Below are 70,744 nucleotides of genomic sequence, written 5' to 3'. Positions count from 1 at the left end.
AGCAATAGTGACAGGGATGATGTCATCGAGGCAAGATTGTTATGAGAATGATTTGGATGAGTTCATCAGTGACTGGATGGAGGCGGAAGATGATGACGATGCTTTCCTATATGGTATGTACCAGTATGCCTACCACATTGACAAGCACTTGTCAAGGTCAGAGTATAGACAGCCAGTCATTACTGGTTTGGAATGGGTACATAGTAAACTAGGAAATAGGAAGGCCTGTTATAACATGTTCAGAATGAGCCCTGATATGTTCCACAGTCTGCATGATTTGTTGGTAGAATCATATGGGCTAAAATCTAATAGCAAATCAGCATCTATTGAGGCTCTTGGGATGTTTCTGTGGATGGTGGGGGCTCCACAATCTGTTAGGCAAGCGGAGGACAGGTTTGAGAGGTCACTGGGGACTGTGCATAGCATGTTTCACAGGGTGTTGAAGTCTGTTGTCAAGCTTGCTGCTGACATCATTAGGCCTAATGACCCAAATTTCAGCACTGTGCATGATAGGCTAAGAAATCCTAGGTTCTATCCCTACTTCAAGGATTGTATAGGGGCGATAGATGGGACTCATGTCCCCTGTGTGGTGCCTAGTGATAAGTTTGTGCAGCACATGTGCTGCAAGGGGATGACAACATAGAATGTCTTGGCTGTGTGTGACTTCGACATGCGATTTACATTCGTCCTAGCTGGCTGGCCGGGTTCAGTACATGACATGAGGGTCTTCACTGATGTGACAACAACATACACCAACGTGTTTCCACATCCACCAACAGGTATACAATTAGTTGGTTGTACTTTTATGCATACGAGTACAAGTTCATGATACTAACTGTTGTTTGGATGGTATAGGCAAATATTACCTTGTGGACTCGGGATACGCTAACCGACCAGGTTATCTTGCACCATACAAGGGAACAAAGTACCACCTACAGGAGTACCAAGAGGCACCAGAACCCCAAGGTAAAACTGAGATCTTCAATTATGCACATTCGTCACTTAGGAATGCCATAGAAAGGTCATTTGGAGTGTTGAAAATGAAGTGGCGGATGATGAAAGAAGTCCCTAGTTATGCCCCCCATATACAAAGTCAAATCATTATTGCATGTTGTGCGCTGCATAACTTCATAAGGGTGAGTGGCATAGGGGATCGGCACTTTGCTCGGTGTGACCGGGATGACAACTATGTGCCGGCAGAAGTCTGTGCCGATCAGCCGAAAACTGTTCCTGCAAGCGGTAGTTCTGATTCCGAGCTTATGAATGCATTTCGGGAATCCATCGCAATCGGTTTGGCTAATCGAACATGATTTGGTTGTCTTTTTGAGGCGACTGTGTAACTATTAATTTTTTTGACTGTAATTGAAATTTTTTGTCCAACAAACAGTGTAATTTTTTGACTGTGTAACTATGTGCCGGCAGAAGCCTGTGCCATTTCATTTGTTTACCAATAATTGTTGGTTTATGTTGATTGCTGTGCTGTTGAGGAGGCGCCATGACCCCAGCAATGACTCCTGCCTTGTTGACAATGCCTGGGTGGATGTAAAAGCATGCTTTACTTACATTCAATGTCATGCATGCATGCCATTAATAAGCTGCATACAGTTCATTAAATGTTGTACAGTTGTTTTCCAGATTTTGGGAACTAAACGCCCCATGAAAAGTTGTACTGCTCATTTTTTTGGCAACTTTATAGCTACAGTCATTTTTGGGATATTTTGGCAACTAAACATGGGCTAGGAGTAGCAGAACATTATTATTTGACACCTGCCAAATCTGTAACACAGACATCTACCAAATAAAAAGAGACTAGGAGTTTACAGACACCTGCCAATCAAAAAGAGACTAGGAGTAGCAGAACATTATTAATATAAAGATGCAAATACTAGGAAGTAATGATTTAACATGAAGGATAATCCGGACATGACACCGAGAAACAAATTCTAGGAAGCCATTGAATGTAAGAGGAATTATATCAAACAAAAAGATACTAGGAGTTTACAGACACCTGCCAAACAAAAAGACACAGAAGTAGTAGAACATTATTAATATAAAGATGAAAATACTAGGAAGTAATGATTGAACACGAGGGATAATCCGAACATGATACCAAGAAACAAAATTCTAGGAAGGCATTGAATGTAAGAGGAATAATCATGTCATGGTTACCTGAACATGCATAGATACGACAGGACATTTAATTACACTATAACGGTAATAACCGAAAAAGCCCGCGAACCTGACATGCACGCACCAGACAAATAATTCAACTAAAATAACCATCGAATATATCTAGGTATTACTGTTCATGTCAAGTGATCTAGATTGTACTAGTATATGACAGGTTTGATTCCACATTCAAGCATGGACAATTGCATCACATAGATCAGGAACATATTAAAATGTCACCATATATACATTATTAGATCACCACCGATCATAACACAACCAGAGTCATAGGTTTTCACATCAACAGTTTAACACTAACCAAAATAATACAATACCAAGTTCTAATGATGCCACGGAGATAGACAATAAAACCTCTAGCAATAGTAATTGCGGATACTTGGGCCATCAGGCCCCGCCAACCTCCTCCACATAGATGGAGGCAGCATGGATGGCACGTAGGCCAGAGCCATCAGCACAGCCCGGATACTTCTGGTGCTTCCTGGGGATCATCTCCCACACTGGCTTCGGTGCAAACGCCTTGACCTCCGAGCTAGCTCCCTTGACCTGGCCGTCACAGCTCCCACCCTCTTCCTTCACCTACAGAGGGAAGGTCGGCTTCACAGGTACCGGTGGCAAGGTGAGCACCTTTCCGGGTTTAGGAGTCAGCGAGATGATAGACTTGGCTGGCTCTGGAGGCGGCGAGTAGCGGGCCACAGGGAAGTTGGTAGGGGTGCTGGCACCGCGGAAGCGGATGTTCGCAGCGTCGTAGGCGTTGGCAGCCTCCTCAGCGGTGTTGAAGGTGCCGAGCCACAGTCGGCGGAGGCTATGCGGGTCGTGGATCTCCGCAGCCCAGTGCCCCCACGGCCTCCGACGGACGCCACGGAACCGAATGGCCGAGCTTGCCCCGGCCGGTTCCATAACGTGGCGCCTCACGCCGACGCTGCTGCTGCCACCCCTCGCCCTCCGCCGAGGAGGAGGCGGTGGCGCCTCATCCTCGCTGGAGGATGAATCGGTGGCGTCAGCATCGTGCACTAGGATCCGCACCACGCGCGCCCGCGGCCGGGGTTCAGAATCCGCCGCCGCCACCACCACAGCGGCCAGCTCTTGCAGGCGAGGGTTTGTACCCATGCCTTGGGAATCCGCTCAATCCATGGGGATATGGTTTAGGGGTTGGCTACGCTTAGCCTCCGTGCCCCTCCATGGGAGCGTGGGGTTGGAGGCGAGTGTAAGTGTTTTAGGGTTAGGGTTACACGAGCTTGTGCGGCGGTGAGAGAGACCTGTGGTGGGGCTTGCGGTGGAAGCGGGAAGACGAAGGGGCATTGCGTTGATCGGGTGGGGACTAAAAGGAGAACGGGCTGAGGGGTAGTTTCGGGATTTTCCGTTGGAGTGTCGCCGCATGGATTCATCAGGGCCTCGTTCACTTTGCAAAAAAAAAAAGTGAACCCGATGAATAGTACTATTTTCATCTTATTTGGCAAATATTGTCCAATCGTGGACCAACTAGGCTTAAAAGATTCATCTCGTGATTTCCAACTAAACTGTGTAATTAGTTATTTTTTTACCTACATTTAATACTCCATGCAAGCGGCTAAAAATTGATGTGATGGAGAGAGTGAAAAAACTTGGAATTTGGATGGCATCTAAACAAGGCGCAGGTAGGAATCTCCGGTTCAGGAGTTCAAGGTGAGGATATTCTCGGATTTTGGATCTGGTTAACGGGTAGACTGTAATCTGTTTAGTTATTAGAATATATATATATATATATATATATAACCTTTTGTCCAAAGAAATGTGGAGATACGTGTATGGTGTATTAGGTGTACATATTATTTGTGCACAACTTTTTAGTCATCTGTTTTACTCTAGAGTTGCATCGCATAACTTTTTAGTGGTTTTAGATATGTCTAACTCGATGAAACTAGAGTTGTGTCGTGATAGCTAAAAAATGAGAAGTGCAAACCAGTATACATATGACTCTTTGTGTTAGAGCAAAAGCACAACATGAAGAGATAGCACTACATTCATTCGGTCAAGTTAGACATGTAAAACACACCCAAAAAAAAATACAAGCAAACACAAAAGGCTTCAAACCCGCCAAAAGTTATGCATGTAACCTACGTCCGACTCTAACCGTTACTATGCCTCGATCATTGTTTCCCATGCATTGCAAAGTGTAGCGGATATTGCTTGCTATGCATTGAAAGTAGTAACAGTTGTTGTTTCGCACGTGTTAAAAGGTGCAACACGATGAAATGGACTCGTGGTAGCTAAAACAGTCTAGACAAAATTGTCAAATAGCTATTCCAAATATGTCCATACATAAGTGAATACATGCTTTCTAATTGACTCCTATCCTTATGACGGTAATGAAGATCTTTTTTTTTCCGAAAGATCAATGAAGAAGAAAATATTGAACTCATGCTTTTTTCATATGCCTTCATGCAACTCAAGTTTGTACATCACTTATTCACTTAGGATTGACAATAAACTTGAAGATAAATATAGATGCAGCTTTGCTGACATTTGAGCAATACCACACACATCAACATGGCTCTGAATTTGCAACTGCTATAATTACAGTGGCTTGGAATATTTGGCTAACAAGAAATAGGAAAATCTTTGATGATTTTACAACTTCATATTTAACAATCAAAGATAACTTTGCACTTAAAGCTTTGGAAACATAGAAAAGCCAAGAAAGAATCAAAGAGAGGGACTATCAAAGCATGGACACAAAAATGGGAATATGGAACTCGAATCTCAGTACCAACAAATTTGAGGGGATCAAGTTGGATATAGGTTCTTTTTTATGTTACATCTCCTAGTTTTTTTTCTTCTGTTTCTTATATATGTTTCCTTTCTCTTGTGTTCATTTTCTTACTTTTTTCCTTCGTCATTTTGTTACATCTGCACAGCTTGTATTTCATTTTAATAAAAGTTAGGTCAGGGCCTTTCCTTCCAACTTCATCAAGAAAAACATCCATGCTTCGTCGGTCGTACTTTCCCATTTCTTCACGCATGCTAGTAGCACGTTCATGCTAACGCTACGGTAAAAACAAAAAGACAATATGTTTCTTGAAAATGAAGTAAATAGTGTGATAGATTAAGATTCATGCCAAAAGAGATTGATGATGAGTCATCGTAGTGTTAAGTCCATAGCAAATATGCTTAAAGAGTAACATCGCAAATAACATCACAGCTATTATATCTTTTTAAGCCACCTAAATCCTCACACGCCTAAGAAGTTCTTGTATATCTTCAGAAATGTTGTCTGTAGATTCGTTATCCTTGTACTTCAACATCTATATCCAGGGTGATTTCAGTTCTGCAACATTGCCAACACTGACCTTTCCTTCCTCCCCCTCTATATCCAGGGTGATTTCATTGGTATATCCAGGGTGATAACAATGTTAACTTTTTGACAAAAACATTAATTATTATAGATCTTTTACAATGGTTAGAAAAATAACTTGGTACCTCCAGGTTCTTTCATCCTTTTCTATTTTCTAAGTAATTAACTGAGAAATATATTGCAGAGGGTATGTTAGTAATTGAGGTTGTGTCCGTCTTAAACTTGACATAACCCCGCTGCCAGTCCAAGTTCAATAGGGCACTTCCGACCCCCCGCCGGTGCCGCCTCTCAGTTGCGCATCTCCATCGATCCCGCACTGAAGACCTCGAGTATCCAGTGTGTTTGGACCGCCGCCGCCATGTACGAGTAAAGGAGGTGCTTGTGTTCATGTCGCTACTAATCACGGCACCTGTGACGGTTACTGACTACTATGGTGCAGCTGAGGACAGCCTGGCCCGACGGCACAGCTGCTGCCAGGCCAAGCGCACGGCGGCCAGCGCCCTGCTCGCCCGGTGGCACAACTTCTGCTACCGGCTGCATAGGGAAGAGGAGCAAGGACAACATCGGCTTGGGAGGCACTGGGAATAGCACGTAATCGACCGGGCAGGTGTGGCTGCTAGTGGCCGTGGCCATCCAGCGAGAGATAGCACGCGTGTGACACTTTCCATGGTCAGAGCTTCGACGGGTGAGAGAAGACCATGGTCCAAGAGACGGAGAGGAAGAAGAGGACTAAAATGACAGATTTACCTTTATTTGAAAATAAAATGTACAATAAAAAATAGATCTTATTCCACATATTTTTGTAATAGCCCCACCTAATTTAGTACTAACCCCACTTGTTTGGTACCTCTAGGTACTTTCAGTTTGGTACCTTCTATTTTTTCACCGTCCGATCTCACCCAATGAATTACCCATGTTTTTTTCCGACAAGCACAACGCAGAATTCAGCATAGTCTCAAGATGCCTCCCTTCATGAGCACAACACACATTAGTCTAAAAAACCTCACTTCAGAGTTGGGAACTTTAGTATGAGATCTGTATAAAAAAAGGGAATAGTTCAGCATGTGTCATGATAGTACGGCGCATTGTCATACATTGAGCAAATTTATTCACCCTATTCGTTGATGCTGAAATTTAGCTTATGCTGAAATATTGTGAGAGGAAAATATTGTTCTATGGTTGAAAAGTGGTTTTGAATAAGCTCAAACAAACAGGGCCATTATCCCTTTAGATCATGGATTTAGTGAATAGCACCACCTACGCTCCAAATATTATTCAAAGAACAAACATAGAGTATTGGTTAGAGCTGAAATGCCTTGCTTGTAGTGTCAGATCGTCACACAGCCGATGCAGTAACTGTAAGAAGCATGATCATGTAATTCTTGTTCAAAAAAGGATAGTTCAAACAATTAGGACACATGATCTATGCAATTTATCAATCTTCCGTTGTTGTATCTTTTCCCTAAGCTCAAATTCAGTTGAAAACAAAGCTACAAATATCGTACTCGTTTCCGGTTAGTATTGACATGGACGACTAACTATGTCTTAAACAAATAAAATAGAGTTCACCAAACATGACTCAAAGAATCAGCGTTAGGGAGGAAGGAGATAGAAGAAGAAGAAAAAATCTATACCAGGAGGAGATGCAGCAGGGCGCGGTGAGGTGCTGACGTCGTGTGCTGTCCGGCAAATCACGGTCTCAGGGCAGCAGCGCGGATGGACGACGGCACAAACGGCAGGCGGCGCGGAACGACAGCGAAGGAGCCTTGCTTTGCCGTTTTCCCATCTGCCGCCCTTGCCTTGCATTGTCTTTCGCTCGGTTGCCGTTGCGGATGCTGATCCTCTCAGATGGGTGCACAAATTAATGTGATGAGGAAGGGTTCCATGCATGTGTCTATCTTATCAAAATTTTCTGTTTTGCACTCTGAAGCACTTAGTGCTTTCGTACTGTAAACGTCTTCTATTGCTTTGTGAGACTTGTCCATCATTTCTTTCAAACGTTTTCAGAGGTATGACAATTATGACATGATAACGAAGCAATAAGATCCACGCCTTTCTAGGTTTGTTTGACTGAATTCAAGCAAACAAAAAAACTAAACTATGGGCCATATGCTGAATGAATAAATTAAAAAATAGATTTAGAAGGAACAATTACTTAAGTGAGAAGATCGGGAAAGTTAAATTTTCAACCTAGAATCAATGGGTTTGGTTGAAAGTTCCATTTTTTGGATGAAAAGTTAGCCAAAATCCAAAGGGCTAGTATAAAAAGTTCGATTCAATTTTTTTAAGTTGGAGCAAGCATGGGCGTTGAAAGCATGGTAAATTTATACTCCCTCCATTCCAAATTATAAGTCATTCTAAGAATCTTGGAGAGTCAAAGGATCTTGACCAAATTTATATGATAAGATAATAACATTTATGATACCAACTAAGTATTATTATATTTTTCATTAATTATATTTTCATAGTATACCTATTTAATGTTATAAGTCTTTTTAATTCTCTTTAAAATTTTGGTCAAACTTAAGATGTTTGACTCTCATTCTTGGAATGACTTATAATTTAAAATGGAGGGAGTATTTTAATAGGTGGTTAGCTTGATTCCGTGTTTGAAATAACTAGGTGATTTTTCCACACGTTGCTGCAGGATTTAAAGAGTAGTTTCAGATGAATTCTTTATCAAGGAAATTTTGTAAAAGCCAAATCGAATGCATTCGGGGGCAGGAACGGCTAAACGGGGAGGCGCGTTGCGTTTCGACTAGGTCGTACTACTCACCGCTTGGTCACTTTGAAGGGTGCTCGATGGAGTGTCTACACTGCCAGGACAACTCCTACAGGGCGTCATTGCCGGCGCCATCCGTGGCCGACAACAATGTTGTGGATAATGCTGCTTGCAGTAGGCACATGTTTGAAAACTCAGCTGTAGTCGTAGGACTTCTCTTAGGGGAATGAAAACTCATCGTTGTGAGTACCTTGACAATAGGATGACTAATCCAGTTCTATAGAATAGAGGGAAATCAAATATGACATAAAACATTGAGAAATACATACCAGAGTAAGAAGTTGTGCATTCTTTCTCCTTTCAAATTCTTCTGACAATGCATTTTGGACTATAATAAATACGAATTTGCAGCACAAATAAAAATTTATAATTAAGATTGTTATCTCAAGAGAACTAAAAAAGGATGCACATAGACTGTGAACCACATAGTAGAAGAAATATATTTGTAATTTCACCTAAGAACTGAAGAAATATAGATGTGACTTAAAGAAAATCTAAAAGAGTATGTACATACCTTTTGGGAGGAAGAGGAACTGCCAAATTCTTACCTCATCGCTGACTAACAGTTAGGGGCTCTGTACAACAACAATAACAACGTACCCTTTCAGTCCCAAGTAAGTAGGGATAGGCTAGAGTTGAAATCTAACAAGAACCCCAAGTCACAGTTCAGTCACTTCAATAGTTGCTTTTCAAGCACTCCTATTCAAACATAGATCTCTAGGTATATCCTAAGCTTTCAAATCTCTTTTTATTGCCTCCTCCCATGTCAATTTCGGTCTTCCTCTATCTCTTCTCATATTATTATCTTGGCTTAGGACTCCACAATGCACTGGTGTCTCTGGAGGTCTACTTTGGACATGGCCAAACCACCTCAACTGATGTTGGACAAGTTTTTTCTTCAATTGGTGCTACCTCTAGGCGATCACGTATATCATCGTTCCGAACTCGGTCCATTCTTATGTGACCATAAATCCATCGCAACATACACATTTCTGCACCATTCAGTTGTTGAACATGTCAGAATATTTGTAGGCTAACATTCTGCTCCATACAACATAGCCGGTCTAATCGCCGGTCTATAGAACTTGCCTTTTAGCTTTTGTGGTACCCTCTTGTCACAGAGAATGTCAGAAGCTTGTCGCCACTTGACCCACCCTGTTTTGATTCTATGGCTAACGTCCGTATCAATATCTTCATCCATCTGTAGCATCGATCTCAGATACCGAAATGTATCCTTCTTAGGCACTACTTGACCTTCCAAACTCACATCTCCCTCCTCCTGTACAGCTCCGCCAAAGTCGGATCTCATGTATTCGGGTTTAGTTCTACTCAATCTAAAACCTTTAAACTCAAGGGTCTGCCGTCATAACTCTAGTTTTCTATTTACTTCCGCCTGGCTTTCATCCACTAACACTACATCATTAGTGAACAACATACACCAAGGGATGTCACCTTTATGTTCTTGATAACCTCATCCATTACCAAGGCAAAGAGATACGGGCTTAAGGCTGACCCTTGATGAAGTCCAATTTTAATCCAGAAGTAATATGTGTTACCATCGTTTGTTCGAACACTAGTCACAACATTATTGTACATGTCCTTGATGAGGGTCACGTACTTTGATGGGACTTTATGTTTGTCCAAAGCCCACCACATAACATTTCTTGGTATTTTGTCATAAGTCTTCTCCAAGTCAATGAAAACCAAGTGGAGGTCCTTCTTCTGCTCTCTAAACCGCTCGATAACTTGTCTTATTAAGAAGATTGCTTCTGTGGTTGACCTTTCGAGCATGAAACTAAATTGGTTTGTTGATATCTGCGTCGTTCCTCGCAGGCGCTGCTCGATGACTCTCTCTCTCTCTCTCTCATAACTTCATAGTGTGGCTCATCAACTTAATTTCCCAATAATTAGTACAACTTTAGATATCTCCCTTGTTCTTGTAGATTGGTACTAATATGCTTCTTCTTCACTCCTCAAGCATCTTGTTCGATTGAAAGATATTGTTGAACATCTTGGTTAGGCATACTATAGCTATATCTCCAAGACATCTTTATACCTTGATTGGGATACCATGAGGGCCCATCGCTTTGCCTCCTTTCATCCTTTTCAAGGCTTCTCTGACCTTCAATTCTTGAATCCTCCGCACAAAGCACATGTTAGTGTCATCAAACGAGTCGTCCAGTTGAACAGTGGTCTTCTTGTTCTCACCATTGAACAATTTATCAAAATCCTCTTGCCATCTATGTCTGATCTCATCCTCCTTCACCAAGAGTTGCTCCCTCTCATCCTTTATGCACTTGTCTTGGTTGAAGTCCCTTGTCTTCCTATCGTGAGCCATAGTCATCCTATAAATATCATTCTCTGCTTTCTTCGTACTCAAACGTTAATAAATGTCCTCATAGGCTCGCTGAAAGGTCCTAATATGGCTAGAGGGGATGAATAGCCTATTTAAAAATCTAAATATCAGCTAGAGCAATTTGATTAGTATGACAACTAGCGAAAAGCAAACTTGCTCTAGCTCTATAAGAGTTGCAAGCCATCTATTCAACAATTCTAGTTACAATGATTCCTAGGCACACAACTTGCAAAGTTACTACTCACTAAGAGCTCTCAATCTTGCTACTCTAAAGAGCTCCACTAGATGAACTTAAAATAACAAAGCAAGCTCTCAATTCTAATTACACTAAAGAGCTTGCTACAACTAGTTTGCAAGAATATAAATGAGTGAGTAGGGTGATTATACCACCGTGTAGAGGAGTGAACCAATCACAAGGTGAATATTAAATCAATCACCGGGAGAATACCAAATGGTAAGAGACAACCGATTTTCTTTCGAGGTTCACGTGCTTGCCAACACGCTACGTCCCCGTTGTGTCGACCAACACTTGGTGGTTCAGCGGCTAAGAGGTGTTGCACAAGCCTCGTCCACATGATTGGACACCACAAGAACCTACCCACAAGTGAGGTAACTCAATGACACGAGCAATCCACTAAAGTTACCTTTTGGTGCTTCGCCGGGGAAGGTACAAATCTCCTCACAATCACCAGAGATGGCCATGAACAATCACCAACTCATGCCAATCCTCCACTGCTGCACCAAGCCGTCTAGGTGGTGGCAACCACCAAGAGCAACAAGCGAAATCCGCAGCAAAACACGAATACCAAGTGCCTCTAGATGCAATCACTCAAGCAATGCACTTGGATTCTCTCCCAATCTCACAAAGATGATGAATCAATGATGGAGATGAATGGGAGGGCTTTGGCTAAGCTCACAAGGTTGCTATGTCAATAAAAAATGTGCAAGAGTATGAGCTTGAGCCGGCCATGGGGCTTAAATAGAAGCCCCCATGAAATAGAGCCGTTGGGCTCCTCACTGCACTGAACACGGGCCAACCGGATGCTCCGGTCAGATTAACTGGACGCTAGACCTCAGCGTCTGGTCATGCGATGTGCGCCACGTGGCATCGGCTTCAAATGCCATTCACCCGATTTCAATGGTCAAGTGATGACTGGACGCGTCAGTTAGAAAGTGACCGGACGCTGGACCTAAGCGTCTGGTCATTTCTAGTAAGGTTCCAAACATGAATTTTCACGACCGGACACGTCCGGTCATGCCCGACCGGACTCACCCAGCGTCCGGTCACTCAATGTCTCTTCTGTGCGCCTCACGTCAGTGTATGTTAGCACTGACTGGACGTACCCTGCCAGCGTTCGGTCCCTTTTAGCGCTAGCGTCTGATCGAAGACCGAAACACGCGCTCACTGCTGCAACTGACTGGACGCGCCAGTCCAACAGAGACCAGCGTCCGGTCACTTACAGTGACCTCTGTTTTTTCTGTCTAGGGCACCGGTGAAGTTTCTAACCCTTGCTCAAATGTGCCAACCACCAAGTGTATCACCTTGTGCACATGTGTTAGCATATTTTCACAAACATTTTTAAGGGTGTTAGCACTCCACTAGATCCTAAATGCATATGCAATGAGTTAGAGCATCTAGTGGCACTTTGATAACCACATTTCAATACGAGTTTCACCCCTCTTAATAGTATGGCTATCGATCCTAAATGTGATCACACTCGCTAAGTGTCTCGATCACTAAAACAAAATGGCTCCTACAATTTTTACCTTTGCCTTGAGCCTTTTGTTTTTCTCTTTCTTCTTTTCCAAGTTTAAGCATTTGATCATCGCCATGCCATCACCATCGTCATGATCTTCACCATTGCTTCATCACTTGGAGTAGTGCTACCTATCTCATAATTACTTTGATAAACTAGGTTAGCACTTAGGGTTTCATCAATTAACCAAAACCAAACTAGAGCTTTCAATCTCTCCCTTTTTGGTAATTGATGACAACCCTTTCACAAAGATATGAGTTGAAATTTAATTGAATCCACATTGCTTGCTCAAGCATATTTACCATGTGTAAAAGAATATGGATAAGTTTCATAAACTCCAAATAGTAGCAATTGCTCCCCCTACATATGTGCTAAGAGTTTGGATTGTAGCTTGCACATATGCTTAGATAGGAAATATAGGAGTCAATTTCTACCAAATGATGCTAAGGTATAAGAGATGGACCTTTGAAGCGTGATACCAATCGAAATGCACCAATATACCATCCTTAGCACCATTAGTAACTAGACATACACAAAAACTAGAATACCCCATGAGATCAATATTACAAGCAAGGGTCTAGTTTCCATAGAATGAACATAGGTCTAGTTACTTTAGCCTATGCATGTTAGTTTTTCATTTCATCATTCAAGCCTATAACTAGCATACACCACACAAGCATGGATATAGAAATTTAGAACTTGTGCTATGCAAGCAAATATATGAAATGCACATCAAAATGCAACATACAAGTTTAAGAGATTGCTCCCCCTACTTATGTGCATTTTTTATTTTTTTGATTGATCCCCTTACAATATCATTTCATTTGTTTGCTCCTCCTATCTTATTATTTTTATGAATTTCTCTCCCCTTTGTCAACAATTAGCACAAAATGTGAGCTCAAATTATAGATAGGTTGAGGTGAAACTATGTGAAATGAGGATCATTTTCCCAATTTGGTTCAATCTAAATTACTTTGCAAAAGATATTTAACTTGGTTTGATCCAAGGACAAGCTTCTTCACACCTCCAAATAAGGGTTATCTTGTACCATGTTGAGTTAAACACTTATAGCTCATTTTATAGATCAAACACTAGGTTTACAAGCCCACAAACATGTCATATACTACCACTAGATCATTTCAAGCATACAAGCAATAGTGGTACCATACAAGCATCAAATTCATTTGATTTCCATGAATGTGCCTATTCAAATGTGAAATATGTTTAGATGCACTAAACATGTCTAGATGCACTAAACATGTCCTTAGCAAGTATGTAAGCCATGCCAATCAACTTTTACCTTGGATTGCTTAAAGGAGAGGCATGTCATATAAGTGGGGGGTGTATCAACACATATTGGAGAAGTCAAGTATGTTCAATTCATTCCTTAGCTTGCAAAACCTCTTCTCATCAAGTGGCTTGGTGAAGATATCGGCAAGTTGATCTTCGGTGCCCACACTCTCAATGCAAATGTCCCCTTTTTGTTGGTGATCTCTTATGAAGTGATGACGAACATCTATATGCTTTGTTCTTGAGTGTTGAACCGGGTTGTTAGTGAGCTTTACGGCACTTTCATTGTCACATAGCAATGGCACTTGCTTGAACTTGATTCCAAAATCATTCAAAGTGGCATTCATCCAAAGTAATTGTGCACGACAACTATCAGCCAAAATATACTCCACTTCAGCGGTTGAAAGTGCTATACTATTTTGCTTCTTTGATGACCAAGACACAAGTGATCTTCCCAATAGTTGACATGTGCCCGATGTGCTCTTTCTCTCAACTTTGCATCCCACATAATCGGAGTCCGAATATTCAATCAACTCAAATCTTGCTCCTTTGGGATACCATAATCCAACATGTTGTGTATGCTTCAAGTACCTCAATATTCTCTTAGTTGCCTTTAAATGACTTTCTCTTGGTGAGGCTTGAAATCTAGCACACATGTATACACTAAACATCACATCCGGCCTTGATGCGGTCACATAGAGTAGACTTCCAATCATAGACCAATACATCTTTTGATCCACCATGTTGCCACTAGCATCACTATCCAAGCTTCCACTTGTCCCCATTGGTGTACTAATAGTTTTAGCATCATCCATTCCAAACTTCTTGAGCATGTCCTTAATATACTTGCCTTTACTCATAAATGTGCCATTCTTTATTTGCTTGATTTGAAGACCAAGGAAGTAACTAAGCTCTCCAATCATGGACATCTCAAACTCACTTACCATCATCTTGCCAAACTTCTCCCAAAAATCTTAATTTGTTGACCCAAAAATAATATCATCAACATAGATTTACATTACAAACAAGTCATTTCCAAGCTTCTTGGTGAAGAGAGTGGTGTCAACCTTTCCCATTTTGAATCCCTTAGAGAGTAGGAAGTCCCTCAATCTCTCATACCATACTCTAGGTGCTTGCTTCAATCCATACAAAGCCTTTCTCAACTTGTACACATGGTTGGGTTTCTTTTCATCCTCAAAACCAGGACGTTGCTCAACATACACAAGCTCATTGATGTACCCATTTAGAAATGCACTTTTCACATCCATTTGGTACAACTTGATGTTGTGGGCACAAGTATAAGCTAGCAAGATCCTAATTACTTCCAATCTTACAACCGGGGCATATGTTTCTCCAAAGTCAAGACCTTCAACTTGAGTGTAACTTTGAGCCACTAATCTTGCTTTGTTCCTTATTACTATCCCATCTTGATCTTGCTTGTTCTGAAAGACCCACATGGTTCCAATCATATTATGATCCTTAGGCCTCTCAACTAAATCACATACTTGGTTTCTTATGAAGTTATTTAGCTCTTCATGCATAGCATTGACCCAATCAACATCCCTCAAAGCTTCATCTATCTTCTTAGGTTCAATAGATGACACAAATGAGAAATGCTCACAAAATGAAGCCAATCTTGATCTTGTTTGCACACCTCTTGAAATATCACCAATGATAGTGTCCAATGGATGATCTCTTGCAACATTGGTTGGTTGAAGCACTTGCACTTGATTGCTAGCATTTGATTGATCACTTGGTTGAGATGATGAACTAGCCATTTCTTGCTCTTGCATATTGTCATCACTAGTGCTTGCTTGGATTTGATCATGAGAACCACTAGCTTGCACATTTGAGTTAGAGAGTACTTGATTCTTGTCATCTTCAACATCAATCACCACTCTAGGCCTTAACTCACCAATGTCCATGTTTCTTATTGCCTTGACCAATTGAGTGCCTTTCACATCATCTAGATTCTCATCTTCCTCTTGGGAACCATTTGTTTCATCAAACTCCACATCATGAACCTCTTCAAAGAGTACCACTAGTCAAATTCTAAACTCTATAAGCCTTGCTAGTAGTGGAGTAACCAAGCAAGAAACCTTCATCATATTTCTTTTCAAACTTGCTTAATCTAGTGCATTTCTTCAATATGTAGCATTTACAACCAAAACCAGGAAAGTATGCTATATTGGGCTTTCTTCCATTCAATAGCTCATGAGGTGTCTTTTCCATCATGGGGTGATAATAGAGTCGGTTGCTATAATAGCAAGCCATGTTGATTGCTTCGGCCTAAAATGAATAACTCACATTGTACTCACTCAACATTGATCTTGCCATGTCAATCAAAGTTCTATTCTTTCTTTCAACTAAGCCATTTGATTGAGGAGTGTACTTGGTCAAGAATTGATGTCTAATTCCAAATTCATCACACAACTCCTTAATTCTAGTATTCTTGAATTCACTTCCATTGTCACTTCTCACTTTCTTTATGGTTGTTTCAAACTCATTGTGAATGCCTTTGACAAATGATTTGAATATTGCAAACACATCACTCTTGTCACCGAGAAAGAAGACCCATGTATATCTAGTGAAATCATCCACAATCATAAATCCATATTTGTTTCCTCCAATGCTAGTGTATGTGGTTGGTCCAAACAAGTCCATATGCATTAGCTCAAATGCCTTAGATGTGCTCATCATACTCTTCTTAGGATGTGTGTTACCAACTTGCTTTCCGGCTTGACATGTACTACATAGCTTATCTTTCTCAAAAGTGACATCTTTCAAGCCTCTAACTAAGTCATGCTTGATTAACTTGTTTAATTGTTTTATTCCAATATGACCAAGCCTTCTATGTCATAACCAACCCATGCTAGACTTAGTGATCAAACATGTTGACAATTGAGCTTCTCTAGCATTGAAATCAACCAAGTATAGATTCTCATATCTAAATCCTTTGAATATCAAGTTAGAGCCATCTACACTTATAATCTCTACATCATCCACACCAAATATGCACTTAAAACCAAGATCATACAATTAAGCTACCGACAATAGGTTGAAGTTCAAGCTCTCTACTAATAGCACATTGGAAATGCTCAAGTCATTGGATATTGCAATCTTACCAAGCCCTTTGACCTTGCCTTTGCCATTGTCACCAAATATGATACTATCAATCACATAGCTCTTGTTTTCATTGATTGAATTGAACATTCTTGGATCACCGGTCATGTGTTGTGTGCACCCACTATCAAGCACCCAATGCCTTCCTCTGGCTTTATAATTAACCTATAAAAGAGGATCAATTCCTTTTAGGTACCCAAACTTACTTGGGTCCTTGAAGGTTAGTTACCAAGGTCTTTGGTACCCAAATGGTCTTCTTCTTTGGGCCCACAATTGGTGTACCAATGAACTTAGCCTTCACACCATTGGCACTCTTAAAAAGCATGTAACAAGAATTAAATTTAATTGAGGATACATTAGGTAGCTTGTTTTTGGTAATCTTGCAATTTTGCTTTATATGCCCAACTTGCTTTCATCTATTGCAAAACCGACCATTGCCTTTCACAAAGCTAACGGGAGTGACAAAGGCCGCTTTGTCTTTCTTGGGGGTATAGCCTAATCCCTCTTTATTGAGAGAAAACCTTTGGCTACCCAAGCACTTTAGCAAGCGGGCTTCTCCACCATAGACATTGCCTAAGGCACGAGTGAGCTCATTCACCTCCTTCTTGAGGGTCTTATTTTCCACCATTAGTGAGGTTTCACAAGTGAGACCATTATTCAAAGGTGAAGTAGAAGTGGTAGTGCTATAAGAAGTGTTAGTGGGAGCAACAAAATTAGATTCATCAATAAGATCACATGTTAGTCCCACATCACATGATATGATCACTTGCTTCTTCTTGGCTTCCTTCACTTTGACTTGCTCAATGAGAGAGGAGTGAGCCTTTTCAAGCTTAGAGTGAGCTTTGCCAAGCTTCTCATGGGCTTCCATTAGCCTCTCATGAGTGGCATTGAGCTCATCAAAGGATTGCTCAAGAAATTTTACTTTCTTGCATAATTTTTTGCACTCCTTTCTCTTCATCTCATTGCAAGCGTGCACTTGCTCACACATGTCCAAGAGCTCCTCCTTGGTGTACTCCTTATCCTCATCATCATCATTATCATTCCTACAAGAGTCACTTTCACATTCATCATCATCACTCTCATCATAATTTATCTTGGTAGGCTTTGCCATGAGACATGTCGATGGAGTGTCAAAGATGGAGAGCTTCTTGTTGATTGCGATACTTGCTAGTGCTCTCTTGATAGATTTCTTGTCATCATCACTAGAGCTATCACCATCTGAGGAACCATCACTATCCCAAGTGACTACATAGCCTCCACCCTTCTTCTTTTGGAAGGTCATTCTCTTCTCCTTCTTCTCCTTTTTATTTTTATCTTTCTTGTGCTTCTTCTCATCTTCATCATTATCATTATTATAGGGACAATTTGCTACAATATGATCGGTGCTCTTGCAATTGTAGCATCTTCTCATATACTCTTTGCTCTTGATATGATCTCTTCTCTTTCTTGCACCATAGCCCTTCTTCTTTATGAATTTGCCCATCTTGCGCACAAATAGAGCCATGGCTTCATCATCAATGTCACTAAGATCATCATCATCACTTAATTCTTTCTTTGACTTGCCCTTATTCTTGGATAATGATGAGCTAGCCTTAAATGCTACATTCTTCTTCTTCTTGTCCTCTTCTTCCTTCTTGTCCTCCTTGTCATCCCCTTCATTTCCACATGGTATGACTCTTGGGTCATGACATCACCTAGTACTTGGTTGGGGGTAATCTCTTTCAATCCTCCTCTTATGATGAGCAATCTCAACATCTCAAATCTTGGAGGTAGGCACATCAAAAACCGATGAGAGACATCATCATCCTTGATCTTCTCTCCCAATGCCTTCAAATCATTGACAATCACTTGCAATCGATGGAACATCTCCAGAATGCTCTCATCTTCCTTCATCTTGAAGCTTATCAATTTATCCTTGAGGATATACAACTTGGCACTCTTCACCACCGATGTACCCTCATAAGTTTCTTCCAATCTTTTCCACACTTCATTTGCTCTTTCATAATCCTTGATTTTCTCAAACACCTTAGAATCAATGGCATTGTATATGGTGTTGAGAGCCATTGTATTGCATTGCTTGTTGATCTTATCTTGGTTGGTGGAATCATCGGGATCGATGATAGCATAGTCATTCTTGGTCACTTCCCACACTTGATCATTGATTGAACCAAGATACATCATCATCTTTCTCTTTCAATAATCATAGCATGTGTCATCAAAGAACGGTGGTTTGCCCCCCGCATGGTTGAACACAACTTGAACCATAATTTGACACCGAGGTTGTTAAGCCTTCAATCAAACGATGACCATGGCTCTGATACCACTTGAAAGGTCCTAATATGGCTAGAGGGGGGTGAATAGCCTATTTAAAAATCTACAAATCAACTAGAGCAATTTGATTAGTATGACAACTAGCGAAAAGCAAACTTGCTCTAGCTCTACAAGGGTTGCAAGCCACCTATTCAACAATTCTAGTTACAATGATTGCTAGGCACACAACTTATAAAGTTACTACTCACTAAGAGCTCTCAATCTTGCTACTCTAAAGAGCTCCACTAGATGAACTTAAAATAACAAAGCAAGCTCTCAATTCTAATTACACTAAAGAGCTTGCCACAACTAGTTTGCAAGAATATAAATGAGTGAGTAGGGTGATTATACCGCCGTATAGAGGAGTGAACCAATCACAAGGTGAATATTAAATCAATCACCGAGAGAATACCAAATGGCAAGAGACAACCGATTTTCTTTCGAGGTTCACGTGCTTGCCAACACGCTACGTCCCCGTTGTGTCGACCAACACTTGGTGGTTCGGCGGCTAAGAGGTGTTGCACAAGTCTCATCCACACGATTGGACACCGCAAGAACCTACCCACAAGTGAGGTAACTCAATGACACGAGCAATCCACTAAAGTTACCTTTCGGCGTTCCACCGGGGAAGGTACAAATCCCCTCACAATCACCGAAGATGGCCACGAACAATCACCAACTCATGCCAATCCTCCATCGCTGCACCAAGCCATCTAGGTGGTGGCAACCACCAAGAGCAACAAGCAAAATCCGTAGCAAAACACAAATACCAAGTGCCTCTAGATGCAATCACTCAAGTAATGCACTTGGATTCTCTCCCAATCTCACAAAGATGATGAATCAATGATGGAGATGAGTGGGAGGGCTTTGGCTAAGCTCACAAGGTTGCTATGTCAATAAAAAATGTGCAAGAGTATGAACTTGAGCCGGCCATGGGGCTTAAATAGAAGCCCCTATGAAATAGAGCCGTTGTGCTCCTCACTGCACTGAACACGGGCCGACCGGACGCTGGACCTTAGCGTCTGGTCGTGCGATGTGCGCCATATGTCATCGGCTTCAAATGTCGTTCACCTGATTTCAACGGTCAAGTGATGACCGGACGCGTCAGTTAGAAAGTGATCGGACGCTGGACCTCAGCGTCCGGTCGTTTCCAGTAAGGTTCCAAACGTGAATTGGACCTCAGCGTCCGGTCACTTACAGTGACCTCCGTTTTTTCTGTCTAGGGCACCGGTGAAGTTTCTAACCCTTGCTCAAATATGCCAACCACCAAGTGTATCACCTTGTGCACATGTGTTAGCATATTTTCACAAACATTTTCAAGGGTGTTAGCACTCCACTAGATCCTAAATACATATGCAATGAGTTAGAGCATCTAGTGGCACTTTGATAACCGCATTTCAATATGAGTTTCACCCCTCTTAATAGTACGGCTATCGATCCTAAATGTGATCACACTCGCTAAGTGTCTCGATCACTAAAACAAAATGGCTCCTATAATTTTTACCTTTGCCTTGAGCCTTTTGTTTTTCTCTTTCTTCTTTTCTAAGTTTAAGCATTTGATCATCGTCATGCCATCACCATCGTCATGATCTTCGCCATTACTTCATCACTTGGAGTAGTGCTACCTATCTCATAATTACTTTGATAAATTAGGTTAGCACTTAGGGTTTCATCAATTAACCAAAATCAAACTAGAGCTTTCACTCGCCCCTTTGCCTTACTCACCGCTCGTTTTACAGTCTTCTTTGTCACCTTGTACTTCTCTATGTTGTCTGCATACCTGTCATGATACAAGCGCTTATAGCACTCATTTTCTTTAATATCCTTTTGCACATCTTTATTCCACCACCAAGTGTCTTTCGAGTCGCATCTGCTCCCGTTGGTCACTCCAAGCACCTCTGAAGCAACCTTCCGAACACATGTTTCCATCTTCTCCCGCATGTTGTTTGCATCGTCTTCATCCTTCTAAGGGCCCTCTTCAATGACCTTTTTCCTTAAAGACCTTTAATGACTCCCCTTCTAATTTCCACCATTTCGTTCTGCAACCCTAGTTTGTTTGTTCCCACGAGCTTGCACCAGAAAGCGGAAGTCAGCCACCACCAGCTTGTGTTGAGCCTTGAGCGGCCACACATTCTTCAGGTATCACCTTACAGTCCACGCATGTTTGTTTATCCCTCCTTGTAAGGACAAAGTCGATTTGACTAGAGTATTGGCCGCTACTAAAGGTCACTAAATAGGACAGTCTCTTACGAAAGAAAGTGTTAGCTATCATCAAATCAAAAGCTATAGCAAAGTCTAAGACTTCCTCTCCCTCCTAGTTCCTACTAACATATCTGAAACCCCCATGAACCACCTCGAAAACTACACTTGATATATCTATATGACCATTAAGATCACCTCCTATAAAGAGCTTCTCACTATTAGGGACAGCTCTAATCAAGCGATCTAAGTCTTCCTAGAAAAGCCGCTTAGCACTCTTATCATGGCCTGCTTGGAGGACATACACACTAATTACGTTTAAGACCATATCACTAATGATAAGTTTAATTAAGATAATCATATCCCATTGCCTTCTCACCTCCACCACACCATCCTTAAGGCTCTTATCAATCAAAACTCCTACTCTATTTTTATTTGAAGTTGTCCCTGTGTACGAGAACTTAAAGCCGGTATTGTCCACCTCTTTTGACTTCTGCCCCTTCTGTTTAGTCTCTTGAACGCATAAGATATTTACACGTCTCCTAACCGTTGTGTCCACTAACTCTCTTCACTTACCTGTAAGAGACTCTACATTCCAGCTATCTAAATGGATCCTAGTTGGCTCGGCTAGCTTCATTACTCTTCGCACCCGGCGAGGTAGGTGTGAAGACCCTTACTCATGTTGCACCACACCCGGGCGTCGATGTGACGCGCCACTAAGGATGCGATGACCCGATCCTTGCTCACTTGACACCGTGTCCAGATCGCAACAGGCGCGTCACGGGGGTGACGACCCGGCCCTTGCTCATTTAACATCATACCCGAGTTCCGACATGGCACGTCGCTAAGAGGGTTACGCCCCAACAGGATTCTTTTGAGTTTCATCTCTATTAAAGTGGCTAAGTTTTTATATTGACTCGCCGCGCCTAACACAACCCTTCTTCTTTACCAGGGTTTGGGACCTGCTATGCTAGGACATCAAAGACGTCCCATCGTAGGCGGAGTTAATCAGGGGCTCTATGTTCAAATAAAAAAATAGTGAGGGGCTCTGATGAACACGGATGCCACAGCAGAAAAACTTTTTTTTTGTTGCTCTGATGACAAATCTTTGACGCAGCAACCGTGCAAGAATGATGGATGTGACATGAATCACCTCATACTGATACATATATAATGAAGGACCATGGGCCGGGGTTAATAGGAATGGACCCTAAAATCCAATCTGCGTTATGAAATACCAACATTCTTTTGTGCGAATCAGTTACTGAATGCTATCTTGTGGAGAGTTCCGTTGCTGCAGGCAATAGTAAATTGCCATTGAAGGAGACGATAGTGGGAGGAGTTCTCTGAATAGTTCAGCGCCGAGAGGAGTTGCGTTTCGCTGCTGCAGGTTAATCTAAGGAGAGAATTATGTATTTGTCACTAAAATAAATCGGTCTTTTATATTTAGCACTAGAAAATTTGAACTTCCTTATCTAGCATCGAGTTGAAATTTTCTTTCGTAAATGGCACTGTCGTCCATTTAGACCAGTAACGATGTCAAGTGGCTAGCAAAATAACATAAATGCCCTTGATTGTAGCAAAAGTCCATGGTGCTAAATAGGGAAAAAATAAATAGACAGGTTGTCAAATAAGAAAATCATAAATATCATAAATATACTTTGAACTAAAATATAGATTTTTGATAATTGAATTAAGCAAACAAATAATTAATAAATTTTAAATTGATAATAGCATGTACAGATTATGCCACTCACTCTTCCTTTCATCTTGGCCACAGATCAAAGCATGCATGGCTCAGGACGGCTGCTGGTTGAAATACGTAATTTATATTTTCAAGGTATTTATCTTTTAGTTTTCTAAAAAAAAGAGAGTATATGCTGTCATCGTAGCATCATGGCTCAAGAGCACAGCACACCGTGTATGGCTCGGCCGGCGTTTGACGCCGAGCGCACGTGGCCGGCGGAGCACGCGGCCTGGGCAACGCGCGGAGCTCGCAGCCTTGGCGGCGCGCGGAGCACGCAGCCAGGGAGCTCGTGGCCTGGGCGCGCGGTGCGCAGAGCACGCGGTCTTCGCGGAGCTCGCCCGACGTGCTGCTGCTCGCCATCGACGGCCGTTGTGGAGCTCGCCCGACGTGCTGCTGCTGCTGCTCGCCATTGGCGGCGCACGGAGCTCGCGGCCTAGGCGGCGCGCCGACGACGCGGCTGGCGCGAAGCGGGCAAACTGGGCGGCGCACGGAGCACGCGGACGGCGTGGAGCGGGCGAGCTGGCGAGCCACCGCGGCGGCGGCCACATGGCCATGCGGGCAAGCAGCAGCACGTCGGTCTGGGAGCTCCAATTCTTTATCAGAGTTTCATGAAGCAAAACCATAAAATAAATGGAATATTCTGCAAAACAGTGATTCACAAAAGTAGCTGTGAACTACTCCGTTGCCTCTTGTACCCAACTGTGAACTACTCAACTACCTAGACGTCATGCAGCACAGTCATGCGGGCAAGCAGCAGCAGCACGCCGGCCGCGTCCTCCGCACGCCGCCCCGAAAGGCCTAGCAGGCCGGATTGGCTGGGCTCTATGGTTCAGGGTGAAAACCAAGGGAGCAGGGCACCTTGTCAGTCAGGTGCTCGACGCTGTGTTCCCATCCGCGACTGTGGGTGAGGCGGTGGTGAAGGCTTGTGCGCAGGCGGCTACCTAGGCCTGATCCAAGCAGTAGCGAAGGTAGAGGCTTTGGTTGCCAAGAGACGCGCCGATGCCGCGGCGACGTCGTGGCCGCGGAGTCGCTGGTCGCGACGTGGAGGCGTCCAGGTACGGTGGACTGTGCGGGGCTCGAGGCTGTGCCAGTAGGCTTGACGCGGAACTACGGCTACGAGGTCTCGTCAAAGTGGCAACAAGGCAAAGCCTTGGGCCGATGGTCATGGTCTAGTGCATTGCCGCTCATGCGTGTGTCCAACTAGTGGTTGCGGCCATGAGTACGACGGCGGAGGAGGTCCGTGCGGTACGCACAGCGCCCGTGACGAGGTCACGAAGGCGCGGGGTGGGCTATGACTGCGTGGCAGTGATGAGGTGGTTCCGCCAGGGCAGGGTCGCCGGTGGGTGCGGCTGTGTCGGTGCAATGGCAAGGCGGAGGACGTGGTCATGGCGGCCATGCAGGGTAAGGTGGCCCAGCACGCCGCCTAGGCCGCCCCCGCACCAGCTTCCCCTTCCCGCGCAGCGCCTCCACGTACCTGGCCTGCCAGTCCTTGAGCGGGGAACCGCCGTGGAAGTAGACGACGATGGGAACGGGGGCCGGCTCAGTACCGAAGCAGTGTCAGGTCTGCACGGAACGAAGCAGTGTCCAAGAAGAGAAGGGGCATTTTGGTACTTCTGAAAAAAATATGACAGTGTCAACGCAGTCAACCGACGGAAATGGACATTAGTGCCATTTACAGAAGAAAAGTTTAACTCGATGCCAAATAAGAAAGTTTTCAAAATTTTAGTGCTAAATAAAGAAGACTGATTTGTTCTAGTGCCAAATACATAATTGCCCCTAATTTAAGAGTTAATCTTTGCATGCATACTTAGGCCATCTCCAACAACACCATCTAAAATACAAGACCCATTTGTACTTTGGGTAGCGCTACAGGCAAAAGGTTCAATACCTATTCGATATATTCTCCAACAACAAGACCCAAAAGAGAATCCTTTCTGCAAATGGGTTTTCAGGAGAGAGAATACCCATATTTGGGTTGTGTATCTCAAGTAACCAAAAATAGGTCTTCCGTATAAGTACTCTGTTGTAGGCTGATTTTGGATCTCTCACTACCCATTTTAGATTTGGGTCTCCTTGTTGGAGACAGTCTTAGTGGAAGGAGTAGCGGAGGTGGATGTGTGGGCCAGGAGGGAAGGATGACGTTGAGGGCTATGGATTGAGAAAAAATAGGTTAGTGGGGTTTTGCTTTATAAGAGCTTAAATATAGGCATGAACGTGAGTGTGATTGCTCTTAATGATTAGGGACTCAGGGCTCGTGCAGATATCAAACTAATGGCGACCTGCACAAACCAGCCAAGGTATCTACTTTTCAAATGCAGGTCATGAAAGAGCGCCACCCTTCACGGAGGAACCAACATGGCAGCAAACACACAGGACCCTCATTCCGGCAAGCCTTTCAGGAACAAGATGCTACACTGATGCATCATTACAGGCTTACAGCCTGACAGCAGCAACAACACAAGGAAGGCAGGGCTAGGAATCCTCATCCTACCTCAGCAGGAATCATCAAACTTGGACCTTTACATTCAGGCACAGCTTCAGCTTCCCTTCACAGACTGTCTTAATGGCAGAAGCAGCAGCCATCACCCTGGCTGCTTTGGTTGCAGAGAGACTCAACACCACCTCATACAACTTCTTCACAGATAACCAGATCATGGCAAACTTCTACAGCTCCACTGATCCTTCCAATCCACCTCACTGGAACATCAAAAGCATCACTGCTACCTTCTTGCAAGCTATGACAGATTCCCAATTCAAGGTTCACAAAATCCAAAGGGCAATGAACTCCACGGCCAATGCTTTAGCTCATCAAGCTTTCAATTCTAATTCTGTATCTACTGTGTTTTCTTGTAATGCTGCCCGTCATAGGCACCTTGATCAGTGCCCCATACAAATGGCACTCTCGACTGTAAGCTGGAAGCCATGCAACATTCTAGTACATGTAAGATGTTAAATTAATGTATGCAAAAAAGGCGAGCGGACGCGATATGCCTATATGCTCCTTCCGCACCGTTTTCAGCTATAGTTCCTTCCTCTCCGCACCGTTTTCAGCTAATGTGCCGAGAGCATCAGATTTGTTCTCTTCTCTTTTCTTTCTTCTCTCTTCTCTCTTCTATTCTCTTGTCGGAAGAATATACCCAGTAGCCAGTAGGGCGGGTTTCCAGTTTCCACACGAGCACACCGCCGGGCGCCGGCTGTCCAGTCCAGGGGACACCCTTCCTGTCACACCTTTTCTGGAAGCAGCAACGTCAGACTACGAATATTATCCTTCAAGTTCCAACCCACCACAATTGTTTTTGTGCAAGCAAACAATCCCAGAGCAGAGTAGCAGACATGAACATCATGGTGCAAGGTAGCTTCATGGTGCATAGAAATGGGACGCAGCATCAATGCATCATCTGATATAAATATCGATCTTCATCGAAACCAATGGAAACAAAATAGGAGCAGAGTACCACTAATCCATCAGTATTATCGGACTTCGCATGATTATACTCTAACTACATCCAAACATCCGAAGAACAGAGCTGTCAAAAATACTACAATATCCAACATCCACATTAGTACACGACTACAACTGTAAAACAACCACACGATCACATTTACAATGAACCACATAGCCATCCAAAACTTAAGGGTACAGTTGTTGATGATATAATCAAGTCAACAACATTTATACGTTCAACTAGTACAATCTGAATGAATCAGGATCGCAAAGGGCGACTAACAGAGGAAGAGGATAACGGTTCCTAGCTTACGAAAAAACTGAGTTCAGCATGCCCTGTCGAACTTTGAGTCACAGAGCTAACTAACAGAGCACACATTACAACAGAATGGTGCTCTGCACAACTAAGCAAACATTTTAGCAGGCTGCCACTCAGCAGAACTTCCAATGATTGTTGCAGTTCACACATGTGACGAATGTCGTCATCGGTTCATCAGCACTCCGAGTTTGCAGCTGATAGTAAGTCGTCTTCCGCTGACCACATCTGCCACACTTGAACTGATCCGTCGTTGCCTTCGGTGCTCCTCCCCGCTCACACTCAAACAGAGCCTTCTCCTTAATCTGCATATTCTCTTGCTTCCTTGCATCACTAGCCATCTCATCAGGAGATATGTCTGGAAGCCCCTCTGGCGTCACTTCACCAATAAGAACCCTTCTCCGGAAATCAGTGTTGTTTTCAGCCCTCAGGTTGAACATGATTGACCTATATTTTGTCTTATGAGCCCCGGTGGAACGTCCAAGCCTCTCAAATAGTGCAGACTCTACTTTCACAGCAACTCTGAATGGGTCACATGCATCAACTTCATCCAAGATGTTTCTCACTTCATCTCGGTCATCATTACTAGTCTCTCTGGAGACCTTTGCAAAAGCTTCAGCAAGTAGTTCCCGGATTTTATCTCGGGTAGGATCATTGCATTTGACAAGAGATGCAAGCTTTGGGGGACCGCTGGGGGTGGATGCTGGCTTCTTTGCATCAGGAGTTCTACTGACTTCTTTGGATACCTTTTCAACCTTCACAGATTGAGTTCTGGAACCATTGCTAGCGGTCTTCTCAACTTTGACATTGTCAGGCTTCTGACTCCTAACACCCACATCTCTTTTCTCAACCTTCATGCTTGCTGATGCAGAATTCTTTTCAACCTTCATGGGCCTCACCTTCTCAACCTTTCCAGAAGAGTCACTTGATCTTTCATTCTCTGAGCTGCCATTTTTCTTTCCTGACTCTTCAAGGACAACCTTTTTCCAGTACCCAAAAAGGTCTGCAGCGACTGCCTGGATGCCTGAGTGAGGGTGCTTAGTAAGGGGTCGAAGACGTTTGCCAACCTGACAAAAAAGCATAGCATGTAAGGACTAAGTGGCATAAAAAAAACTAAACTGGAACCAATATATAAATGTCTTAACAAACAGTAAACAGGCCAAATAGAAAGCATAAGCTCAACACCTTAGTATTAAGCTGATATGTTTTTGTGGCAACCCTGTTTTACTCAAGAATTTAGTTAAAAATGGATCGATTTCTACCTGTCAGAATTGATGTGTGTGTGTGTGTGTGTGTGTGGGGGGGGGGGGGGGGGGGGGGGGGGGGTCAAAATTGAATGCTATGTAGTAACATTTGCTTTACCAAAAATATGAAGAAGTTTAAATAGAGTAACTGGCTTCCTAAATCAGAGGTAACTATATACTGTAAAAGGAACCGTATTAGGCACATTGAACGTTCATGTTCCACAAGCTTTCGTGACAAAATCCGCAAACGACAAAACAACTAGACTCCAGTAACTTCTTTATCTGAAAATCATTACAACTAGATTCCACAAAATCAAGATTAAACCAATACCAAAAAAAAAAGTGATGAAATTTCCATATTGACCACAACGGAGTTCAGCAAATTCAGGAGGCAAACCTCAACACAACCCATATCTATCAGGCACGAACTATGTCCTTTAAAAAATCCCAGCCACCTACCCCTGCCTACAAACATTCCTAAAACTGGAAGCCCTCTAACAAAAACATAAAAAATGTGCATTACAACTAGATTCCACAAAATCCGCAAACGACAAAATAACCGTTTGCCTCTACCTTCTTTCCCGCCAAATCAGAATCCTGTGCTTAAACTGAATCAAATACAAGCCATTGTGCCTGATTCATGTCCAACAGTGGATTGACTATGATATTGAATCACAGACTAAACAAAAGTTGGTGCCAGGAACACCACTAGTCTACTACTGTTTGCAGAATGCCAGTCAAAATTAAACCAATACCAAAAAAAAGTGATGAAATTTCCATATCTGCCACAACAGAGTTCAGCAAATTCAGGAGGCAAACCTCAACACAACGCATATCTATCAGGCACCAATTGTGTCGTTTAAAAAATCCCAGCACCTACCCCTGCCTACAAACATTCCTAAAACTGGGAGCTCTCTAACAAAAAAACATCAAACTGTGCAGAAAAGGGGAATATCATATACATATCCACCCCCAAATAGGGACAGGAACCCACTAGATCTAATTCCAAACGAAGGTCCTGTTTTTTCGCGTCTCCCTGACGTCGTCTTAAAAGAGAGGGGGGAAACAGGCCGTCGATTCGACGAGCCATATCTACAGGAGACCCAAATTCAATGCGACAAGACCCATATCGCTCACGGTGAGATTGCCACCGCCGCACGCATCCACCGGGAACGACAAGACGAGAGTGGATTTCTCCGCCATCAAAACAATCAATTAATCAATCAATCTAATCGAGGCGGGCGACCGCTGACCTGCGTGGAGACGAGGATGTCGGTGTTGACGCGTATGCCGCGCAGCCGGCGCAGCGCGTCGAGGCAGCGGTCAGCCTCCGGCGAGTCGCCGTCAGCTGCCGTAGCGTCGGCCGCCTTCTTGGCCGCATCGAACGTCTCCAGCAGCTCCCTCTCCATGGCTTCGGCGTCGGGGCGGCGCAGCCTGGCCGGCGAGGCCGGATCAAAACCCTAGCTTGGCGCCGCCGTCCCTCCTGCTCGCTATCCTGTGTGTGGCGTGGAGGCGGAGGCAGGAGGAGAGAGAAAAGAGGTTGGACAGGGGCGGAGGGGAGGCCTTTATAGCGAACAAGCGGCTCACGGCGCGAGCGGCTTGTCAGAGCCCGCCGTTGATTCGGAGGCGGATTGTTCTGGAACAACACCGATCGGACGGCCCAGGAGGCGACACGTGGCCGGAAAGTTGTTAGAAACCAGAGTCCTGCTGCTGCAGTTCTATAGACTTGACAGGTGAACTGCTAGCCTCAGGCATGTTTGGCCCAGAATTGTTGGTGTGCCTTTAAAAAAAAAGAATTGTTCGTGTGATTTTCCCCCTTCGTGAAACGTCTGCTGGCAGCCACACCGCTAGAACTACTCCTCGTAATCAGTGGCGTCACACGTTTCCGCAATTGGAATGAAAGGAGAAAGGTACGCCAACACTGCTAGTACTCACTCACAAGATCTGTGTCTCCTGGGTACAAAAAGAGAACAGGGGCAAAGTAAACCTAATCTGAATTTAGCATGCTCGTGTCATTGCAGAACCTCAGCGAATACATGAACTTTGTAAACCTAATCTGAATTTAGCATGCTCGTGTCATTGCAGAACCTCAGCGAATACATGAACTTTGAAGAGGTGCTTCTGGTGCTGCAGGGGGCTTGGGGACTGCTACCGGTACTGTGTAGCTCATCATAGCCAGCTTGAACTTTGGGCGTTGCTTGAGACCAGACCAGAAGGCCCATTGCCGTCAGCAACCTTTGCCAAGGAACGGTATTGCAGCTTCACACTCTCTGCGTTGTCTGAAGTCTTCACAACATACCTGTTATAAGCGAGCAATAGATCATGAAAAAAAATTACAAGTTTTCAAGTAGTGAGATAAGCATTGTGCTTGATTCCGGGAAGGTCAGTTAGGATGAAATTATTCTAACCATCCATTTAAGCATTGCGCTGTCACAACTGCTTGACGTCCCACAAACCGTTCTGGGGTCCTCTTGTTTCCCTGAAAAAATCATTGCACGCACTAGTTATTGCAGAAACCACAACACAGAGTGAATGAAAGCCACTGCTTAGTTGTCTTTCTGATAAAAATACCTTGATTATGACCCGGTCGAAGACAGCAAAAGGAAACTGCACACCTTTACCTCTACTAGCAAGTTCAGTTCGATTTGGATCATCGTCGCCACATTTATCCTCACATAGGGTAGAATGGATTTAAGAACATGCAACGAATATAGCTGCCGGATTCGAAGGGTTACTGATAAGCTGGAAAAGGGTTTATACCAGTTCAAGGCGGTCTCTTCTTCTTTTCAATGACTTTGCTGAATCTTCTTCACGTTTGAATGCCTGAACTGCAAGGCGAAGAGCTGAAAACATACCCAAAAGACAAACGGATGAAATGGAAGCTACAAAGTACCAGTTATATATGAATTGCATTGATTCTATGAAAAGCTAAGAAAAGAATTACATGTGGGATGGCAGGTATGCATGAAAGCTACAAAATATTTGGTAAATATGAACTGAACTGATTTCATTGAGGAAGTTTCAAAAATCATCCTGGACAACATTAACCGGGAGAGTTTACAGGAAGACATCTAGTATGTGCGTATCGTTGCTTGTGCTCATAGGAGGACGTAGATGTGAGGGCGGGCAGGCATTAGTCTTGACAAAAAATTACTCAAACCATGGGTAAGAATCTTAAAGTTATACATATACCATTAATCTCTGATCCTCAACTATCAAAAGGTAAAAACAGTTGGTGCTACAGCTAAAGAGATTCATATGGAGAATGCCTAGTATGACATTTACCGAATAAAATAGGTATGAACATCCAAGCTAGTTAACACAATAGAATGGACTGTAACATATCTTAGTTGATACTTCTCAGCTCAAAGCCATACCCAAGTTTGGTCGAATGGAGGCCCCGGTAATTGGCAGGCCACATTTACCACAAGCTTTCTGCACACAAGGAATAGAGACTGTTATATATCACTTTCACATTCACTTGAAATTCCATAAAACCATTGTGTAAGCACTGATTGTTAGGGCTTCCGGTTTCCAGGTCTATCCAGTAAAGTCAATTCTTTGCAAATTGAAACTTGCATCATGTGTAATATGTGACGGCAACGAATTAATGACTAAAAAACATTGCTACAATATCATTTGTACCCCTTTATAGAGCTTTATACTGAATGAACAGACACACGTTGCGTTGGAAGCTTTGAATCATACAAGCTCTTGAAATGCATTGTTATTACTCTAAATAAGAGATATCCCATGCATTACTGGGTATAGGTCAAATCAGAGGCTAATAAACAACGCCCATAAGGAAAAGCACTCAAATTCAAAGCCAAAACCAACTAACTGTGATTTGTTGAATATAGCAAACTTGGGCGAAGGAAATCTTAACAGTTAACACTAACAAACCCACAGGAGTAGGTACAAGCAGGATACAAAAAATACATGTTACATTTTAATGATCTAGTTTCTAGAGCCAAAAGTTTGGAACGGTATCAGGAGATGAAGGTTCCTTTTGACATACCATTCTGTAGACATGCTGCATTCCACTACTTCCATATGAATGGCCACATGATAAAATCATTGCATCATCCATGAGAATACCTCTGCAACATGCCAGGAGATAAATGAAATGAGATTTTTGGAACAACCTTTTTAGTAAGAAGTAATATTTCTATGCCACAAGGAAATCTGATTTGGTTATGGGTTCTGACAAAATGCAGTGTTAAACATGACTAATGATCATTTAAAGCGGAGGCAAAAGCTAGCATATCAAACAAATGATTGGGCACTAACTTGTCCCATGAGCATAGTTCAACCACTATAAATTATCATCATTTTTCAGTAAATAGCATTGTCATACAATGCGGTAGACTGGTATAGTATATACTTGATATTAGCACTATAGAAGTCTCAGGTATATAATATTATGTGACTACACTACAGCGTGGATCAAGAAAGAGAAAGGGGCATGTTATCTCTACTACAAATAACTAAATTCTCAAGAAAACAACAGTCATGTTCCGGTACCCACGTCAAAGGATCAGAGAGGTGTGCTCTCAGCAGGTCCCAATAGCCAGATGCAGGACCCCCCTCTCTTCTTCCGACAACTCCATACCCATTCTCCGCCCTCATATCTCTGGGGATGGTACCAGGATCATCCCCTCCTGGTGATGCAAGCCCAAATTGGTGCCATTGCTGCCCCTCTTGGATGGACCTCACTCCAATTTCCCCATTCATCTCCGTGCGTCCAATACCTGGTGTACGATCAGCAAGTAGCAATGATCACCTTCATCCAGATACAGAAACACATAGAATCCCAACTGGTAGATAGAGGAAATTCCACTAGTCAGAGTCCACCATGAACGTGGCTTAATCCTGGATGCGCACGAGTTATGTTTAACCATTCCACGCCTGCAAGGCTGCAAGCAGCAGAATCCAATCTACCAGTAAGAGATGAAGACCTGAAAGCCTCTGTGCAAACCCTTGGTTCACCTGGAGCGGAGAAGGCGCGTCGCTGCGGCGAGCCGCGAGCCCCACCGTCGGACAGCTCGGCATAATCCTCTTCGGCGCTGTCGTCGTCCATGCTCCCCTCGTCTTCTTCGACCTCATCGTCGCCTTCGGAGGTGGCGGGCGGGTGATGGTGCTGCGACAGGAAGGGACCGGCGCCGCGGGAGGGGAAGTGGGCCGCAGCGGGAAAGGGGAAGGGCAACGGCAAGGGTGTCCCCCTCGAGGAGGAGGCCCCGCTGTTAGCCCCCGCAGGAGAAGCCATGGTGGCGCGGCCGCCGGAGCCGGGAAGAGGGTGGGGATTGAGACGGTGCTGTTTGCTGGACTCGGAGTGCCTTCACGCTTGTCCCAAGTGCGCTGTGCTGCGCCTGCGAGCCTGCGCGGGTCGCAGTTGGTGACCCGTTTGAACAGGTCTCTCACATTCAGAGCAATTTTGAACAACTTTCACATTTTGCCCTAAAACAAGAATAAGAAGTGTTACATTCTTGCATTTTTTGGGGAAATTTTTCTACATTACTAACAGCAGTCGCAAAATTCGAGAACGTAAAACTGAATATACCCAATATAAATCTTTTAATGTTATCTTTCTGATCATATATATGATCAAAACTTTTGAAAAAGTATAATGAAGTGAATATTATCTTTGATTAAACAAGTAAACAGTGAGCACTTTTGTATATCATCATGTTATAAAAGAAATGGTTTGATGTTCTATATTCAGCCCGATCGGCTGGGGCTAGCTGGCTGACCCCCTCATGTGGATACTATTCACATAAACCAGCCAGCAGTACTTCTCTCTCACATAAACGATCCAGCAACGATACGAACCAGCCAACCGAACAGGCTGATTGACTTAACCGTAGAACCATCCTGTCAGGGTTTATTTGGATATCATTTGCCATTCGTTTCATTGCAGTGGCGCCAATTATGCAGACATGCAGTGCAGTGAAGGGAATGGATGCTCGAAGGCAAAGCATGGACAGATTCCAGTAAAGCAGCTGCGAGCTATACATAGCTTGCAAAAGTTGCGCTTCAACTTTCCTTTTGTATCATCATCAATACAACAGCTACTCTACACTGAACAAGTTCCCTCTTGTATTACGCATCACCTAGGCTAGCATCTTTACAGCACCGAAGGAAAACGTCTCAGGGCATGGCGCATCACGCCTTCCCATTGCCTGTCTTCTTTGAGGCGAAGAGGTGGCGGACGACCGAGAGCTTGCTTGTCGCGCGAGAAACGAGCGAGAAGCCAGAGGAGCTCCTACTGCTCAGTGACGACCTTGTTTCTTCCGATTCCTCGTCTTCGTTTGGTTCTGAAAGCGGAGGCGGAGGTATTGTCATCAGGAAAGTTTCAAGCATTCGGATGATCTGGCTGAAACTGGGTCGCATGGCAGGATCCTCGACCCAGCATGATTGTACTATGAACACAAGCTCCTGGGGGGTCTCCTCAGGGAGAGCTGGGCGCTTTTGCTGTTGATATAAACAAGAGAAGATATTATCGACATCAGTAGACTGCAACCGAGAACAACAGTGTACTGCAACTGAAAAATGATGTAAAAAATGGCCACTATAGGTATGAGCTTGTTCGAAGTATTACAGATAAAATGGAGAGATTTGTTAAAGAGCGGCATTGATGTTATGTAAACCAGTTGGATGATACTATCACGATATGTTAACGCCTAGTTCTTCAATTCCAAATGATGTATGTAAAACAAATTCAGCAGACCAGTCATCATCACGACACATAAGGCTAAGAATTTGAAATTCCAAAACTTCCTTCCATGACAACATCAAATTCAAAACAATGCTTCTTTGGAAACAATTCTTTGTCATTTAATGTTTAACATTTTAGCCTTCACACTTTAGGCAGGCAAGCAAGTCCTTCAATGAGGAATTTAAGCATACAAGCACAAACAATTTCTTGGCCATAGCATCTAGTAGTAAGAGGCTAACAGTTTTATCCACAAAAGAAGGCGTTACTAACTTGTGCAAGTATGGGCAACAGTATTTTCATCCTTACCTGAAAAGCAGCAGCATATGCAGCTTGTAGATTTGACATGCCTTCAAATGGCATTCTATTAGTCAACAATTCCCACAAAACAATGCCAAAGCTGTACACATCCACTTTATTTGTGTAATGCTTTTTCTCACCACGTCGAAGTGTGACTGTGCTGTATAGCTGCACAATCACATAAAGAAAGAATATGAGCTACCCTTTGCACAGATCAGTACCAGAGTATTCTTTTTTTTATTAAAATAAATGGTACCAAAAACCATCAAAAGATGATACAGCTAGCAGACTAGCACATTACTACAGGAGCAAAAAATTTCTGTGGTTTTGGTTTCAGCATGTAATTGCACTAGCTTTAAGTTAATGCAGAAAATAGTGTTTACAACCTCTGGGGCCATCCATCGGTAAGTCCCAGTTTCAGCCGTCATCATTTCAGTCACAGTTTCTTCACGTGCAAGTCCAAAATCAGTAAGTTTCAGTTTCTTACGATTTGCTGTAAGCAATAAATTATCTGCACAAATATCGATAAAATAAGTATAGGGGATTTAAAGCAACGTAAACACCAACTACTAGAGGAACCAAGAAGGTCAAGGAAGCAAAGCAAAAGACTAAACAGATTGCAACATTTTGAAGTAGAACCATGAGAAGGAAACTAAGGCTGGTGCTGTCATGCTGATATAGACTTGGGAATATTCAAATGCATATCCCGTAGGTCTTACAATAAGTGGGGAAAATGACAACACATATAAGTAGATGTGCAAACACCTCACTGAAAATTTTGAGTGGCTAAAGATAATCTATTTAAAGATCGACCATAATCTGGCAATACAAAACACACTCAAACGGACATACAGAGACCCGAAAGCTGCAACTAAAGGATCAAAGTATAGAACGCCAAAAGTCAAATAGCTTAAGCATCCTTACCAGGTTTCAGGTCTCTATGTATTATGCCATTGGCATGTAAACAGTCCATTGCATGAGCTATGTCAAGAGCATAGCTGATTGCAGTGTGTGTATCTAGTTGGCTAGGCCGAATGCTGTGCAGGTAACTTTTCAGTGACATCCCTGGTAGTAGCTCACTAACAATCACCATCAATGGTTCCTTGCAAGCTCCAATGAACTGCAGGAGTGCATAAAGTGTTATGAGGAGGTCCCAAAAGAATTGACAATTTGTGTAGCCACACAAGCATAACATTCAGACCAGGAAGTACCTTGACAAGATTCTCATGTTTCACTTTACACATCATATTTACTTCTCGAATGAAACGGGCTTCAAGTGTTGCTTTTTCTTCAGGGGTACTGCCACGGTTAAGAACCTTTATCGCTACAATTTGATCACCATACCTATTTGAAGCATACAAGAAAAACAGGATCACTGATATGACTTAATAAATATACAAAAGGCAAACGAAAAGAAACTGGTCGAATAAGTTTAGGGAAACGCTATGATGAATTAGATGGCACAAGTTTCCTCATGTGAAGAGAATGTCATCTGAACTTGTGATGGTACCAAGATGTGAAGATGGTACCAACGGTCATCTATGACAGATTGGTATTTCTCTGGAGAGGAGATTGTTGGAGGTATACTCTCTACTGCCGTCATGACTAGCATTTCCTCCAAGGTCCTAAAGGATGGCACAGCTCATGACTAATGTTTTGATTAAAAAAATCCTCCTGCATGCTAAAAATCTCAACAAAATATTGGAAGCCTGAAGTGAGTACCAGGCATGAATCTGCGTGATACTATAACCGATGGAGGACAGCTGGAGGATTTGGGCACCCTGAGAAACTAATTAATTTGAAGCATACTAATAGCCATTTTTTGCAAGGGTCTAGTGCATAACACACATTTAATTCGAGAAGAACTAAAACGGCAGCTAAAGCAGATACTCCAAAATCATCCCAGTTGATAAAGTAGCTATGACTTGGACATACATGTGAAAAAATAGAACGGGTATGCACGTCTCAGAAACATATTTACTTACTTCCCCTTGTAGACCTTGCCATGAGCTCCCTCCCCAATCTTGTCCCCAACGAACAGCATTTTGGGATCGACAAGCAGCTTCCTGTCGATCCAGGACGCCGGCGCCGCGGCATCCGAGCTCCGTGCGGGCGCCACCGAATCATCAGCGGCGACCTTGCTGGGCCGCGGCCGCCTGAACTCCTCGCTGCCGCTGCTGCCACCGTCCCGGCACCCGTCGCTGCCGCAGCTCATCGTCACGCGGCGCACCGCCGCCGGCGCTGAGGAAACGGCGCTGTCGGGGTCCGCGAACTTGCAGGACAGCCGAGGCATTAACACGGGCACCCCGCGCGCGTGCCCGAGCAGCGGGAGCCCCAGCCCGCGCGCCCCGCGCTCATAGGGTGCGCGCAGGTGATAAGGAATCGGAGCACGGGGGCCACGCCGGGGCACGAAACTTCCACCACCGGCTAAAGTTTCGCAGCCGCGTGATGAACAAACGACGGCGATTTTTTAAACCTTTTCCCACAAAAAAAAAATCCCGCAACATTTCTGTCAGAAAAGGATCCAAATTCCAGCCCGAACGTTCCAGAGAGCCTCGATTCTTACCTAAAAACCTCGGGAGGAAATAGCCGACAGCCCAAACGCTTCAGAGAGCCCACACACGGCCGGACGAAAATAACCGATTTCCCCAACGAGCCGAGCGGATAGCTGCGATTCTCAACTCAGGAAATGAGAAATTTCGCAACAAAATTCACGGGTGCGGGCAGAACCCTAACCCTAGAGGATGCGGGTGAGATTTGGTGCGGCTCCGCGGCGTGGGGTTGGGGGATGGTCGTCGTCACTCGTCGTGCGGGGAAGGGAAGGGAAGGAAAAGTCGGGGGGAGAAGGTATCGGGGGAAGCAGAGTGAACCGCAGTGGACAGCTTTTTTTATAGAAGGTCGCTGGGCTAAAGCAAAGCCAAAGCAGGAAGCAGGCAGCCGGTAGGTGAATTGGCATGCCCCCCCGTGTTCGTACCACAGATTGCGCCCATGCCCAAAATATCTCTTGCCCAAAGGCACCGTACTAGGTACCCCAAGATCTGCTGCATTTGGTGCTCCACGTGGGGTGGTTTCTTTTTCACGATTTTGAGAAATAGGTGTATCCTTCACATAAAAATTGAAAATGGTACCCTGGCTAGTGATAGGAGATAGAGATCACAAGTTGGCTACCACACATCAAGGGTTCAAGGCACGAGGAATAGAACAACGGATACGATAATTACATACCACGCAATAAGGCGTATAAAGCTATATAAAATGATTTGGAGTATAGGACACGATATGATAGCGATAACATTGGCTACCGTGTTAAGACAAGTAAAATGATGTAAGGTTTGGGATAATTATGTAGCCGAAAAAGTAGATGCTACGTGAAAAGCCGCATAGAACCGTTTACAAGGTAGGATAAAGATACATATAGATAACACATTGGTTATCACACGTTTACGCCATGTATAATGGTACACAACAAGATAATGATTTAATAAAACACATCAGTGGTGCGTGTAAAGCTACATAGAACGGTTAGGGGATAGGACAATGATAAGATAGAGATAACACATCATCTAGTACATGATAATACACGTAAAATGGTAAGTGACTGGATAATCATTTAATAAAAATCGACAAAAAGAATAGATCTACATAAAATAATCTAGAGGATAGGACAATGACGTGATATAGATACGTTTTGACTCCAGCGTGGTAAGGAATGTAAAATGGATAGAACGGTCAATAACACATGTAGAGCTAGATAGAGCAACACCGGAGATGGGATAGCGATACGATGGAGAGAACACGTCTAGTGCATGTTAAGGTACATAAAATGGTAAGTGGAAGGATAGTATTTTTAATAAAACATATCAATAATGTGTGTAGCGTGTAGATCAATCTGTAGGAGAGAACGATGATACATTAGATAATGTGACGGTTACAACACGTGAAAACGCATAAAATGGTAAGTGGTATGATAATATCTTAATAAAACAAATTCATGATGCATGTAGAGCTACATAGGCCGATCTTGAGGAGGTAACGGTGATAAGATAGAGATAGCGTACAAGCTACAACATATTAGAGCACGTAGAATGATAAAAATGTGATATGTTTATAGTGTAATGGCAAGCCTATTAGTAATGCCATATAAAGCTACATGAAATACCTAGAGGATGAGATAACTATACAGTGAGAAAACGCGTTGATAGTGTTGTTTCAAGAGGCAAGGGAGAAAATACGAACAAACATGTGGTTCCTCAATGTCATGGATATAGGGCAAAGAGGTTTGCAAATTGCAGTATTAGTATTTGTACTTTTCTACATAGCACATGCAGAGCTACATAGAATTGTCTAGAGGGTAGAATAATGATGCGCTATAAATGAGATTTCCGGCTACAATGTGTTAAGGCATTTACAATGATAAAGGCGTTGTATATAGCAATTTAATAGATAATGCATCAATAATGCCATGTGTTGACAACAAAAAATGTTCATTTTGTGAAGTTGTCAAAATGTGAAATGGACTTCACCATTGCGTTCCTCTCGTTGAGACGGTCAAAAAACATATATGGAACGTCTAATTCGAAGTCCGGATGAAGAAGTTATGCCATCGGAAAGATGCCTCGTTGTCGGGAGTTCCGACCCAAGTCGGGACTTCCGACTGTCAGAAGTTCTGACGGGTGTCGGGATTTCCAGAAAGCCTGAAGAAATCTGCTCGGATGTCTGGGGTTATCCCTATGTCGAGAGTTCCGATAAAAGTCGGAAGTTCCGACTGTCGGGAGTTTCGACTGTCGTGAGTTCCGACACAAGTCGAGAGTTCCGACATACCTGATAGAAAATCCTGTTCGGATCTGGCCTTTTGGATTCTGATCCGAACTGTTTCAAACTCGTGGGAAACTTAGAAAATAAGGTTTGGAGAGGTTTCCTACTGGGATAAGACCACCCCCTCTATATATATGAGAGGATTATGGCCGATTGAGTTCCATCTATCCAATTGACAAACAAATCAATTTATTACCTCTACCCCAACCCTTTTACCCTCTTCTCCAACCCCCATGTTGTTCATCCTTTGATCCGACGATCAAGGATGGCACCCTAGGCTTGCCAGCCGACCTAGGGCAACCCAGCGACGTCCTTGCCCTGATGGGGTCCCTCCCAGGTGAGAGCTTCGACGGTTTCTTTACTAGTTTGCCTGAAAACTAGTCGGTTCTTCGTCGCGTAAGCACGTTGGTTATCCTTTGGTGGTTTGCTTGTAAACCTCTCCGTTCTTCATCATGAAAGAGTGACATCCTCGCTACGTTCTTCGATCCGTAGCGGCCCAGGCGCCTAAGGCCCTATTGGTGTTTGGTTCGGATCACTTCCGACGTCAACACACTTTTTGACGACTCCGCTGGGGACGATTGGTTCAGCTATCTTTTATAGCTGATCTCTCTGACCTAGCCTTACTCATTGATCTATCTTCTTGAGCTCGTCATTACCGTTGCATCTGGCCCAAAAGGCCGATCGCATCTAGTTTTGACCCCTTGTGATCTTGTTTGCGATTTTACAACAAGTTACGTTGCTTATCGGAAAATTCAGCAAGACAGTCAAGTTATAAGTCATGAAGTACCAAGGTGTTGCATCACAATATCACTACAATCACCCTGAGGTACAACTTGCAAATGCATCTTATGACCTTAATAGTTATTTTGCAAGTTCTATGAGCTCTCATTTTGGTGTTGCTAGCTGTAATGATACTAGATATGTTACATCGGCTAATACTTTTGCTAATGCTCCTCATCATATACATCATAATTATGAATATTATGGTCAAGAGCCGTTGCATGTTGTAAATTCTTCGAGTTTAGAGCTACTAGCAACATACAACACATAAATTGTTATTCATCGTCTATAAGTTCACAATATGTGGTTCCACCGCAAGACATGCTGATGAATGAGAAAATTAGCTATAACAATGCTAATTATTTAGCCAATTGCTCTAAAAATTCAGCACCATATGCCAATGCTCCTATTCATAATTCAGCTCCATATGTTACTCCCAACTCGAGCCAAATTAATGAAAATTCAGCAAGGTGCTTAAGTGCTAATACTTATGATTCGGCTTCACGTGTTACTAGTAACCATAGCCGAATCAATGAAAATTCAGCACCTTATGCAAAGATCAATGCCCACAATTCAGCTTGTATTTCGCTCATGACCATAGCCGAATTAGTAAAATTTTAGCAAGACATTCGAGTGCTAAAACTCGTGATTCGGCTCCACATATTGCTAATAATTGTAGCCGAAACAATGAAAATTCAGCAATGTGTGCACTTGCAAGCAATCATGATTCGGCTTCATTTGTTGCTCTCAAATCAAGCCGAATCGATGAAGATTTCGCCCATGCTAGGAATCCATATGGTTCCTCTAAATAAAAGGTGCCCACTTATCATAGACCGTACCCATTATACTATGATTACTTGAAAACTCTTAATGGTTGATGGGCACCTGATTTTTATGAATTTAGTGGTGAAGATGATAAAACCACTACAGAACATATTAGTATATATCTCTCACAGCTGGGTTTTGCCGGTAAATAAGACTATATGAGAGTGTGAAATTTTCCTTTATCTCTCACCGGTATTGCCTTTGCATGGTTTACATCTTTGCCACAATGTACTATTGGCTCACCGTCTCAATTAGAGGAGCAATTCTATGAATATTTTGGAAAGACTAAAGAGAAAAGGCCGATCATAGTCGAGTCATCGGCTAAAAGAGGATTGCTAGTGGGCATGAAAAAAAGAATTGATTCGGATGTAAGCAAAGGTTCGGCTACAAAAGCCGAACAATACAATAACCTTTCTGAATCAATCACATCTCAAAAAACAAGTCTTGCTACAGAAAACATGGAAAACGCTATAAACCAGCTAGACTTGATTTTTTAGGAGCTAAAGGGGTTGTACACTTATCTAGTGATTACCACATCATTGATGGAAATCAAGCCCCTACAAGCAACAAAGGAGGGTTGCCTGCCTACTCAGAATCGACTGAGCCGACTTCAAAGTCAGCTGAGCCAATTGCTGTCTGCCCTGAGTCAGCTAGATCGACTGCCTATACCGCCTTCTCTAAGTCGGCTAGGCCAACTTCCTAGTCGGTCAAGCCGACTGCCCTTGCTAGTGCTCAATTCGGCCTAGCCGATTTCCAGTCGGCTAAGCCGACTTTCTCGGTCTCGGCAGCTGTCGATGCATCTTCGGATGATTCGGCACTTATTATTGATCATTCTCTGGAGATGAAGAGCAACATCATGCAAATCAAGGACGTGCACTTTTCCAACATGATCAACAAGGTAGAAAACACAAATATTTTGCTCAAATTCCAATCTGGTCATACTATTTAAATTTATGCATCTATTAGAGATATCCTTGCTAATTATTGTAATAGACCGACTGAGAATAACAATTTATTTATTGATGATAAAATAAATTTAGATTCTATCGGCTAAGACATTGTTCCATATGGCAAGGCCGATAATGGTAATTCATCAAAGCTAAAGCTTCTTGTAAGCAATTGCAAAGGTGTGACCGAATGGATTGATAATAAATTTGATCCATTTGTTTGTCTAGCTTTAAAGCTGACTCCACAAAAGAATTGGCTCAAGAAATCAAAGTACACCTTTGACTTTACTTCTTGTGATCATATCTTTAATATCCTACTTAAGAATATTTTTATTAGAATCATTGATCATAATGCTTTGCCATCTATTCAAAACTTAGAAGAGCTTACATATTGCAAATGGCATAATTTATCTAATCATAATACTTCTGATTGCAATATGTTTCGTCGAGTCATCCAATCGGCCATTCATAAAGGACGATTGAGATTTTCTGAAGCTCAACACATAGACCAATTGGATTCAATTAATCTTGATGGCAAACAGGTTTCGAATCGGCTTGCATTAGCCGATTCGCTCAAAGCTCAAAGCTTGAATGCCCAAGAGAGAGATGTGGAGCCCTCAAGTGAAGGCAAGGTTGTTGTTGATGAATTGCAAATAGAAGATATTCTAGAGGATAGCAAAGTTATCACAGTTCCAGAAGGCACTGGGGGCAGCTGAAATCTCTCCAACCAAAGCAAAAGCCGATTGATCTCGTTGAGCAAGGGGAATCGGCTAAGGATCCTTCTTTAGAGCATTTCTGTCAAGATGGGGAGAATGAGGATGCTCGTAAAGCTAATAGAGGTAAAGACCATGATAAACAAAGAAGTAAAAGGCCAAAACTCAGCTTCGAGAAACTTCTAGCTAAATATGAGAAGATAGGAGAAGCAAATGTCACCAAGCGGCCAAAGAAAGTCCATTCATCAAAATTGCCTCCAAAGCATAAGTCTCGAGAGTGGAATCAGTAAGGAGATAAACCTCACGCAGCAGTAACATATTCTCCTTTTATGCAGCCAATTCCCATGTCGTATGGACCACAACCCACATATTTTTATCTTTATTCATCTTAGGGCTAGTTTGATGAAGATACACATGTTCCACCATATTTGAGGCCTGGATATGTAGTGTCGGTATTTTGGACCGGGGGTCCTCAACCAACGAGTGAATTTGTGTTGCGTGCTCCCGATTCTAGATGGTGATGCAAAGAGACACAAGGTTTATACTGGTTCAGGCAATGGATGCCCTATGTCTAGTCTGAGAGAGTGTTCTTGTATTCCTCGCACCGAGGTGCTTGTAGTAGGGGGTTACAAGCTAGGCGAGAGAGAGTTCGTCCTAGGTCTCTGCGAGGGGAAATATGAATTACCGAGCCCCCCCGAAACGGTGCTGGCTATCTCCTTTTATAGCCGCAAGGGGAAGCCAGCGTACATGAGAGAACTATGCGTAAAGGACTATTTGATGACGTACTCTACTCCTGGGGCAGTGTGCCGTCGTGGGAGTTCCCGTAGAAGTCTAGTCAGTATGGTTGGGCAGGCGACATGCTGCGCTCCTGTGGATTTGTTGACTTGTGAAGTACCGAGGCCTGGCGGCTGGTCGCGCCGAGGCCCGCTGTGCAGAGGCCTTTAGAAGCGACAATGCGGGGTCTCGGCGGCCATCTCGTAGTTGATTTAGGCGGAACAGTGCGGGACGTGCGTCTACAGGGTATGGTACCTGTATTGTCAGCGAGGGATGGAAAAAAGGAGATTTGACCGTTGTCCCATCGCTTCTGTAGTAGTGCACTGCCGATCGTGGCTTATGTAGTGGGTGCAGCTGGGCGCATTAATTGAATGTGACAACTTGCTAGAGAGACGTTTGAGGCAGAGACGACGAGGTTGCGGGACGAGCCCGGCCTCGGGCGAGGTGGAGCACGAGCAGTTTGTCCGAGGCCCCTCTGGAGGGTCTCGAGCGAGATGGAGCGGGATCAGTGAGTCCGAGGCCTTGTCGAGGGGTCTCGGGCGAGATGGAGCGGTTGGTGCGCTGATTCCAAGGTTATGGGGACCCAGCCCTGACTCCCCACGTCACGTTATCCTTGGTGCAGGAGTTAGGCAGCACAGTGGTCGGTAACCCCTGCTTCGTCCCGTCGCAGATGGCAGGGTGTTGACGCGACTGACGTATAGTCGGCCACTTCGCTGTACTGTGCTGTCGTGCGGTTGTCGGAGTAGTTGAGCGCTTTGATTGGATGTGATGTTCAGCCAGAGCAGTTTGGTCAAAGCGGCGGTCGCGGGGCTGGTGCCGAGCCAGCCTCGCACGAATCAGAGAATTAGTACTTCCTCTGAGGGGGCCTCGGGCGAATCGGAGATTCGTTGCTTCCTCCGAGGCCTCGGCGAGGGGGCCTCGGGCGAATCGGAGATTCATTGCTTCCTCCGAGGCCTCGGCGAGGGGGCCTCGGGCGAATCGGAGATTTTGGCCGAGACCTTATTTGTTCTCTTGGTTCTTGCTTTTTAGGGTCTAAGCAGCTTTTCGGTTCTTGCTTGGGGTACCCCTTTTTCTGGTATCCGACATGTAGAGTATGCAGCTCCTAGACATTTAGAGAGATCATCATCTTGTAAAGACCGTTTTGCTCAAAATCGGTCTGGAGCTCAACCAAAGAAGAAAGCGGTAAAGCAAGTTTACCGCGTGAAGTATGATGGCTGAAAGAAGAAGAGTTCAGATCTGAATTTAACTATTGAAAAGCCGATTATATTGCTGAAAATTTTGGCTATTGATGGCAAAGAAGTGGGGAAGTCATCTATTGATATTGTAGGTGCCAAATCTGAACAAAAGAAGGTAGGAGTGCCCAAAATCAAGAAAGATTTGCCGTTGTCTAAAACAGAAATAAAATCGATATGCTCAGTCAGTTTACCAAAGTAGCAAGAGAAGAAGTTACAGAAGCTTAGTGCGGAGAAGCTGAAGGGAAAAGGATTAGCATGGGTTCCTAAAGGAAGTATTCAAGCCCAGAAGGATGATGTTCAAGCAAGTGGTGCAACAAAAATAAAAGAGAGGAGATTCAAGAAATAATTGCCAAGTTGGAGGTTTGCACCAAATCATCAAAATCATTGGTCATGGCATTATTTGTATTCTCTGCCTATGCATATGTGGAATTCATCCCCTGGTATGCATGGTTATCCGTCAGCTCCTTATTTTGATCCTTGGTGTGGATCTTTATGTTATGGGGGGTTGCCAAATTATTTTACTTATCAATGATCAAGAGCTAAAATATTTTATTTCGGCTATGCATATTTATGTGGATGAATTCATATGGCCGATATTTTGATATCACCCTTAGTATAAAATATAGTCGATGAATGCTTGCAACCATCGTGCTATTAGAAAGCCCCCATGAAATTTACTTTGATGGCCTTAAGGCCCGGGGGGCATGATATATGCATTTTGATTTACTTCATGGATATGACAATGTGATTAGTCGGCTTGCAAATAAGGCCAAGGTGTTGGCATAATCATTATTTCTCATAATGGTGCTATTGGAGATATCAAGCCGATTAAAATTATATCTACACCAGTATTTGAGCCGAATGTGAAGTTTTCTTATTCGGCTTGGCCATATTGCAATCCAGGGGGTATAACATGTTGAAGCCTATGGCGATTCCTTGCTAGTGGTATAACAAGTTGCTAGTGAATTTCAATGTTTAGAAGGATCACTAAGAGCTTGCCTTGATGCTTGCCTTGACGTTATTGATTATTTTGCTGAATTTCGAATTTGGCATATTTTGAGGCATGAAAATCAAAAGGCCAACATGTTAGCTCAACAAGCATCTGGCTATGATGTCAGTGGACATAATTTCCATATTCAAGAATAGCCAATGCATGAAGATTTCAATTTTTTCTTGTGTAGGTACAGCCCAGTTGGCTCAGCCGACTAACCAAGTCAGCTCAGCCGACTAACCAAGTCAGAGTCAGCTCAGCCGACTACTCTTCTGCTGTCGCCAAGTCGGCTAAGCCGACTACCCTAGTCGGCCAAGCTGACACCTCCAAATCGGCTAAGTCTACTGGCCCTGTTGGCTCAGCCGACTCCTCTGTGACCAGCCCGGTCAATTCACCCAAGAAGCTATCAAATCGGCCCGATATAATTTCTAGTAATGTTGGGGCCGATTTAGAAGATTAGAGGACTCCCTTATTGAGATATCTACGTGGTCCAAGTGCCAAAATTGATAAAAGTGTTCGACGGAGTGCTTTCAAATATGTATTACATAATGATGAACTCTATCGAAGAACCGCCGAAGATTTGCTGCTTAAGTGCTTGGAATCAGATTAGGCAAGAGTGGCTATGAGAGAAGTCCATGAAGGCATCTATGGTACGCATCAATCGGACCTGAAGATAAAATGGTTATTGCGTAGAGCCGGTTTCTATTGGCCTACTATGATGGCCGATTGTTTTCGCTACTACAAAGGTTGCTAAGAGTGCCAGAAGTTTGGAAATATTCAGCTTGTGCCTGCTGCTGTGCTTCATCCTATCATCAAACCATGGGCTTTTTGTGGTTGGGGGTTAGATTTCATTGACCAAATATATCCCCCATCTTCGAAGGGACACCGATTTATGTTAGTTGCTACGGATTACTTTACTAAGTGGACCGAGAGAGTTCCTTTGAAGAATATGACACACAAGGAAGTAATTGAGTTCATCACTGAGCATATTATTCATAGATTCATCATCTCTCAAACATTAAATACAGATCAAGGGACATCATTTGTATCTAAAGAGGTGAGAGAATTTGTCGAATTATATAAGATCAAGTTGCTCAATTTATCTCCATACTATGCTCAAGCCAATGGCCAAGCTGAGTCTAGTAATAAGACTTTGATCAAGCTCGTCAAAAAAAAATTGAGGAGAATCCAAGGAGATGGCATGAAGTTTTGTCTGAGGCTCTATGGACACATCGCATTTCAAGGCATGGTACTACAAAGGTTACTCCTTTTGAGTTAGTATATGGCCAAGAGGCCGTGTTGCCTGTCGAAGTGAATTTGGATGCATACAGGCTTGCTAAACAAAATGATTTATCAGTTGTTGTGTATCATGATTTGATGATGAATAATATTGATGAGGTGACTGATGTGAGATTAAAAGCTCTCAAGGAAATGGAGAAAGATAAAACTTGAGTTGCCAAAGCATACAACAAAAAAGTCAGGAGCAAATCCTTCCAAGTGGGAGAATTGGTGTGGAAAACCATACTACTAATTGGATCGAAGAGCAATCAGTTTGGCAAGTGGTCACCGAATTGGGAAGGTCCTTACAAAGTGGTCACAGTTATATTCGGAAATTCATATGTGCTAGAGACATTGCAAGATGAACGTCTCACGAGAGCATTCAACGGAAGGTACTTGAAAAGGTACTTTCCAAGTGTTTGGTAAGAAGCCTAAGTGTTTACCAAACAATGGCCGATACATGTATCGCCCTTAGAAAAAATGGTCGATGTATACATCGCTCTTAGTTACTAAGCAGCCGATGAGATGGGTATCGTCGCTGTTTGGTTTTAAATAAGTGTTTTCAGGTTCATGCATCATTCACCTAAAAATAAGGGGCATATGTTGACAACCAGAAATGTTCATTTTGTGAAGTTGTCAAAATGTGAAATGGACTTCACCATTGCGTTCCTCTCGTTGAGACGGCCAAAAAACATATATGGAACGTCTAATTCAAAGTCCGAATGAAGAAGTTATGCCCTCGGAAAGATGCCTCGTTGTCGGGAGTTCTGACCTAAGTCGGGACTTCCGACCGTCGGAAGTTTCGATGGGTGTCAGGACTTCCGGGAAGCCTGAAGAAATCTGCTCGGGTGTCTGGGGTTATCCCTATGCCAGGAGTTCCGATAAAAGTCGGAAGTTCCGACTATCGGGAGTTCCGACACAAGTCGGGACTTTCGACATACCTGACAGAAAATCCTGTTCGGATCTGACCTTTTGGATTCCGATCCGAACTGTTCCAAACTCGTGGAAAACTTGGAAAATAAGGTTGGGAGAGGTTTCCTACTGGAATAAGACCATCCCCCTCTATATATATGAGAGGATCATGGCCGATTGAGTTCCCATCTATCCAATCGACAAATAAATCAATCTATTACCTCTACCCCAACCCTTTTACCCTCTTCTCCAACCCCCATGCTGTTCATCCTTTGATTCGACGATCAAGGATGGCGCCGTAGGCTTGCCGGCCGACCTAGGGCAACTCAGCGACGTCCTTGCCCTGACGGGGTCCCTCCCGGACGAGAGCTTCGACGGTTTCTTTGCTAGTTTGCCTGAAAACTAGTCGGTTCTTCGTCACATAAGCACGTTGGTTATCCTTTGGTGGTTTGCTTGTAAATCTCTCCGTTCTTCACCACGAAAGAGTGACATCCTCACTGCGTTATTCGGTCCGTAGCGGCCCGGGCGTCCAAGGCCCTATTGGTGTTTGATTCGGATCACTTCCGACGTCAACACCATGTAAAGCTATGTGAAATATTTAGAGGATATGATAACGGTATAATGTGTGAAAACAGATCGATTGTACCGTGTCAATATGCATAGAAGAAAAATGTGAACAAAACATGTAGCTCCCCATGTCACAAAGTAGGCCCAAAAGGCTTTACAAATGGCCCCGTCAGTATTTTTTTTTCTTACCTAGTTTCCTGCTTGTACAACCTTGAGCCAATGTATCATGGTGGAACTTATTCGATGGTCATGTCTACTTAATATCCAAGGACATATTTCTAAGAGCCTTCCGTTTTTTTTTCCTAAAGCTATTACATATACGAAGGTGCCTATAATGGTATGTACAATTGCACACTAAGTATACATTTGGTTGGACGCCCTCAAAATGTTTTTCCTTTTGCCATGTGGTCCAAATGTCTTTCCTTCCTTCCATGTACGCAGCGTGACCAAATTACTTAATAGCGAGGTCACAACAGGCCATTTTTTAGGAAACATGGTAGTAGAAAGGAAAACTGACAATAGAGACTAAAGATTCTAGAAAAGATTCCATCGGGTGCTTTCCTTCATATAGAATGTTCCATCTATTAAATTTTGCAAGCCTTGTAGCCTATGACGATGGATTGTTAGGAATTAAGCTAGTTTATTCGTGAACCCGCAAATAGCCTTAATTTTTAGGGTTATCTGGGTACAACCCCACTTGCATCCTCATGGATTGCAACACAAATTAAAAACGTCGATGAGCTGCATGGTGCTGTACATACCTATGAATATACGCATGGAAAGCGTACACGCACACCAACAAGATGCTAGTGAACTCCTTTTGAGCAATTTAGGTGATGCATGGGACTATCATATCCACGCATAGAACCAGCACCAAAATGTACACACGCAGGTCGTGCCGGCCGAGCCGGGGGCGATTGCACGGTGGACCATTATTAGCCAAACCCCTCCGGTTGAAGGGAGAGGGAATTAAAATACAGCTGCGCTGCACTTTGTGTTATCTCAGGAAAGACTCGAGCTCAGTGGGCGGCGTATTTGACTGGCGCTGGCCTGAGCCGAGGGAAACGAGCGAGCCACCCACTGGACCTAGGCCCCCGTCCCCGTCCCCGTCCCCGTCCCCGTCCCCGTCCCCGTCCCCTCTTTTCCCGCACCGCACTAGCCACCCACTGGACCTAGGCCAACGACGGAGAGCACCGTTCCGTTCACGCGGAATCATCCATCCATCGTTCCTTCGGCCTTTTTAAAAATTTACCGGCCACCCCACCCCAGTCGCCGCCCCTTTTTTGTCCGTCCCTCCACGTCGCGGACTCGCGGGGCAGGAGAGGAATTCGTCGCGTCACGCGGGTCCAGGTCCTCCTCCGATCCGCTCCGCGCCGTGCGAGACGAGACCCCGCTGCCGCCTGCGTGACTCCGCGGCCGGCGGCGCCACTGCTGCCCCGCACCTCACGGCCCGTGCGCCGCCCGTGCCGCGTGCGCACGCGGGCCGCGCCGCGCGCCCTCCCACTACGAAAATCGGTTAGCCTTGCGGAGTATGGACATGGTCGATCGCAGGTCCGGCGCGCGGTGCGGACTGGACCGCGGGAACATACCCGCAAGTCTGCTGGCTGCTGCGCGTTCAGACGCGCGGGCCGGGGAATTCAACGTACCGGGCGCCGGGGCACGTGACTCGATCCGGCCGGGGTGAAAATCCGAGCCGCCGTGGTGCATGCCGTGTCGAGACGACGGAACCATGCGGCCGTGTCGGTCGTTGGCGCGCGCCCGAGCGATCGGTCAACCGGGACGGACCCCGTGCGTGCGTAGGGTGGCGCTTCTTCAAGTCTCGTGCCGGAGGGGGGTTGACCTGCCAATGCCATGCATGCCAAGCGCTCGTCGGGTCACCTGTCAGGTCGATCGTGATCCCTCCGTTGTTGGCTACGAGTACCTTCAACTTTCGATTGGTCGTAAACGATTGTAGATTATAAGTTAGAATAATATTTTTTTCTTACTCCAAACCGGTCGACAGTAATAATCCATGATCGATCGTTTCAGAAACGAACAGGCTGCTCGTTCTCTGGTCAACGACTTTTGCCCAATGCACAGTGTCGTCGTCTAGTCTAGGATATGGCCTATGGCTACACAACATACCACTAGACGTTAGTTTTGTGGATATGTATGTATACGCGAGAGTTGAAGATACGTCCCGTGTGCATGCGATCTCCACACGATCGCGATGGTCCACCTGCGTGTGCGTGCTGAAATTCCGTGACAGTGGAAGCACGGATGATACCGCACATTTTAATATGATGATGGGGGGCTAGGACGATGATGCGTGAAAGATGTGGTGGGTGCAGGAGCCATCATCGTCAGTGCTACGACGAAGAAAGTCTAACATGGCTATTTCTTACCTAACTCTCTACGAGCAAAACAACGACCACCGAATCTAGATGTCTATGCCCAAACCTAGTAGCCTAGCCATGTTACTGGTGGCCTAGCTAAATGAGCACCGATTCTTGTTAAAAGGCATGCCCAAATTTGGAGAGTTTAGGTCTACAGCCACCACTTGGAAGTTAGCCCGTTCGACTTGCTGAAACTTGACTAAATTGGCTGAAAAACACTATTGTGGCTGAATTGTTATGAGAGAAAAACATTGTTCTGGCTGAAAAAATAAGCTAAATAGTACAGATTATAAGGTAAGCAGAACGAGGCCTAGATTACTCGCCACTTGTCATAGCTAGCGGCGATTTTTGGTCAGAAGTATAGGGGCTTGAGATACTGCTACTACCTTATATTATTATTACACGGTACTCATTTTGTGGCACACGTACGTAGTATATGATACGATGGCGATGCTACATGTATGCGTGAGCATCTAACTAAGGTTTGTTTAATTTGCAGGTAAACACAACTGTCATTACTGGTGGACTGTAAGTAACACAGAAATTAAATCACAGGATTTACAGGTATAGTGTCTCCCTCCTCACTTATACTCCTACTTAAACAAAACAAAACAAATCATTTGAGAGCTTTATAATGGATCTGATTGACGAATGAATGAAAGCAATAAAAATAACAAATAAAACCTGAACCAGCACACATCAGCCGGGGCAGCTACAGCACGTGGCGACGGACTGACGGCCCGGCCGGGCCAAGGTGCGAGCTGACTTGGTCTACCTCCCTTCCTGCCCCTCTATCCGCGCGCCGTTGGGCTCCTCCTGTCACACAGCAGCGGCAGGCATCATCCTGCCATGCCTTTTTGCTTTGGTGATAGTCGCAGTACGAGCTAAAGACATGGAGTTCTCAGCAAAGGTTTATCTGTCGGGTCAGGCCGATCGGATGACACGGCACAGTGGAGTGTATTATAAGCGTCATATAAGCCTCTGCTTGTGGTTTAAACCTGATGATATAATATAATATTATATGTTTGGTGGAAAGTCACTGTCCGGATCTTGTTCCTTTTTTCCCATTTCTGTCGCACAGGCTTATTGTGATTTCTGAGTCACGCATGCACTTGTTCTTTTCCCATTTCCACGAGGCGAGGTTCAGTGCAGGTGCAGCGTCACCAGCCACTCTCCGTCTCCGATACGCTGTGCGTCGCATGTATACCGCTGTGTATTATTGGGGGTTCCTCTCCGTTTGACAGGGCAATCTGTGCCCGTGGTGTGCTTGGCCACACAGCTCATTGACGTCATCGTTGAGCTGAGCACCATCGCGTCTTGTCGAGTGTTATTTACAGGAATCTTCTTGCTAAACAGTGACAGGAAATGGTTGGGATTTCATTTGAATTCTGACTGGTTTTCAGATTTCAACCTAGAAGGTTTTCTTTTGAGATGTTTCTTTCAAGTGGCACATGTCACGTGCAAACCATCCTCTCATCGAACACCAACAGGGAAAAAAAAACACACGAAGAGAAAACAAAAAAAAGGGCATGAGGCTGTAAATTACTCCGTACAGTACCTTTTCTTGTTCTATCTAGTAGATGGGCCAAATATTTCGAGTGGCCACTTTTCCTTCCCCTGCGGCTGCAGCAACTGCTTCATGGGTCTATCTTGGATCTCACTTCTAGAGGCCCAAAACTAGGCCCAGGAATAAACCACCGCAGGATAAAAGCCCACTAGGGTTCTCGCTGGACTATAAAAGCCTGGATTCTTCGCCTCCTCCGCCCCCTCCTCGCACACCCGCTCGAGCCGCCGCCGTCGCATCACGCAGCGAGCCCTAGCCCTCCTCAGCGGCGGCTTGGAGCTCCCCCAGCCATGGTGAGCTCTCCGAGACCATCTCCCTCCTCAGTCACTCGTCGCCGCCGTTGCTGTCTAACCTTTGTTGTTGGTTGATTGCCGCAGACGTTCAAGCGGAGGAATGGCGGACGCAACAAGCACGGGCGCGGCCACGTCAAGTACATCCGCTGCTCCAACTGCGCTAAATGCTGCCCTAAGGTAAACCTTCCCTTCCCTTAGAGCGTGGTTGTTTGAGATGGATGAATCGAGCCGTTGTTAGCTGCAGGGAAAGTAGTACTGGTACCTGTAGTACTGCATGGTCTCGTTCGCCACATTGTTTAGTTGCTACAAAGGTTGATAGCTCTCACGATTACGATGTATACAAACATTTTGAATACCTTTTTTTTTTTGGTTACATGTACTTCCGATAAATCAACTCCTAAGTTGCCCATAGTCAAACTTTCTGTTGTGGATTTATTACAATTTCACTTCTAGTTACATACATGCATTGAGGTGGAACCCAGCATGTTATTCTTGTATGCACATGCATAGCTGCAATTCTGTTGTCCATTTAGCCTTATGTTCTGCCGCTTTGATTCTCTCGTAATAGAGATTTTATGAACTGTGGCTAGGTAATATTGAAACCAGATACAATGTGCGCAGGCGTATTTTGACTTGCATTGCAATATTATAGCTTAATTAAGAACTGAACTGTGCATATTGTAGAAGATATATGACATTTGCTGTACTTACAGGATAAGGCTATCAAGCGGTTCTTGGTGAGGAACATTGTTGAGCAGGCTGCCGTGAGAGATGTGCAGGAGGCTTGTGTGCATGATGGTACTATAGACATCATTTCTTGCATGATTTAGTTTAATATAATCTAATTATAGGTTATTTAGAGAAATTGCCCTTACTATGTTCATTTGCACAGGATATGTTCTTCCCAAATTGTACGCGAAGGTTCATCACTGTGTCTCATGCGCAATCCATGCGCACATTGTCCGTGTCCGCTCTCGTGAGAACAGGAGGAACCGTGAGCCCCCGCAGCGCTTCAGGCGACGGGTATAATTCTTGCACATGCTTATCTTTATAACCACATCGATTGTATCTTATGTTTTTGTCTGAACTTGATTGTTTCCTGATAACTCTATTGAAAGTTGTGCGACCACATACTCTTAGTGCCATGTTATTGTCGCTTTTATAGGCGTTGCATTCACTGTGTGTATATATTGCAATGGATGCGTCAACGAAAGCGTATATAAACATGTGTTGGTGCATTGCAGTATTATGTGTGATGACTGATATTTAGTTCAGTCATTACTGCTTGAATGCACACATTGGAAATTTGGAATATATTTTTCACATTTTGGCCTGTCATTATTTGTCCCATTTCCTGTAGTATTGCATGTTTCTTTGGAACTTGATAAAGCTAAAGTGCCTTGCTTCGTGCTACACGTAAAAACGTTCTTTTTTTTAATCTCCAAATAGAAAGTATTCCTTGGTGCTATTGTCATGCTATTATCGCTTTTATAGGCGTTGCATTCACTTTATATAAATTGCAATGGATGCGTCAACGAAAGTGTAAATAAACATTTGTTGGTGCACTGCAGACTTGTATGTGATGACTGATTTTCTTGTTCAGTCATAACTTCTTCAAGGCACACATTTAATATAATTTTCACATCTTTACATTCAGTTGTTGATAAGATTTGTTATAGCGTGCCATGTTTTTTGTAGTTTCAACTATATAAATCAAATACTTGTGACATGATACCTTGTGGGCTAGTATCAAATGTGACTGAATGGTCCCTTGTTTATGATTATCACCATTCTGTCCGCCATAGCTGTTAGTTTGCCAGACTTGTGAATAAACATACTCAATATGCCATAATGTTTTATTTTGCAAACAAATGTAAACTGATGGTTCTGTTTACTTGCCTTACAGGATGACGGCCCAAGGCCAGGACAGGGCCCACCGCGCCCAGGTGGCGCCGCACCTGCAGCTGCCCCTGCAGCCGCTCCTCGTACCTAAGTTCAGTAATGTGTTGCAGGGCTTAGTTTTGTCACCTATGGGATAATGGACTTGTCCTATTTTGAGAGACCAATGTTACTGTATCCCCTTGATGTTAAACTTGTAGTACAATTTGTGGTTCGACCCGTTCTCACTCTTGTCATCGATTCGTCCTGTTAAGTTGTCTTCCGACGTAATATATGTTGCCATACGAAGCTATGAAGATTCTGGTTGCTTGGTGCAATTGCATTTAGTTTTGCATTCGATGGTCTTTGATTGTTATGTCGCATGATGCCTTCTGGACAATCCAAATCACATTACGAATTACTCTACAATCATTTTTCATTTGGCGAAGCTCTACTAAATATGCCCCGTAATGTATTATTTGGTAAATATGCCCCGTATTGTATTATTTTTTTGAAACTCCGTAATGTATTATTTGCCTGGTCACGCGATAGAGTTCTATCACTTCGACCGCGAAGTGCTAGACGCAGATCCGGATGCCGATTTTTTGACCAAACACCAGGATACGGACCAATGCAACGTCTTTCACCGTTCCACCTGTGAATTGCCCTTGCCCGTCTGTGCAGCGGACAGAAACGGACGGATAAACCCCATTTCTACTCCTGTTTTTATATTTTTTAGCAATAACAGGATCGGGTTCGAAAAATACTGGTTTGGAAACAGAATCGGAATATGCGGGTGTACGGAAACGAACCAATACGGTCGGAAATTCAACCGAAACGGTCGGAAGCCGGGAACTTGGGCCGCAATACCGAACATCTTAATACTCACAAATCACAATCACAAAAAAAAAGTTCACAAATGATTAGGATTTAGGGTCCTTCAATATTATACTTAAGTCAGGAACTTGAGTAGAGTGATTACATAAGTAATGTAGATAATTAGGATTTAGGGTCCTTCAATATTATGCAAACAATTATATGGGTCATAATTTTGGTTAGCGTGAATAAATGATAACATTAATATGCATAGTTTTGATAAGACATAAATGCAATCCAACATGAAAATAAACTAGTTAATTTAATATACCATTATCATAACTGTAGAACATCTATCTATGTATACAATAGTTTTTGTCGCCCTTTCTAGTAAGGCTGCACAGATGAATATTGGGCCTTATTTCTGGCCGCATATGTGTAAAGTAATAAAGTATAAATAGGTAGGTATACTTACTTAGCAGGAACAAAGATGATACTTGCACATGCTTTACTGCTGCCGAGCCGTCAGGTAGAGAGCAGGCATGCCATGGGCCATCAGGCTTGTGGATTGGACTGTATTGTACAAGTGTTGGGCCTTCGGGACAAGATACAAGGTTTATGGGCCTAACTGAAATCCAGTAAAATTCCGGCAAAATACAGAATTATGAAAATATGGACGGAAAAACATCTTTCCCGTTTCCGTTCCGATTCCGAAAACCTCGTCCCACATTCCGTACCGTTTCTGGATTTTTTTGAAAGAGTAAATTTCACTGGCGGTCCTCGAACTTGTCCCGAGTTCTCATCTAGGTCCCGGTACTTTCAAATTGCACATTCAACTCCCTAAACTTGTTCCGAGTTCTCATTCAGGTCCTGGAACTTTTAAAGTGTGCATTTAGCTCCCTAAGCTTGTCTCAAGTTCTCATCCAGATCTTGAATTACGCATTTAGCTCCCTAAACTTGTCCCAAGTTCTCATCCCAGTCGTAGTACTTTAAAAATACACGACCAACTCCCCAAAATGTATTCTTGTACCATTCCGGTCCATCCCCTCCCCACACAATGTGTTTTATGTGCACAACTAGCTTCCTTGGACCTGCTTCGCGGCTTGACCATCCTTGTCGTGTTTGCCCTACCACACGTCCTAGCCAAGCCTTCGCCGCTATGGCCCTCCTCGATTCCGCTTGACTTGCTCCTGCTCCACCTCACTGTGGCATCAGCCCTTGCCTCACAACAATCACATTCAACACCACCACAGCCACCACCGCACTCCTTCCGGTCCCTCGTCGAGCAGGAGCTCATGCTCTCACCATCTCTTCACACTTAGTTCCCTACACTCCCATCCTTCCTCACCTCCCTCGACAACAATAGGGTTGTCATTGTAGTGCAGTAGGGTGAGTGGAGCACGCGGCATGGCGGTGCGGCGAGCACGACATGGCCTAGCGTGGCAACATGGGTGCGGCACCGCACTAACGATGCAACATAGGCATGCATGGTGTAGGAGGTCAAGCATGGTGCAGCGCTGCATGGTTACGCGGGTAGGGCGGGCATGTGCGGTTTGACGAAGGTGAGGATGATGGTACAGGGGTGGATGGACCATAATGGTACAACAATACAACTTTAGAGACCTGAATGTGTAATTTAAAAGTATCGGGACCTGTATGAGAACTTGGGACAAGTTTAGAGAGCTAAACGCGTAATTTAAAAGTATCAGGACCTGAATGAGAACCTAGGACAAGTTTAGGGAGCTAATTGTGCAATTTAAAAGTACCAGGACCTAGATGAGAACTCGGGACAAGTTTTAAGACCGCCAGTAAAATTTACTCTTTTTGAAAATACAGAAACGGGCAGGTCAAATGTAGAAAAATGGGTGGTTCCAGCGACGGAGGCAGCGGTGGGGCTAGCCCCCCTACCAATCCTGGGCACGTGGAGCCCCCTTAAGCCCTCTCTTAAAATTTTATGCATATATGTATTAGGTAGGAGGGGTTAAGGTTAAGAGAAGATAAAAAAGCCTCTATTCTTTTGTTCAACCCCTCCTAAATATTTTTCTGGCTTCGTCACTGGGTGGTTCGGAACGGGAAAAATTCCGTCCGTTTTCAACCCTAGCAGCCTGTTGTTCCCAGACTCTAGAGACTCCCCTGTGTGCAGCCTGCACAGGAGGAAACATGCTTTGCTTCCCAAACTCATGGTAACTGCAGCTGCAATATGAGCAACAAGATCTGTCTTCCAAATGCTACAGTTCTGAACACTACAGGTCTATTTGGTTCATGACTATAACTTGTCACACTATGCTTTCTTAATATTCTACCTCGCATGTCTTAGACTATTTTTTTACTAAACTTTACTATAAGTATGACTTTGATTTTATTTGCCCACTTTCTGTAACAACCACAATTTATCAAAGATTAGACGTGACAAACTATGACACCAACCAACCAAATAAGTATTTTTTCCTAAATGCTGGTACATTATAATTTCACAAATCATAATTCACAAACCTACCACTTTACCCTTGAGTATAATATTAAGGTTTTGTTTGGATGGGCATGTATTCATCTCAATTCACATGGGCTAAAGTAGATTGTAGTGGAATTAAACTAAGTTCCATTCCAATCCCACTCCAACACATGAATCGAAGTGGACACACATGCATCTAAATAAGGGAGAAAGCATGAAAGGATGGAACAACGAGACTAGAATAATAATTGGACCTCCGGCTTCACTCTTCCAATCGTTCCTCACTCTGTGCAAACTACACTGATTTTAACAGGCTTATAGCTAATAGCTAATAAACTAAGGGGTTAATTGGATCTGTGTCATTATAATTCTTCCATTTTTGAAGCGCACCATTACTATTCGACAAACTATGCCAGTGCCATTATAATTCCGCACTTGTTTGAGGCACGCCACTATGTACGCCAGACAACGTCTTGGGGCCACTTTCAGGCGTATCGGAGTGAGACATATTTTCGTATGGACTCATTTGCCCTCCCTCGAAAGGATAAGGCCACCGACACCTACGTCCTCTATCCATTCGCCGTCCCCGTTCCCCACTCGCTTCCCCAATCCCTAACCCTAGAACACCAGCGGCGCAAATCTTGTTCACCGACGACGGCGAGGCGCTTTGCGGTGGTGCACTTGGTCTCCGGCGAAGACTAGGCAGAGTGGGCATCCTCCAACCATGAAGGTCGACATCGCTGAGGCGCTGGTCCAGTAGTGTTGCAGTGGCCATGAAGACCAGCGACATCCCTCCCGCGCCTTCGGTGGCGGCGCCGGAAGACGCCAACCTCGGATCCAGGTATGCTCTCTCTTAGTGGAACGCTAACTCGTGGTTGAAGTTGCTATGGGCTAACTTGGGACAATTATGCAGTATAAGTTGTTAGGGTTTTCCGCTCATGCTTGTTTCAATTCAGCTTTGACTGTTTTTCTTCTCATTTCTATTGTGCTAGGATGTCTATGTTTTCGTTTGAGATCAAAGTTGAAGCCTTTATGACGAAAGACAGTCATGGGAAAAAATCATATTGTAAGGGAAAGGTTGTTAACTGGGCTGTGGAGGTAGGCACGATTACATTTGATTTGCTGCTTTCTAGCCTGTCCAGTGTAGTTAGTTGGAGCTCTAACCAGAAGGCCACAGTTTAGTTCTTTGTCAAGATTGTTGGTGAGGATGTAATGCTTGTAGATGAAGTGAAGTTCCAAAACTTGTTTGAAATGTATGTCATAGATGCATTGCCAAGTTCCCTTAGTTGTGGTGGATAATACTGTGTGGGAACAACATGAGTTTGATGATTTAAAACCCCTGCGTATGATTCCACCTGACACAGATGCATCAAAGAAGCCTGCCTGTACACAAATGTGTGGCAGAACCGCCTAAAATAACATGCTTTCGGAGGCGCTCGTCTTCCACTAGACACTTAGCACCTCGAAAGTGAGCTACATCGGACAGTTCCGTCGAGCACACCCCAAGGGAGAACTCGAAACAATCAATGTTTTACATCCAGAATCCAATAATGAGTACGAGCTTACAATACTTAGTCCATTTCATACAACAAGAGTTCTTGAAAATTATTTATTACAATACTAGAGTTCAGAGTGTGATAATTAAACAACGGAATGAAAATAAACATCTAGCGGAAACGATACAAGGATCCGTCTGTGCCCACAAGAAGAATCCTCCCCACAAGAGCTACTTCTCAAGCCGCACCTGCAACATGGGTAAAATAAACCCTGAGTACATAATGTACTCGCAAGACTTACCCGACTAGTGGGAATAGTTTCTCGACTCTCAAGGATATGATAGGCAATATGGGTTTGTTGTTTTCTTTTTGTTTGCGGAAAGCATTACTAATAGTTCATCCTTACAGTCAAGTTTTGTTAGCAGTCATGATTACTTCATTAGCTAACCATTCTAGGTAAGCACATGTTCTACTTTCAAGCAAGGGTTAAGCAATCAGAACCATTTCACCATCTTTCATCTTCTAGTTCTTACTACGGTGCTAGACCATAGCCAAGTCGTACCGTCTCACGGAAATGGTGATTCACGAACCAATGTATCCTAGCTGGGTACCTCGAAAAACACGCCCTATTTGTACCCTAGGCCCAAACAAGATCAACCCATTCCACTCCTATCACGGGGTCCAAGTCCCCGTTCAAACTTGAACTCCAAGCCCCCACACTTTAGACCCGGTCTCAATATGATGCTTAGACCTCCACCTTTTTCCGCCTCCAATTAGTCGGTCCGAAAAGAGCCAGAACCAACGACAAGAGCGTAACGAGCCTTCTCGCTCCCATAAGCAAGTATGTGCTCAGGATAATAAGTCTATGACCTGACTACCATCCACATCAACGGACGGTCCTTAATTGACATGAATAGGGAAAATAGTGGGACACAACCTGTTACACCCACCAATACCCATACTATATCCCTGCCCTGTCTCCATTTTTCCTTTCATCATTTTATTATGAGAGTAATAATAATCCCCTATTGTGAGCAACAGTAGGTTACTCATGCTACCGATGACCTAAGCATAGCATCTACTCGAACCTGCACTGGTAAGACTCTTAGGACAGGTGTATCTATGCATGTAGTTTCCAAAAAAATCCTGTAACATAAATGCACAACACATTTAGATACAGTGAATTATAAAATAGAGGTTATGCACCGGGGCTTGCCTTGGGCAGGCGCAGTGTCAGCTGAGTCAGTCAGTGGCGGCTTCGGGACCTCCTCCTACACGAGAATCTTGTCGGGAACCAATATTAGGGTACCCAAAGAGGAGCTAATGACTGTCAACATTGATTCATCCATGGGGATGAGAGCGCGACTACACCACTTGCCGGGTCACTTCTCGTCCATCCACCGAGACCATGGGCCCTGCCTCGTCTGACCCTCGAGGGTTGGCTCTGCCTCAGTGGGCGTTGTGGCCATAGGCCCCGTCTTGCTCGACCCTCGAGGGTTGACTCCACCTTAGGCTAACTCTCGAGGGCTAGCTCTACCTTGCTCGATGTCTAAGGGCAGACTCTGCCTCGTCCAACCCCCGAGGGCTGGCTCCGCCTCGCTCGATGTCTAGGGGCTGGCTCTGCCTCACTCGACATCTGAGGGCAGACTCTACCTCACCCGACCCTTGAGGGCTGGCTCCGCCTTGCCCGACATCTGAGGATTGGCTCCACCTCACCCGACGTCTACGCGCTGCGCCTTCATAACTACATGCGCAGATAAGGCAGGGCACTCAAGTCAACCACAATACCGAGGACCATGCCCTGCACGCCTGTAGGAAAGTACCATCAGGATATGACCAGAAGGGTGCTTTGAGACCTTCCAGTCATGTCAGAGTCCAAATAGTGTTGTAGGCGCCAACATTTGTCTTACAGTGTTGTGGGTGTTGCCATCTGCCCTCAGGCACGAATCCTGACAGAAGCACACGACAACCACTACGGTCTAGGGGGAAACTCGCATCACCTACAGTAACGGATGTACGGTCACTGCACCGTCTGCTCCCTGTATGACCACAGATCAGCATCCTGGTCCACCATGCCGCCCGCCGAAGCGGGATGGGACATGATGACTTGCTGACAATGCCAGGACATAGCATCATCAGCGGACAGACACCCAGCGTGGCCCTATCAGGATCAGCGAACATGCACCTAGCATGGAACTATTCCTGGCACCACCTGCCATGTTAGTGGGCCTCGAATAGAGGAAAAGGAAGACCCAGCATCTTTGAAGGACTTCCTTTGCCTCTGGTTTTTCTTCTTTCTCTCATCTGTAATCCCTGCTCCCCCTTGGCCTATAAAAGGGAAGGCAAGGCACCCCACTAAGGGGATCGATTCAACACACCATGCATCACATCACACATAGCTGAGCAGTGACCAAGCTCTTAGCGCCTATTCGACCTTTCCATCAGAGACTTGGGACCCATCCCTCTCTTGCCCGTTTGTAACCCCTACCATGAACTTTTTAGTGCTAATAACACGAGCAGCAGCCACGAACTAGATGTAGGGACATTCTACCCGAACCAGTATAAACCTTATGTCTTTTTAGCATACCATCTGGGCCAGACGCACAATAACACAAATTTACTCGTTGGTGTTTACTCGAAACACCGATAGTTGGGGCGCTAGGTAGGGGACCTTTGCATGTTCCAACATTAACATTAGGCCATAGATGGCTAGCCACGGTATCAGCTGGATCCTAGGCGCACACGTGCACTTCGGGGACCTAGACTTTATCATCACGGTGGGAGGAGAGTTGGCATTGGATCACACCACCATCCAACCTCTCCCCTCCATTGGCGTCGACTATGGAAGGCTTGAGTGCTAGCTCGGTGTCTCCCTAGGACCCTAGCCGTCTAGGGAGGACCCGAGCCACCTCACCTTCTCTTACGCTAATGACATGGTGTAGCTTGCTAGAGGGGAACCCCTCTCTCCTGAACACCTCATACGGAGCGCCCCGATAGTGCTTCCATTCGGTCTCTGCAATACCGTGGGGACTGTTAGCCACCTTGTGGCACAACGCATGATTCCACCTCCCATGAACGATGAATTCATAGGGGTGATCGAACACATCACATAATCTTTCCATGACCTCCTCATAGAGGAGCCAGAGTTGCCCTCTGGCTCTGACTCCAATAGGGGAAGCCATCACCCCTCTCACGAATGCTTCATGATGGGTACCTCCGAGGGACACGTCGAAAGCATCCATGAGGAGGAGGCTACCCTGGTGAACAACCTTGATGACAAGGCCAGGGGGAGACAGTGGCCCCACCTTGCATGCAGGTGGAGCAGCTAAAAGCCCGACACCGAGAGATCGAGGAAGCATAGCTCTAGCTTGAGCAGGAATGCATGGAGCTTGATCGGGAAATCGAGCGCCACAGAGACGACCGGCGCACACGCGCCATGGCCCGCGACATGAACCAAAGGATCATCACCGATGATGAAGCCCTCCCACATTTCATCCGGGAGAGCCAGAACATCGCTGCCACGGCGGCCTTGCTCCATGGCCTTCCAGAGGCCACAACGCTCGAGGATCATCAGGCCCACCACAAGATTCACACGCTACTCGAGCGTGCGGTGGCGCAGTAGGCCGAGAGCTCATTGTCTCGGTGATGTGAGCTCAACGCCAGCCAACGCATGCTCTCAGAGCGTCCTGGCAGGGATACGTTGGTCCACTAGGCACCACAAAGCGTGTGGGCAGCATGCCGTGGTCCTGGTGCATCAGCGTCTCGACCGCAACCATGATGCACGCAACACCCTTGACGCTCGCAGGCGTACCCACAATGATCCGAGAGAGGGAGCGAGCCATGGCTATCACCCTCGTTGTGGTGGACGCTATGATAGTGGCGAGGACCGAAGCCCGATCCTTGGCCTCCCAGGGCCTCTGGCCTTCGGTTGACACATCCTCAACGCTGCCTTCTCACCAAGGTACCGACCACCAACCAACATCCCAAAGTACTCTGGGGAAACAAACCCTAGACTATGGCTCAAGGATTATCAGCTTGTCTGCCAAGCTGGTGGTGTGGATAATGATGATTTCATTATTCGCAACCTTTCATTGTTCTTGGCCCATTCCTCACGAACATGGTTGGAACACCTGCTGTCCAACAGAATCAAGGTTGGGAGGACCTGAAGGAGATCTTCATGGGAAACTTCCAGGGCACATACAAGTGCCCTAGAAACCCATGGGACCTCAAGAACTACCGACAGAAGGTCAGAGAAACCCTCCGTGGGTACATTTGACGCTTCGCTCGGTAGTGCAATGAGCTACCTAACATCGCCGATGTTAGAATAAACCCTGAGCACCCGCTAACTATATTTGGTAGCTTAGATTGATTAGTGGCTAAGCATGGCAGGCGACATGTCTTGGGTGTTGGGATGGCAACAACCGATTGTGGACATGCCGTGATTGTCTCGGTTAGTTTGTAACCATGTATGACTGCATGTATTTTCTTTATAATGAATAGAGAGACACCAGAAAAGTTGCCGCTTGCAGCACCAAAAATACTTGTTCGTGTTCTCTCATTGTTCATCCTCATAGAGTCCTGACAATTGGCATCGGAGCCGGTTCACCATCGTAGGCATGTCTTCCCAGTCGCCTTCCAAGATCAAGCCGACTGAAGATGCCGACGGTGAGAAGAAGCCGAAGTCCTCGCGATCGCCGCGCCGTCGCCGTGGCCGTTCCGGCAGTCGTCACCGCTCTGGATCACGGATCGTGGAGCGCGTCGTCGAGCGCTCTTCCGCCAACGTCGCGTGGCCGATGCTCACGTGAACGAACTACCCGGAATGGGCGCTGGTGATGGAGGTGAATTTCCAGACCCTCCACGTCTAGGACGCCGTCGACATCGGCATCGACGAAGACCCTGATGAAGATGAGCACCATCAGGACCGCCAGGCAATGGCGGGCCTCCTGCGCTCGGTCCCCTCCGAGATGTGGGGGACGCTCGGTCGCAAGCGGACCGTGAAGGAGGCGTGGGACGCCGTCAAAGTGCTCCGGATCGGTGACAGCCGCGCGCGCGACGCTAGCGCGCAGCAGCTCCGCCGCGAGTTCGGCGCGCTCGTCTTCAAGGATGGCGAGTCTGTCTCCGAGTTCGGGATCCGGATCACGTCGCTCGCCGTGAACCTGCGCATCCTCGGCGACAACATCACCGACGCCGAAGTGGTAAAGAAACTTCTGCAGGTGGTTCCCGATCGCCTATCTCAAGCCACCGTCTCCCTCGAGATGTTTCTCGATCTGAACAACACGTCGATCGAGGACGTCATCGGGCGGCTGCGCGTGTTCGAGGAACGCGGCAAGCCGAAAGAGATCACGGACGGCATGGGGCGACTCCTGCTCTGCGAGGAGGACTGGGAGGCGCGTCGCAAGAGCCGTCGCGAGCAGGAGAGCTCCGGTGGCAGCGGCGGCTCCAACGGTCGCGGGAAGAACCATGGCCGCGGCCGCGGTCGTGGCGGTCAAGGCGCGACGCGTGACGACCACGACGGTCACGGCGCGGGCGCTGGCAACGCTGGTGGTGGAAAGCCGCCACCTGGCACGGTCTGCAAGAAGTGCGGCAATAAGGGCCATTGGGCCCGAGACTGCCGTGGTAAGAAAAAGAAGGCCGCGGCCCATGTGGCCCAGGCTGAGGAGGAGGAGGAACGGGCCTTGATGTACATCGCCGCTGTGACGGAGGTAATCGCGTCACCTGTTTCCTCTCCCCAATCCACACCGCCGCCGCCGCCCGCCGTCGATGCACGCGCGCGCGTCCACCTCGCCGAGCCCAAAGTCCTCCTTCATCTCAGGGAGGATGAGAAGGAGGCGGAGGGGCCCTGCCGCTGGGTCCTCAACACCGGAGCGATGAACCACATGACCGGGTCGCGCCACGTCTTCTCCGAGCTCGACGGCAGCGTCACCGGCACAGTCAAGTTCGGGGATGGCTCGGTGGTCAACATCGAAGGGAAGGGCACAGTGCTCTTTGCCCTCAGATCCGGCGAACACCGCCGGCTCGACTGCGTCTACTTCATCCCGCGGCTCACCACCAACATTGTGAGCCTCGGGCAGATGGACGAGAACGGCTTCAAGGTCGTCATCGAGGAAGGCATCCTCCGCATCTTCGACCTGCACCGTCGCCTGCTCGCCAAGGTGCATCGATCTCCGAGCCGCCTCTACTACCTCGACATGAACATCGCCGCCCCGGTGTGCCTCACCACGCGAGTCGGCAACGTCGCCTGGATGTGGCACGAGAGGTTCGGGCACTTGAACTTCCGTTCGCTGCGCAAGCTGAGCCGGGGCGAGATGGTGAAGGGGCTGCCAGACATCGACCACATCGATCAAGTCTGTGAGGACTGCGTTCTCGCAAAGCAAAAGAGAGCGCCGTTCCCGCAGGCCGTGAAGTTCCGGGCGAAGGAGCAGCTCGAGCTCGTCCATGGTGACCTCTGCGGTCCCATCTCCCCTGCGATGCCGGCCGGGAACGCCTACTTCCTGCTGATGGTCGATGACATGAGCAGGTATATGTGGCTCACCTTGTTGCGTTCCAAAGCAGATGCACCGGCGGCCATCATGACCTTTCAGGCGAAGGTCGAGCGGGAGACCGGCAAGAAGCTGAAGGTCCTCCGTACTGACAACGGAGGAGAATTCACCTCAGTACAATTCGGTGAGTACTGTGCAGGCGAGGGAATTCTTCGTCAACATTCTGTGCCGCACTCTCCTCAACAGAATGGCGTCGTGGAGAGGAGGAACCAGATGGTCGTGAACACGGCGCGCTCCATCCTGCGTGCACGGAGCATGCCGGGCTTCTTCTGGGGAGAGGCGGTGCACACCGCCGTGTACCTCCTCAACCGGTCGCCAACAGCCGCCCTCGACGGCCTCACCTCGTTCCAGGCGTGGTACGGGAAGAAGCCACCCGTGCACTTCCTAAGAGTGTTCGGGTGCGTCGCCTACATCAAGCATCTGCGCCCTCACCCGTCCAAGCTCGAGGACCGTGGTCGGAAGGTGGTCTTCATTGGCTACGAGGAAGGAGCGAAAGCGTACCGCTTCTACGACCCCGCCACAGAGCGCGTCCGGGTCGCACGCGACGTCGTGTTCGACGAGAACGCGCGCTGGGACTGGGGGAGTGCCGCGCCGAGTGATAGCTTGGTGCCGTTCACCGTCGAGGAGGAGTACGAGCTGCGTCGTCAGGCTCCTGCACCGTCTGCACTTGGCTCCCCGTCGCATGCCGCGAGTCCGGCACCACCTGTGCTGGGCACGCCGTCGCGCACTGGGGGCACGACGCCACCAGCTTCTGGAGCGGGCTCGCCCTCACCTACTACTGCCGCGCCTAACGTCACCAAGGCGCCGCAGGTGGAGTTCGCGACGCCACTGAGCGTCGACCCGAACCTCGACGCAGACGACGACGAGGACCTGGAGCACCGCTACAGGACACTCGAGAACGTCCTGGGCACCAACACCGTGCCTGGGCGGGCTAACCGCGACGTCGAGGAAGGCGAGCTGCACAGCGTGAGCGTGGAGGAGCCCAAGTCCTTCAAGGATGCGGACGGTGATCTGAACTGGAACGCGGCGATGGAGGAGGAGCTCAAGTCCATCCGTGACAATGACACTTGGTCGCTGGCTGAGCTCCCTCGGGATCAACACGCCATCGGCCTCAAATGGGTGTACAAGGTGAAGCATGATGAGAACGGCGCCATCGTCAAGTACAAGGCGCGCCTCGTGGCCAAGGGATATGTGCAGCGCCCTGGCATCGACTTTGATGAGGTGTTCGCCCCCGTCGCGCGGCTGGAGTCAGTCCGGCTGCTGCTCGCCATTGCCGCACACTTTGGCTGGGGCGTCCACCACATGGACGTCAAATCGGCGTTCCTGAATGGGGAACTTCAAGAGGAGGTGTACGTTCAGCAACCTCCCGGCTTCGTCGACAGCAAGAACAAGCACAAGGTACTGTGCCTCCGCAAGGCACTGTACGGGCTCCGTCAAGCTCCGCGGGCCTGGAACCAGAAGCTCGACGCCTCCCTGCTCGGCCTCGGTTTCAAGCGCTGTGTCGACGAGCACGGTATGTATACACGCGGTGGAGGCACAGGGCGCCTGATCGTGGGCGTCTACGTTGATGACCTGATCATCACCGGAGGCGATGCGGGAGCTGTGAACAAGTTCAAGGCGCAGATGATGAACACCTTCCGCATGAGTGACCTGGGGTTACTTTCCTACTACCTCGGGCTCGAAGTGTCACAAGGATCAGCCGGCATCACGCTCCGACAGACCGCGTATGCCGCCAAGATTCTCGAGAAGGCGGGCATGGCTGGATGCAACGCCAGTGCCACGCCAATGGAGCCCAAGCTGAAGCTGCTCAAGGAGGGTGACACTCCAAGCGTTGATGCAACGGAGTACCGTAGCATCATCGGCAGCCTCAGGTACTTGTGTAACTCCAGGCCTGACCTGGCTTATGCTGTTGGCTATCTCAGCCGTTTCATGGAGGGACCGCGCCAAGAGCACCTCGCTGCAGTGAAGCGTGTTCTTCGGTACGTCGCCGGAACACAGCAGTGGGGGCTGCACTACCACCCAGGAAAGAAGAACTCCGGCGCTCCTAAGCTGCTGGGATACTCGGACAGTGACCTGGCAGGTGATGTGAACGACCGGAAGAGCACAAGCGGGCTGATCTTCTTCCTGGCTGGAGGTCCGATTGCGTGGCAGTCGGCAAAACAAAGGGTGGTGGCCCTGTCCTCATGCGAGGCCGAGTACATCGCTGCTGCAGGAGCTGCGTGTGAGGCGATCTGGTTGGCACGCCTGCTGGCCAAGCTCGTCGGAGGAGCAGTCCTCGCACCCAAGCTCAAGGTGGACAACAAGTCCGCCATCGCCTTGATGAAGAATCCTGTGCACCATGACCGGAGTAAACACATAGATATCAAATTCCATTTTATCCGGGAATGCTGCGACGGGAAGCTGATCGACGTCGAGTTTGTTGGCACTGAATTTCAGCTGGGTGACCTCCTGACAAAGGCGCTCGGACGAAGCAGGTTTCAAGAACTCCGTGATGGAATCAGCATGAAGAAGTTAGAGTAGATGCTCAAGGGCTTAGGAGGAGATTGTTAGAATAAACCCTGAGCACCCGCTAACTATATTTGGTAGCTTAGATTGATTAGTGGCTAAGCATGGCAGGCGACATGTCTTGGGTGTTGGGATGGCAACAACCGATTGTGGACATGCCGTGATTGTCTCGGTTAGTTTGTAACCATGTATGACTGCATGTATTTTCTTTATAATGAATAGAGAGACACCAGAAAAGTTGCCGCTTGCAGCACCAAAAATACTTGTTCGTGTTCTCTCATTGTTCATCCTCATAGAGTCCTGACAGCCGACACCGATGTTATAGGGGCTTTTCTATCCAGGACCACCTACGAGTCTCTAGTTCACAAGCTGGGGCGCAAGGGTCCACAAACCACCAAGGAACTCCTTGACATCGCCACCAGCCACACCTCGGGCGAAGAGGCGGCCAGAGCGATCTTTTGATCGCCTTAATGGCAAGGAGAGGCGAGACGAGGATGCTGGTGAAGGTGCCTCCAACCGTCCCGCCAAAAAGAAAAACAAGAAGCAACGGCGTGGGGGCTCTCTCGTGGCCACTGCTAACCGTAGGGGTGGATGGAAGCCCATGGATGGCACTCCGAACCACTTTGAAAAACTACTCGAGGGGCCATGCCCAAACCATGCCTTCCCCATCAAGCATCTGTACAAGGACTACGCCCTCATGAAGCGGTTCTTGTCTAGAGGCTCCAACAAAGGGGAGCATGGGAAGGACCCCGACCCTACCACGGATAATGCCGAGGGGAAGGATGATGACTTTCCAACACCGAATGGCTACCTCATGATCTTTGAAGGATTAGAGGCATACAACTCCAAGTGTCGCTAGAAGATCATGTGCCACGAGGTCCATGCGATTGAACCGGCCACACCTGCCTTCCTCCAGTGGTTAGAGTCCGCTAAAACCTTCGATCAGACCGACCACCTAAAGAGCGTCCCATAGCCACGGAGATACCTGCTCGTGGTCGACCCAATCATCGGCACAAAGTGGCTCACCAAAGTACTGATGGATGGAGGCAGTGGCCTCAACATCATGTACGCCGAGACGCTCGTTGCTATGGGCGTTGACCGAGCGCGCATCCGGCCAACCGGAGCGCCCTTTTCATGGCATCGTGCCTAGAAAGCAGGCCATGCTGCTTGGGCAGATCGATCTACCTATCACCTTCAGGGGTCCGTCCAACTATAGGATGGATACCCTCACTTTCGAAGTGGTGGGGTTCCATAGAACTTACCATGCCATCCTGGGACAACCATGCTATGCGAAGTTCATGGCCATCCCCAACTACACCTACCTCAAGCTAAAGATGTCGGGCCTAGGCAGGGTCATCACCATCGGCATCTCCTTTCAGGGCGCCTACGAGTGCAAAGTCGAGTGCTGTGATCACATCGCAGCGATCGTAGCCTCCAGAGAGCTCGCGAACATAAAAAAAGAGGTCATCGAAGAAGCGCCCAACCCCAAAAGGTTGACCAAGTTTTTCAAGTGAGCGGAAGGCTCTAAGGAGGTCCTCATAGACCCTAGGAGCACCGTGGGAAAAATGGTGCGCATTAGTACCACACTTTCCTCTGAATAGGAAAGCACACTCGTTGGCTTCCTTCACGCCAACAAAGACATCTTCGCATGGAAACCCTCAGACATGCTAGGCATTCTAAGGGAAGTCGCTGAGCATGCCTTGAAAATCCACCTAGGCTCCAAGCTGATGAAACAACGCCTGCGTCGCTTCGACGAGGGAAAACGCAGGACCATCGGCGAGGAGATCACAAAGCTTTTGGTGGCCGAATTCATCAAGGAAGTGTACCACCCAGAGTGGTTAGCCAATCCTATTCTTGTACGAAAGAAGAGTGGGAAATAAAGGATGT

General features: G+C 45.6%; 5 protein-coding genes and 3 pseudogenes across 6 annotated transcripts; 3 read left to right on the top strand and 5 right to left on the bottom strand.

Annotated features, from left to right (window-relative positions):
• The first annotated feature begins 16 nt into the window (after window positions 1-16).
• On the top strand, window positions 17-1,310 carry LOC136536009 (protein ALP1-like; annotated as a pseudogene).
• Window positions 1,311-2,357: 1,047 nt separating this feature from the next.
• On the bottom strand, window positions 2,358-3,506 carry LOC136537748 (ethylene-responsive transcription factor CRF5-like; annotated as a pseudogene).
• Window positions 3,507-26,602: 23,096 nt separating this feature from the next.
• Window positions 26,603-29,845, bottom strand: LOC136515767 (transcription elongation factor TFIIS-like). The gene is made up of 2 exons (XM_066509271.1): window positions 29,344-29,845; window positions 26,603-27,913 (listed from the first exon to the last, which is right to left on the bottom strand). The coding sequence occupies exons 1-2, from the start codon at window positions 29,497-29,499 to the stop codon at window positions 26,963-26,965; spliced, it is 1,107 nt and encodes a 368-aa protein (XP_066365368.1). The 5' UTR covers window positions 29,500-29,845; the 3' UTR covers window positions 26,603-26,962.
• Window positions 29,846-29,999: 154 nt separating this feature from the next.
• LOC136515777 (U-box domain-containing protein 62-like) lies at window positions 30,000-33,939 on the bottom strand. 2 transcript variants are annotated; one of them, XR_010773956.1, is made up of 9 exons: window positions 33,080-33,939; window positions 32,619-32,841; window positions 32,109-32,190; window positions 31,468-31,525; window positions 30,851-30,933; window positions 30,662-30,760; window positions 30,499-30,569; window positions 30,179-30,389; window positions 30,000-30,114 (listed from the first exon to the last, which is right to left on the bottom strand). XR_010773956.1 is itself a non-coding variant. In XM_066509277.1 (8 exons), the coding sequence occupies exons 1-8, from the start codon at window positions 33,354-33,356 to the stop codon at window positions 30,260-30,262; spliced, it is 1,023 nt and encodes a 340-aa protein (XP_066365374.1). In that variant the 5' UTR covers window positions 33,357-33,939; the 3' UTR covers window positions 30,000-30,259. The 2 variants fall into 2 exon arrangements, 1 of the variants encoding a protein (XP_066365374.1); XM_066509277.1 differs by having other exon boundaries at window positions 30,000-30,389.
• Window positions 33,940-34,103: 164 nt separating this feature from the next.
• On the bottom strand, window positions 34,104-37,982 carry LOC136515757 (serine/threonine-protein kinase STY13-like). The gene is made up of 7 exons (XM_066509264.1): window positions 37,669-37,982; window positions 37,088-37,578; window positions 36,314-36,446; window positions 36,027-36,222; window positions 35,489-35,613; window positions 35,112-35,270; window positions 34,104-34,561 (listed from the first exon to the last, which is right to left on the bottom strand). The coding sequence occupies exons 2-7, from the start codon at window positions 37,393-37,395 to the stop codon at window positions 34,253-34,255; spliced, it is 1,230 nt and encodes a 409-aa protein (XP_066365361.1). The 5' UTR covers window positions 37,396-37,578; window positions 37,669-37,982; the 3' UTR covers window positions 34,104-34,252.
• Window positions 37,983-53,038: 15,056 nt separating this feature from the next.
• Window positions 53,039-55,362, top strand: LOC136537747 (small ribosomal subunit protein eS26-like). Its single transcript, XM_066529707.1, has 5 exons — window positions 53,039-53,171; window positions 53,256-53,348; window positions 53,885-53,969; window positions 54,064-54,194; window positions 55,078-55,362. The coding sequence occupies exons 1-5, from the start codon at window positions 53,169-53,171 to the stop codon at window positions 55,162-55,164; spliced, it is 399 nt and encodes a 132-aa protein (XP_066385804.1). The 5' UTR covers window positions 53,039-53,168; the 3' UTR covers window positions 55,165-55,362.
• Window positions 55,363-64,552: 9,190 nt separating this feature from the next.
• Window positions 64,553-65,521, bottom strand: LOC136536008 (uncharacterized; annotated as a pseudogene).
• Window positions 65,522-70,017: 4,496 nt separating this feature from the next.
• Window positions 70,018-70,371, top strand: LOC136536007 (uncharacterized). Its single transcript, XM_066528442.1, has one exon. It carries the CDS (start codon window positions 70,018-70,020, stop codon window positions 70,369-70,371), a length of 354 nt encoding a protein of 117 aa, XP_066384539.1.
• Window positions 70,372-70,744: the final 373 nt, after the last annotated feature.

Source organism: Miscanthus floridulus, chromosome 2 (genome assembly GCF_019320115.1).
Source record: "Miscanthus floridulus cultivar M001 chromosome 2, ASM1932011v1, whole genome shotgun sequence".
NCBI classification, from domain to species: Eukaryota; Viridiplantae; Streptophyta; class Magnoliopsida; order Poales; family Poaceae; genus Miscanthus; species Miscanthus floridulus.
The sequence above is the reverse complement of the archived record's forward strand: the minus strand, read 5'-3'. Positions and strand labels throughout refer to the sequence as shown.

Excerpts from the sequence above, each read along its gene's own strand:
- LOC136515767 (XM_066509271.1), bottom strand. The coding sequence starts at position 29,499 with ATGGAGAGGGAGCTGCTGGAGACGTTCGATGCGGCCAAGAAGGCGGCC. Across the intron at positions 27,914-29,343 it reads ACATCCTCGTCTCCACGCAG|GTTGGCAAACGTCTTCGACC; the intron begins GTCAGCGGTCGC and ends CTTTTTTGTCAG.
- LOC136515777 (XM_066509277.1), bottom strand. The coding sequence starts at position 33,356 with ATGGCTTCTCCTGCGGGGGCTAACAGCGGGGCCTCCTCCTCGAGGGGG. Across the intron at positions 32,842-33,079 it reads ACGCGCCTTCTCCGCTCCAG|GTATTGGACGCACGGAGATG; the intron begins GTGAACCAAGGG and ends ATCGTACACCAG. Across the intron at positions 32,191-32,618 it reads CACCTCTCTGATCCTTTGAC|AGGTATTCTCATGGATGATG; the intron begins GTGGGTACCGGA and ends GGCATGTTGCAG.
- LOC136515757 (XM_066509264.1), bottom strand. The coding sequence starts at position 37,395 with ATGCCTCGGCTGTCCTGCAAGTTCGCGGACCCCGACAGCGCCGTTTCC. Across the intron at positions 36,223-36,313 it reads AACATGAGAATCTTGTCAAG|TTCATTGGAGCTTGCAAGGA; the intron begins GTACTTCCTGGT and ends GCACTCCTGCAG. Across the intron at positions 35,271-35,488 it reads ACCGATGGATGGCCCCAGAG|CTATACAGCACAGTCACACT; the intron begins GTTGTAAACACT and ends GTGATTGTGCAG.
- LOC136537747 (XM_066529707.1), top strand. Across the intron at positions 53,349-53,884 it reads GCGCTAAATGCTGCCCTAAG|GATAAGGCTATCAAGCGGTT; the intron begins GTAAACCTTCCC and ends CTGTACTTACAG. Across the intron at positions 54,195-55,077 it reads CGCAGCGCTTCAGGCGACGG|GATGACGGCCCAAGGCCAGG; the intron begins GTATAATTCTTG and ends CTTGCCTTACAG.
- LOC136536007 (XM_066528442.1), top strand. The coding sequence starts at position 70,018 with ATGCTGCTTGGGCAGATCGATCTACCTATCACCTTCAGGGGTCCGTCC.